Here is a 72,089-nt window from a genome sequence, read left to right as displayed (position 1 = left end):
TGTAATATGTGGATTAAAACGAGTGAATGTAATATGTGGATTAAAACGAGCCAATGTGAATGTAATAGGATTAAAACGAGTGAATGTAATATGTGGATTAAAACGAGTGAATGTAATATGTGGATTAAAACGAGTGAATGTAATATGTGGATTAAAACGAGCCAATGTGAATGTCATAGGATTAAAACGAGTGAATGTAATATGTGGATTAAAACAAGTGAATGTAATATGTGGATTAAAACGAGCCAATGTGAATGTAATAGGATTAAAACGAGTGAATGTAATATGTGGATTAAAACAAGTGAATGTAATATGTGGATTAAAACGAGCCAATGTGAATGTAATAGGATTAAAACGAGTGAATGTAATATGTGGATTAAAACGAGTGAATGTAATATGTGGATTAAAATGAGCCAATGTGATTGTAATAGGATTAAAACGAGTGAATGTAATATAGTGAATGTATTATGTAATATTATGTATTATGTATTATGTATTATTATAATGTAAATGTATTATGTAATTAAAACGAGTGAATGTTATATGTGGATTAAAACGAGCCAATGTGAATGTAATATGAGGATTAAAACGAGTGAATGTAATATGCAGATTAAAACGAGTGAATGTAATATGTGGATTAATACAAGTGAATGTAATATGTGGATTAAAATGAGTGAATGTAATATGTGGATTAAAACGAGTGAATGTAATGTGGATTAAAATGAGTGAATGTGGATGTAATATGTGGATTAAAACGAGTGAATGTATATGTAGATTAAAACGAGTGAATGTAATATGTGGATTAAAACGAGTGAATGTAATATGTGGATTAAAACGAGCCAATGAGAATGTAATCGGATTAAAACGAGTGAATGTAATATGTGGATTAAAACGAGTGAATGTAATATGTAGATTAAAACGAGTGAATGTAATATGTAGATTAAAACGAGTGAATGTAATATGTAGATTAAAACGAGTGAATGTGGATGTAATATGAGGATTAAAACGAGTGAATGTAATATGCAGATTAAAAAGAGTGAATGTAATATGTGGATTAAAACGAGTGAATGTAATATGTGGATTAAAACGAGTGAATGTGGATGTAATATGTGGATTAAAACGAGTCAATGTGAATGTAATATGTTGATTAAAATGAGTGAATGTGGATGTAATATGTGGATTAAAACGAGTCAATGTGAATGTAATATGTGGTTTAAAATGAGTGAATGTGGATGTAATATGTGGATTAAAACGAGTCAATGTGAATGTAATATGTGGATTAAAACGAGCCAATGTGAATGTAATAGGATTAAAACGAGTGAATGTAAAATGTGGATTAAAACGAGTCAATGTGAATGTAATATGTGGATTAAAACGAGTGAATGTGGATGTAATATGTGGATTAAAATGAGTGAATGTGTTTGTAATATGTGGATTAAAATGAGTCAATGAACCGGTGATGTAAACATTGGCACAAAATCAAGAACAAGATGCAAAGCCAGAGGTTAAGAACGTTGTAAATCCGCACATCTTGTACCATTACAGCACAAATATCGGGCCTTTCACAACCACTTGCTAAACTCAGTCTTTTAATGGTTTAATTCATCTCCAGAAAGGACAGCAATGAACACAGTCGGGAGGTCAGAACCAGGTTTTTCAACCTCTCAATAAAAGTATTAACTTCACATTCTGTGCACTTTGTAACGAAGAGTTTTTTGGAAACGACAATTCCAGAGGCTGAACTAATTAGACCGCAGCAGAAGCAGATGAAGGATCACTTCCTGGGTCAAGGTGTCCAATCAACATGGATTTGACGTTCATTTTTCACGACAGGTGCGTTTCATAGATGTGGCACAAAACAAAGGGCAGGTTTGTTTTGCTCCCAAACTTCATGGGATTGAAAGTGCAAACAGAAAGTGAACGCCGTGAACAAAACATCCAGAAGTACCTGCAACAAAATCCTCTCTGGTTATTGCACGACATCATGAAAGCAAGGTAATGCAAACAGCCATAGGAGGTAGCTCAGTTATTACCCGTTAGTAAACAAGCGTTACGCCGAGGTCCCCCGTCAGTGAAGTAATGCGAGTTGACAAAGTGGACGACGCAAGGCAGCCATCTTGGATTTAGCCTTTTTTTTTTGTATACAAGATCGAGGCTCGTGAAAGAGCCAACATTAATCACACAAAAGTCAAACAGACACAAAAAAAAACAAGGGGAGCGGCAGACAAGATGGGGAGAGAGGGGGAAGGACACAAACACAACATTTGAGAGCAGGGACATAGGGAGGACTTGGGGGGAGGTGGGAGAGGTATTAAACATATGAACACTGCAAGGACTCTGGGGTGAATTAGCGGGGGCAGAAAAGATCAAGGTTTTGGATGGGGGAAGATACGAGATGGTGGTGAACAGCTGTTTTAAAGACCTGGAGGGAGGAGTGGGATTGAAGGGAGTGGGGGAGTTTGTTCCAGAGGCGGGAGAAAAGGGGAATGAAAGACCGAAGGTGCGCAGAGAGCCTAGATTTTGGCAGTTTAACCATGAGAAGGTTACAGGCAGATCTTGTGCGACCTGAAGGAATATTGGGGGGACAGAACACAGAGAGAGCTGGGGGAGCAAGGCCGGAGAGGAGTCGGTAGAAGACAGAAAGACCACCAACCTGCCTGCGGTGAGTGAGTGAAAGGCCCTCGGAGTTAACTTCATTGCAGGAGATTCCAATGATTCTGAAAGCTTTGGCTTCAACAGCGTGAAGCCGAGCGAGGTGTGAGGCAGGAGCACCGACCCATAGGGGAGAACAGTATTCCATTGAGCTGCGGATGAAAGCCTTGTTCGTGGTGAGGAGCTCAGGTGTGCCAAGGAAGGACTTCGCACGACGGAGGATGCCCAGTCGGCGACTGGCTTTGGAGGCCAGCTTGGAAATGTGGTTTTCCCAAGAAAGATCATGGCAGAAAGTGAGACCCGAAAGCTTGAGCGACAAAACTTCTTGGAGAGGATTGTTGAGAAAGTAGATGAGGGTTTTCCAGTCGGTCCTTTCGGAGAGACATTGTTAGAGTGTGAGATTTGTCAGGATTGAAAGACATGTTCCACTTGTTTGACCAGACTGTGATTTTGTCCAGGTCTGCATAGAGTGAGGAGGCTGCAGACTGCCGATCTGAGGGATGAGGAATGGAGCGGCAGATAGTGGAGTCATCAGCAAAGAGAAAGAGAGGATTTTCCAGAGAGTCAGATGGATCATTGATGAAGACCAGAAATAGCACAGGGCCCAGAACACTACCTTGGGGAACTCCAGCCAGAACAGGCAGGCGAGATGAGAGAAATCCATTCAGGGCCACACGTTGCCTACGACCAGAGAGGAAGTCCGCAAGCCATGAGTGGAGATTTCCATGGATACCATAGGAGGAGAGTTTGGTGAGCAGAGCTGGGTGCCAGACCGTATCGAAGGCACGTGATATGTCAAGTGAGACAGCTCTGATTTCCTGTTTGGCATTGAGGGCCTCCATCCATTGTTGAGACAGCAGAAGCAACATGTCCAGAGTAGAATGACCTGGTCTGAATCCAAATTGATGATCAGACATCAAGCCATTGGAGAAGAGGAAGGATTTGATATCCAAAGCAATGATGGATTCCATGACTTTGCTGATAATTGGAAGCAGGCTGATTGGTCTGTAGTTGCAAGGATCTGTTTTTGCACCTTTTTGTGTAAAGCGGTAATGTTTGCTGATTTCCAAGATGCTGGCAGATGACCTTGAGCAAAAGAGAGGGTGAACAGAACAGAGAGAGGTGAGATAGAGCAGCAGAGCAGGATTTTAGGACCCGTGGGCTGATGCCGTCTGGTGCAGTTGCAGAATCAGAGTCAAGGTTTGATAAAAACTTCTCCACCTTGTCAGGAGAGAAGGACACAGAGTCCAGGAGCAGTTAGATTCGACTGGGAAAGGTGGGAACAGAGAGAGATGGGTTTGGGACACAAGATTTTGAGGCAAACACAGAGTTGAGGCATTCGGCTTTGTCACGTGCGGTGTCAACTGTGTAGCCATTTGAGGTAAGGGAGAGGCTGGAGGGGGAACAAACACCAGAAACGGATTTGACCAGACGCCACCAGGATTTGGAGGAAGGAGACAGGTTGGAGAGTTCAAACTCTCCAACAAACAACGTTCAAACGTTGCGACCCAATTTTCAATAGCGTTCTTCCTTATGCCTAGATACACCCACACACCAGATTAGAAGTTGGTGCTTCGCTTATTTTTCAAGATATTCCGCTCACAAGGTTCAGACATACATGGCGTCAGACACACATGGTGGCGGCCATCTTGGATTTTGACGTGGGTTGCACCCACACACCAAATTCGAATGCGGTCCTTCGCTTACGCATGCATGTACACAGTACACACGCACGCACTGAGGGGAAAACCATAGCCCCCCTTTCGCTCCGCGGTGCGACGGGGGACGGGGGACAAGCGTTACGCCTAAGTCCCCTGTCGGTGAAGTGATGAGTTGACAAAGTGGAGGACGCAAGGTGGCCATCTTGGATTTTGAAGTGGCGACCCAATTTTCAATAGCGTTCTTCCTTATACGTAGATACACCCAGACACCAGATTAGAAGTTGGTACTTCGCTTATTTTTAAAGATATTCCGCTCACAATGTTGACATACATGGCGGCGGCCATCTTGGATTTTGACGTGGCGACCCAATTTTCAATAGCCTTCTTCCTTATGCCTAGATACACCCACACACCAGATTCGAAGTTGGTACTTCGCTTATTTTTCAAGATATTCAGCTCACAAGGTTCAGACATACATGGCATCAGACATGTATGGTGGCGGCCATCTTGGATTTTGACGTGGGTTGCACCCACACACCAAATTCGAATGCGGTCCTTTGCTTACGCACGCACGGACGGACACACGGACGGAGGGGAAAACCATAGTCCCCCTTTCGCTCCGTTGTGCGACGGGGGACAATAAGCGAAGTACCAACTTCTAATCTGGTGTGTGGGTGTATGTATCTAGGCATAAGGAAGAACGCTATTGAAAATTGGGTCGCCACGTCAAAATCCAAGATGGCCACCACCATATATATGTCTGAACTTTGTCAGCAAAATATCTTGAAAAATAAACGAACGACTAACTTCTAATCTCGTGTGTGGGTGTATCTACGCATAAGGAAGAAGGCTATTGAAAATTGGGTCGCTACGTCAAAATCCAAGATGGCCGCCTTGCGTCTTCCACTTTGTCAACTCATCACTTCACCGACTGGGGACCGAGGCGTAACGCTCGTTTTTCAAGATATTCCATTCACAAGGTTCAGACATACATGGCGGCAGCCCTCTTGGATTTTGACGTGGAGACCCAATTTTTAATAGTGTTCTTCCTTATGCGTAGATACACCCACACACCAGATTAGAAGTTAGTAGTTCGTTTATTAGTCCCCTACCGGTGTACACCGGAGGGGACGATAGGTTTACACTCCGTCAGTCCGTCAGTCCGTCCGTCCGTCCGTCCGTCACGCAAAGAACAGTTTTCCGGACCTTTTTTCTAAACTCTTAATGCTAATGATTTCAAACTTGGCACATGGTTTCCTCATGGTAAGTTACAGATCAAGTTCGAACTTCACGACGTTTCGATCATTTTTGACAAAGTTATGGCACTTTGAACTTTGGGAATTCTGATAATTCTGATTATCCTTAACTCAGTGCCATTTTAAGTTTTAATCTCCTTTAAAAAAGATTTTCGCTGCAATAATAGGACAGATTGAGATCAAATTTTCACCATAGGGGGGGACTCGGTCTGTAGAATATTTAAATGGTAATTATGACGTCAGAGGTCACGTGGTTCGGCCGCCATATTGTTTTTCGTGAAACACGAAAACCCCTTTTTCTCTGCAACGGCTGAACAGATCAAGGCCAAACTTTGCAGGCAAAATCGCAACCCATGACGAACAAAAAAGTCAGTGAGCATGACGTCATGCGTCACATGGGTTCAGAGTTATGACGTTTTTAAGCATGAACCTTTAAAATCAAGCTCTTCCCTCATTTTTGATCCAATCGAGGGGAAACTTCACATATCTGTTCAGCATGTCAGTCTACTAAGATGTCCTTTGGGAATTTGCGATAGGGCACGTGGTTTGGCAGATATCGTTATTTAAACAAAAATATAAATAAAAAAAATGGATATCTCTTGTTTATTCTCGAGTTCTCCTCAAGCCGCACCGCACACCCTCAGCCTCGTCTGCGAACGTCAAAAGCGCGACACAGCGCACGCTTTCGGGAGGGGTGGAGCCAAGCCGAGCAACATATATATATACACATCGATCATTGATCGTGAAGCGGAAAATATAATAAATTACTGATATTTAGCGACTCGAAAGGTTCTTTATCAACAACTTTTTTTGTCGTGCTTCTGCTGACCTGTCTGCAAGGTGTATAAATCGAAGTCCCGAGTGTGAATCACAGGTGAGCCCGTCCTGAGGTAATTAGCGATTGGGAACGATAACCCTTGGTAATTTCCCCAACAGTTTCCGGTTGACAGACTGCCGGTCGGGGACATGTATTGCAGCGCAATACTCAGAATGCTTGTTTTTCAAGAGATTTCGCTCACAAGGTTCAGACATTTTTTTGGTGGTTGCCATCTTGGATTTTGATGTGACGACCCAATTTTCAATAGCGTTCTTCCTTATGCGTAGATACACCCACACACCAGATTAGAAGTTGGTACTTCGCTTATTAGTCCCCTACCGGTGTACACCGGAGGGGACTACAGGTTTGCACTCCGTCAGTCAGTCAGTCAGTCAGTCCGTCCGTCCGTCCGTCAGGCAAAGAACAGCTTTCCGGACTTTTTTTCTAAACTCTTAATGCTAATGACTTCAAACTTGGTACATGGTTTCCTCACAAGTTACAGATCAAGTTCGAACTTCACGACGTTTCGATCATTTTTGACAAAGTTATGGCACTTTGAACTTTGGGAATTCTGATGATCCTTAACTCAGTGCCATTTTAAGTTTTAATTTCCTTTAAAAACCATTTTCTCTGCAATAATAGGACGGATTGAGATCAAATTTTCACCGTCGGGGGCACTCGGTCTGTAGAATATTTTAATGCTAATTATGATGTCACAGGTCACGTGGTTCGGCCACCATATTGTTTTTAGTGAAACCACGAAAACCCCTATTTCTCTGCAACGGCTGAACAGATCAAGGCCAAAGTTTTCAGGTAGAATCGCATACCCATGACGAACAAAAAAGTCAGTGAACATGACGTCATGCGCCACATGGTTTCAGAGTTATGACGTTTTTAAGCATGAACCTTTAAAACCGAGCCGCTCCCTCATTTTTGATCCAATCGAGGGGAAACTTCACAGACCTGTTCAGCATGTCAGTCTACTAAAATATCCTTTTGGAATTTGTGATGGGGCACATGGTTTGGCAGATATCGTTAAACGAAAATATTTTTTAAAATCGATATCTCGTTAGTCCCCTACCGGTGTACACCGGAGGGGACTATAGGTTTGCACGCCGTCCCTCCGTCTGTCCATCAGTCAGTCAGTCAGTCAGTCAGTCCGTCAGTCCGTCAGTCCGTCAGTCCGTCAGTCCGTCACGCAAAGAGCAGTTTTCCGGACTTTTTTTTTTTCTAAACGCTTAATGCTAATGATTTCAAACTTGGCACATGGTTTCCTCATGATAAGTTACAGATCAAGTTCGAACTTCACGACGTTTCGATCATTTTTGACAGTTATGGCACTTTGAACATTGGGAATTCTGATGATCCTTAACTCAGTGCCATTTTAAGTTTTAATTTCCTTTAAAAAAGATTTTCTCTGCAATAATAGGACCGATTGAGATCAAATTTTCGCCAAAGGAGGGACTCGGTCTGTAGAATATTTTAATGGTAATTATGACGTCACAGGTCAGGTGGTTCGGCCGCCATATTGTTTTCATGAAAACACGAAAAACCCCTTTTTCTCTGCAACGGCTGAACAGATTGAGGCCAAACTTTGCAGGCAGAATCGCATAACCATGACGAACAAAAAAGTCAGCGAGCATGACGTCATGCCTCACATGGTTTCAGAGTTATGATCTTTTTAAGCATGAACCATTAAAACCGAGCCCCTCCCTAATTTTTGATCCAATCGAGGGGAAACTTCACAGCTCTGTTCAGCATGTCAGTCTACTAAAATCTCCTTTTGGAATATGCGATAGGGCACGTGGTTTGGCAGATATCGTTAATTAAACGAAAAAAAATAAAAAATAAATGGATATCTCATTTATTCTGGAGTTCTCCTCAAGCCGCAACGCGTGCCCTCAGCCTCATCTGTGAACGTCAAAAGTGCGACAGCGCACGCTTTCGGGAGGGGCGGAGCCAAACCGAACAACATATCTATATATACACGCATCGATCATTGATCTTGAACCGGAAAATATAATAAATTACTGATATTTGGCGACTCGAAAGGTTCTTTATCAATAACTTATTTTCTCGTGCTTCTGCTGACCTGTCTGCAAGGTGTATAAATCGAAGTCCCGAGTGCGAATCACAGGTGACCCCGTCCTGAGGTAATCAGCCATTGGGAACGATTCAGAACCTGTGGGTAAATAACCCTTGGTAAATTTCCCCAACAATTTTCCGGACAACAGACTGCCGGTAGGGGACATGTATTGCAGCACAATACTCAGAATGCTTGTTTTTCAAGATATTCCGCTCACAAGGCTCAGACATACATGGTGGTGGCCATCTTGGATTTTGACGTGTGTTGCACCCACACACCAAATTAGAATTCGGTCCTTTGCTTACGCACGCACGGACTGACGGACGGGAAAACCATAGTCCCCCTTTCGCTCCGCGGTGCGACGGGGGACAAATGAATGAATGAATGATCGTTTTAAGGCCATTTCCCCCGCTAGCGCGGGGGTTAGCCTTGCGGGCCCCATGACAATCATGGTTCCCTGTTTGAGGCAATGTTTTTATGGCCGGATGCCCTTCCTGACGCCAACCTTTGGTCACGCTCTTACGATGCGCAGGGATACGGTGTACCTATTCTAACCCGGGGATCATTCATCCCAGCAAGCTGGTACTCAATTTGCCGACCTCGGAAGGATGACAGGCTGAGTCAACCCCCCTGGCGTTAATTCAGCGATCGACCGGGATTCGAACCCAGGATCCTAGGATCCCAAGCCGGCACCCGAACCGCTAAGCCAACACCAGGCTATAACCAGGTGTATTTATGTAAGCTTGGCTGTCCAACTCACCCTGCACTGTCGGCCCAATTCACGCCTCCATAGGTTAGGGTGGTTTTCTTTCAAGTTGCAAAACACGTAAACTTTATTACCATTTGTCATAATTACCTTCGCAAAAGCGGAAGGTTATGTTTTGATCGCTGTGTATTTATTTGTATGTCTGTGTGTGTGTGTGTATGTTATTCGCATAACTCAAAAAGTATTCAACCGAATTGCATGAAATTTGGTGGGATGATTGGTTATTATACGGGACACATTTGATTAGATTTTGGGAGCAATCGGGTCAAAGGTCAAGGTCAAGGTCACGAAAAGGTCAAAATCGTATTTTTACCATAGCTGCGGCGAAGGTATGCGCTCTACCGAGTGCCCGTTCTAGTTTCATTGTTGCGATTGTAAACAAACAGAATATGGAGAAACAGTGTGAATACTGTCTCCGAGCTTCAAGCTGTCTCCCTTGACATATCACGTGCCTTCGATACGGTCTGGCACCCCGCCCTGCTCACCAAACTCTCCTCTGTTGGTATCCATGGAAATCTCCATGCATGGTGGCGGACTTCCTCTCTAGTCGTAGTCAACGTGTGGCGCTGAATGGGTTTCTCTCATCTCCTCTTCCTGTTCAGGCTGGAGTTCCCCAAGGCAGTGTTCTGGGCCCTGTGCTTTTTCTGGTCTTCATCAATGATCTCCCCGACTCTCTTGAAAATCCTCTCTATCTCTTTGCTGATGACTCTACTCTCTGTCGCTCCATTCTTCATCCCTCAGATCGACAGTCTGCAGCCTGCTCACTCTCTGCAGACCTGGACAAAATCACAGACTGGGCAAACAAGTGGAACATGTCTTTCAATCCTGACAAATCTCACACTCTTACAATGTCTCTCCGAAAAGACCGACTGGACAACCCTCCCATCTACTTTCTGAATAATCCTCTCCAAGAAGTTCTGTCACTCAAACTTTTGGGTCTCACTATCTGCCATGATCTTTCCTGGGAAAACCACATTTCAAATCTGGCCTCCAAAGCCAGTCGCCGACTGGGCATCCTCCGTCGTGCGAAGTCCTTCCTTGGCACACCTGAGCTCCTCACCACGTGCAAGGCTTTCATCCGCAGCTCAATGGAATACTGCTCTCCCCTCTGGGCTGGTGCTCCTGCCTCACACCTAGCTCATCTTCACGCTGTTGAAAGCAAAGCATTCAGAATCATTGGAATCTCCCGCGATGAAGGGCCTTTCACTCACTCACCACAGGCAGGTCGGTGGTCTTTCCGTCTTCTACCGACTCCTCTCTGGCCTTGCCCCCCCCAGCTCTCTCTGGGCTCTGTCCCGCAAATATTCCTACAGGTCGCACAAGATCTGCCTGCAACCCTCTTATGGTTAAACTGCCAAAATCAAGACTCTCTGCTCACCTTCGCTCCTTCATTCCTCTTTTCTCCCGCCTCTGGAACAAACTCCCTCACTCTCTTCAATCCCACTCCACCCTCCAGGTCTTTAAAACAGCTGTTCACCACCATCTCTTATCTTCCCCCATCCAAAACCTTGATCTTTTCTATCCCCGATAATTTCACCCCAATTCTACTTTTTGAAATACCAACTTCTGACCTGGAAGTCCTTGGTGTCCTTGTGTTTTATACTTCTCCCACCCCCCACCCCTTCCCACGCCTCCTCCCCCCGAGCCCTCTCCCTCCCACACATCTCCCTGCTCTCAAATGTTGTGCTCTCAAGTGTTTGTGTGCTTCCCATTCTCTTGTCTTCCGCTCCCTCTTTTAATATATTTTGTTTGTCTGGTTGATTTGTTTGTGAAGTAAATGTCAGCTCTTTCACGAGCCTCGATTCAGTATACAAAAAAATAAAAAAAAATACATCGGTACTTATTCTTCTTCTTCAAGGCACGCCGGAGAAAGTCAGCTACTCAGGAGAATGCTGAATGAGACAAGTGAAACGTCAATATAAAATAATATATATATATATATATATATATATATATATATATATATATATATATATATATATATATATATATATATATATATATATATATATATACATATATATATATATATATATATATATATATACATATATATACATACATACATACATATATATACATATATATATATATATACACATACATACATACATATATATACATATATATATATATATATATACACATACATACATACATACATATACATATATATATATATATATACACATACATACATACATACATATACATATATATATATATATACACATACATACATACATACATACATACATATATATATATATACACATACATACATACATACATATATATATATACACATACATACATACATACATATATATATATATACACATACATACATACATATATATATATACATACATACATACATATATATATATACACATACATACATACATATATATATATATATATATATATACATACATATATATATATATATATATATATATATATATATATATATATATATATATATAGCCCCCTGCGTTTTTGGCAACATTCACAACGCAGATCTTCAAACTCCACGAGAACCTTTTTATTCAAACTTGGAAAACGTTACAGAGAAAGTGCTTCTGATAAATTCTTCAACCTCAAAGCATTACAGAGAAACTGAGCTATAGATTACCTTGAGGCTTCAACGTTCTCCACCGTTATGTCTGGGGGCATGGCGTATACAAGGCCGCACGGCTCTGAAAACGCCATAAAACTTTAAAGAAACCAATGAAGAAGATCCCTCCCATATATTCAGGGAAGTGACTGGTGGAATTTGCTCGCAATGGGCAGTATTTTAAGGCCTGCGGTGCCGGCCCCATGGTCTTCACACACAATGGATTAACAATGCACACGCGGCAAGTCGAAAGGGACGGAAAAACGGGTTGGTCGGAATCAATAGCGGGTTTTTATACGTCTTTTTCCCATCCTCTCTGTATCTCACCCCACTCTCCATGTCTCTTCCCCACCCCTCCCTTCCATCCTCCTGTTCCTCCCCCCTCGTTGCTCCCACTCCCCTCCTCGAACCACCCCTCCCGCTCCCAGAGTGAACAGTACATGTGGTGACGCTTTGCTGCCCCCCCCCCTCCTTTATCCTCCCTCCCCTCCGCTCTTCATATTCCCTTCACAAAGTGACTTTGCGTTACCCAGAAACGCCGGGTACCTTTGCTGGTAAACAAAAAAAAGATTCACAACTGAAGACCCAAAGAATACATCTTACTGCATGGCACAACCAAGACTCTGGGTCTGACTTTTCGAGCACCCATCAGGGAATGCACAGGCATGGTGTGTCCGGTTTGAACTAATGGCAGGGAAACAAGGCGTCTCCACACACACTATAGGGTGTTGCAAAATAAATTATACTTACACACCCCCCCCCCACCCCCCCCAGATTGTATTGACCACATGTTGCAAAATAAATGATACTTTTTCCCTCCAGATTGTATTGACCTCATGTTGCAAAATAAATTATACTTCCGCCCCCCCCCCCCCCCCAGATTGTATTGACCACATGTTGCAAAATAAAATGATACTTTTTTTTCCCCCCAGATTGTATTGACCACATGTCAGCGATTTTTTAATTCAAATTTCGCGTGCGTCATCACGACGTGTCGCGCACGTTCCCTGAGTGTTGTCTCCGTCATATTTGCGACGAATGTTCGTGTCTTTGCTGAAATCTTTTAAAAGTCGACTTCAAATGATTTCTGAAGCTAATGGTGGACATATTGACACGTATTAAACGGGAGTTTTTAATTTTTGACTGAAATACAGCCTTTGGTTGGATTTTCATTCGATTGAAACTTCATTTCATCTTTGGGGGGGAAAAAAAGTATCATTTCTTTTGCAACAACCCTTATATACAATTCATTTAACACAACAGTTATCAATTTGGATATACACGTGCGCAGACGCAGACACATAATTGAGTGTGAACATAAGCAAGTCAGAAGAGATTAATTAATCAATTTATCAGTTGCTTCCTGTGGATGAGGATTCATGCAACGCCCGGCCCTGCTGTCTTGAGAAACATTATGGGTGGGGTCCACATGTGCCCAGTTTCATGGGTCGGGACGCAAAATGCCAAAATATTTTGTCCAAGAGTTTGGAAAGTGACAGAGTTGATTTGTGTTGACAGTGTTGTTTGGCACCGTTGATACAGCGTTTTTGTTTTTTTTACACCACCTTGTCCAACACATTAGATTATTTATTTGTGCATGTTGTTTGTGTCTTTTATAACATCCTTAAAACAGTAAGTTCCCTGTCTGGATTTTTTTTTTTGTGTGTGTTTGACTGCCAGACTGGCAGGCAGAGTAAAACATTAATCTCACTACTTTCTGCACATGTGCAGTCGGAACAAATTCAGAGCCAAAGTACTGTAAACCTACAGGTTAGTTTTACTATTTGTGTTCAAAATATAACATACAATTGAAAACAAGTTGCTCCTCGATCATAAACTGACGTTCGTGGACCGGTGGACATGAACAAATTCTTCAACCACACTTTCCCCTTCACATGTACGGAGTAATACTTGGATAATCAGGCCAAATATTGAAATCTGGTATTTCCTATTAGAACATGGTTGGACTCCAAAGTTTTGGAGAAGTTCTATGGTTTTTAATTGCTCAATACAGTACATCATATCTTTCTGTTGAACATTGCTCGATAGCCACTTATATAACTCGATATTTTAACATCGATGTTTAACATTGAAAGGACGGTTTACCGTGGGAATTGTTGTATGCACATGATCTGGTGTTGAGAGGGGAGAGTATGGATGGACTGAAGGAGAAGATGAACAAGTGGAAGGAATGCATGGAGACAAAAGGTCTGAAGGTGAATATCAGAAAGGCGAAAGTGATGGCAAGTGGTAAAGCATGTGGTGAGCTGGAAAGAACTGGGAGGTGGCCTTGTGCTGTGTGCAGGAATGGTGTCGGAGTGAACTCCATTCAATGTACAATGTGCGCTGAGTGGGTTCATCAAAAATGTAGTGGTCTGAGAGGGTCATTAACCAGTGTGGCAGCTACATTCAAATGTAAGGTGTGCACAGAGGGAGCTGCAGATGGAGGAAATGTTGAGTTGGATCTTGGAGACGGCGTGAAGCTTGAAGGTGTGAAAACATTTTGCTACATTGGAGACATGCTGAATGGAGAAGGTGGATCAGACTCGGCAACGGTTGCTCGAGTGAGATGTGCATGGAAGAGGTTTCGGGAACTGAGTGGCGTGCTGACGAGGAGGGAAGTGTCGTTGAAGCTGAAGGGAAAGGTGAATGCTGCATGTGTGAGAAGTGTTATGATTTATGGGAGCGAGACATGGGTAATGAATGTAGATAGAGCAGCAACGAAGGCTGGAAAGGGTGGAAATGCGAATGGTTCGGTGGATGTGCGGAGTATCATTGAGAGAGAGGAAGACAAATTATGAATTGTGAAAGATGATGGGAATAGAGCCTGTGATTGATGCTGTGAAGAGAAACAGGTTGAGATGGTTTGGTCATGTGCTGAGGAAGGATGAAAGTGACTGGTTGAGAAGAGTGATGGCAATGAATGTAGAAGTGTTGGACGGGGAAGACCGAGAAAGACTTGGCTGAAGGTGGTGGAAGAAGAAATGCGGGCAAGGGGGTTAACAACAAGGGGAGATGCAGAAAATAGGGCAAAATGGAGAAGATTGTCATGGGGCCCACAAGGCTAACCCTCGCTCTAGTAGAAATGGCCGTAAAATGCTTGTTGTTTTATTGCTCAAGAGTCAAATGTAGTTTAAACATCTGACATGTCAAAAACTACCGACATGTCCCACATAGTGTATATATATAAAAAGTTACAACACATGATCATACTCGGTAGGGCGCATGCCTCCGCCAGGCTGAACGGTTTACGTTTTGTATCCCACTGGTAGGCCGGATCTGGAACCAGACCTTAACCAATATCTAATCGGCTTATTGTTGCCAATGTGACTCATCAACTTCATTGTTATAATCCGTCCACAACGTTTTGAGATTTCATCGTTTTCATTTTTGATCCCACCTCTCAATGAAGAATCACCTAAAAAAATTATTTCCTCTGGATCTTCACCAAAATTGAATCAATTAATCTTTGTCACATACCCAACATGTCCACCAAGTTTCGCACGAATCAGTCCATAACTTGTGTGAAATATCCTGCTCACAGACAGACATGAGTGAAAAAAAGAACCTTCGTCCACCCCAGTGGCAGACACGTAACAATGTTCTGTATTCATACTTTGAAGGTAAAACAACTCAAGGTTCACAAAGCAATTGTTCAACTTTCCGGGAATCAAACCATTTATTTCACCCTCATCACGGCTGCCGCAGAGCCTAATCAAATTGGTTGTTTGGTTTGTTTATTCATTTGGAGAAAATCTACACTTCAGAATTGGCAAATAGAAAACAGAAAAATGGAGCAAAAACTCAAGCATGTTCAATAATATTTGCTTACATCAGGGCTCAAACCTTTTACACTTTTGTACTATTTGCATAAGGTCTGAGTATGGAAGGGATTTTAGGAACGTTTGCAGCATTACGACATTGCAAGTTCTGATTTTACCCTTGAACTAGAGGTTCCAGGGAACCTGAACTCAACTGGTCCATATCAATATGGTTAGAATATGCATAATAGAACCACAAACTATATCGTTTATATGTGCTAAAGAGGTACAGTAACGTTGAAGGTATCTCATGTTTAAACAAGAAACTAGAAAAAATTGAGTTTTAAGTGAGGCATGAAAAGTAAAACTACAATTACTTTTCTCAGATTTCAGACCAAACAAGCATAAAATGCTCATATCCCCTGCCAAGGGTGCTTTTGTATATGACCTGGAATATAACTCTACCCAGAAAATGCATTAGGTCCAACTTAGCCTCCTCACTCTCTGTAGACCTGGACAAAATCAGACTGGTCAAATAAGTGGACCATGTCTTTCAATCCTGACAAATCTCACACTCTTACAATGGCTCTCCGAAAGGACCGACTGGAAAACCCTCCCATCTACTTTCTCAACAATCCTCTCCAAGAAGTTCTGTCGCTCAAGCTTTTGGGTCTCACTATCTGCCATGATCTTTCTTGGGAAAACCACATTTCCAAGCTGGCCTCCAAAGCCAGTAGCCGACTGGGCATCCTCCGTCGTGCGAAGTCCTTCCTTGGCACACCTGAGCTCCTCACCACATATAAGGCTTTCATCCACAGCTCAATGGAATACTGTTCCCCCCTCTGGGCTGGTGCTCCTGCCTCACACCTAACTCGGCTTCACGCTGTTGAGGCCAAAGCTTTCAGAATCATTGGAATCTCCTGCGATGAAGTTAACTCCGAGGGCCTTTCACTCACTTACCGCAGGCAGGTTGGTGGTCTTTCTGTCTTCTACCGACTCCTCTCCGGCCTTGCTCCCCCAGATCTCTCTGTGCTCTGTCCCCCCAATATTCCTTCAGGTCGCACAAGATCTGCCTGTAACCCTCTTATGGTTAAACTGCCAAAATCTAGGCTCTGCTCACCTTCACTCTTTCATTCCTTTTCTCCCACCTCTGGAACAAACTCCCCCACTCCCTTCAATCACACTCCTCCCTCCAGGTCTTTAAAACAGCTGTTCACCACCATCTCTTATCTTCCCCCATCCAAAACCTTGATCTTTTCTACCCCTGCTAATTCACCCCAGAGTCCTTGCAGAGCAGCAGTGTTCATATGTTTTATACCTCTCCCACCTCCCCCCCAAGTCCTCCCGATGTCGCTGCTCTCAAATGTTGTGTTTGTGTCCTTCCCCCTCTCTCCCCATCTTTTTTGTGTTTTGTGTGTCGGTTTGACTTTTTGTGTGATTAATGTTAGCTCTTTCACGAGCCTCGATCTTGTATACAAAAAAAAAAAAAAAATTGTTCCAAAGGAATTTTTTTTTTTTTATTCCGTATATAATATAGCAAAAGGTACCAATTTATCTTCATTGTTCGTGCACATGCAAAGATTTGTTACAAAATGTGCAATAACTGTCCAAGAATAGAGCCCCACCTAATAAAATGCACTGAGTCCAACTTGTCTCCATGGAAAGCAGAAAAATAAATTTTCTTTAAAATCTCTAAGTGGCAAAAGGCACAGGTCAGCACCTAACTAAGATGTGTACAAAGTTAGGTTAAGATATATTGAACGGTTTTTGAGTTCTGCTCCGGAAACAGAATGTATAACAAAATGCACTATGTCCAACTTGCATGGAAACCAGAAAAATGAAAATTTTCAAATATCTTTAAGTGGCAAAAGGTACAAGTTTCATCAAATTTGATCAGTATTTGTGACTTTTAGAGCTTGGACGTCGTCCAAACTGATGTTTATAGGTCAAGTCATGACATAGGTCACGACGAGGTCATTTTTCGGACATCGTCAAAACCCGTAATATATATGTTGAGGTTTGTTACATACTGTCTACACACCAAGTTTCAGCCTTCGAGCTACATTAGGAAGTACCAGATTGCCAAAAATTGATTTCTCAATATGGCCGCCCTGCCGTGCCCATTTTTGTGCGTGCAATGCCCAAATGCAATCCCAAACTAATTTATGCCTCAAAGATGCTGCATAACAAGTTTCATCAAATTTCATCAATATTTGTGACTTTTAGAGCGTAGACGTCGAATTGTTTACAGACAGACACTGGGTGTCGACAAAAACTCAGCTGGACATAGTCCAGTTGAGTTAAAAAGAGAATGACAAAACTACTTGTGAGCACATGTATTTGGTCCCGATTCCATTTCAGCTAAATTACTTTTTAACTCAACTGGACTATGTCCAGCTGAGTTTTTGTCGACACCCAGTGTCCGTCTGTCTGTCTCTGTCTGTAAACAATTCGACGCCTACGCTCTAAAAGTCACAAATATTGATTATATTAGATGAAACTTGTTATGCAGCATCTTTAAGACAAACTAGTTTGGGATTGCATTTGGGCGTTGAACGCCCAAAAATGGGCGCGGCAGGGCGGCCATATTGAAAAATCAATTTGTCATTTTTTGCACATATAAACTACATAGTTTGTGGTTCTATTATGCATGTTCTAACCATATTGATATAGACCAGTTGAGTTCAGGTTCCCTGGAACCTCTCTAGTCTTCAAATTGTTGTGAAACAAAAATGTCCAAAACCACAGATTTAAATGTACAAAAAACGTTTTTAAAAATAAAATCTTTCAAATTTCTTTACAAATTTCAAAATAAGCAGTGACAAACTATGTCCCTGTTTTGTAAAAGTTGAAACATGACCGTCAAAACTCCGATAGAATGGACAAACTACACAGCCTTCAGGAACTTACCCGTACATAAACTTACCGACAGATCCTCGGAAGTTTTGTGACATCTGCAAAGTGAAAAGAAAAATGAGATTACAACACGAGCGGACGTTGCATTTCCATAAATCAGTACAACCTCAGAGCCTGGCTCACCTTGCCTGCAAAAGTGGCTCTCCTGATCTCAGCTCTCTGCGTGCGGACCCCTGTTCCTGCACACCCTCACTGCCACGGCCTGTCCCTGCCTGTGGCCTTTGTCCTGTCCTTCCTTCCAACCACCTTCCAATGCAATGTGCCAACGCCCTCCGCTGCCTTGCCTCACTGCCGTGGAGCCACAGGCTGGTGGAAGATCCTTCCTTGGATTCCCACCTTGCTGGATCCGCACGATTGTGCTTGGCTTTCCTCGGACGGGCCAAACGGTCCTTTCTTGGTACCTGCAGCCTCTCCTCGGTGTTAGCAGGCCTTCTCTCCCTCTCTCTTCACTTCTCCACACAAGCACACGCATACACACTCACCAACCCACCTGGGCTTTCGCTTCAGCCTCAAAGAATGAAAAAAAAAAAGGTCGTTGTCATCCTGAACCTTCTTTTATTGTTAAATAAAAATAACCAAAACAAATGACACAGGATTTTGGAATACAAGGCATGGTATTTTAAACAATGTAGAAGCATTCATCCCCTGACAGCTACAACTACCACTGCAACTGCAACGACAACAACCAGTCGTAGTATAACAATCTAGAAAAATGCATTACCAAATACGTAACAAAAACAGTAAAATCACTGCCTCAGCGACATCCTTTAAAACGACTAGTGAAAAGCAACGGGGTACACAATGCAGAGAGAGTTTGGGCTAGACTGGAGAACAACAAGTGTCTGACTACCCTAGGCAGCTTCTCTGCCTCCTGCCTCAGCTTGATCAGGTGACAGCAGCCTGGCCTGGAAAAACCTCAGCACAGTCTCTCCTAACCTTTGATGCCTGCAGAACATGGAGGGGGCAGAACAATTGTTATGCTTTCCATACATGGGATACAATTTTCATCCTGAAATACTTCATGGGGTTCATGATGATCCCTTCCCTCCTTGTGTTTTCCATTATTTCGTTCCTGAGATCCTTGTTAAGTCCTCACCCAAGGGAGGGCACCGTAAACATCTACAATGAATGACTTCATCACTTATTGTTTCCTATGGGATGCTGCCAACAACTGCTACAGCAATGCAAAGGTTGAGTTAAGGAAATGTGTCTGAAATAAAACTGAGCTAAAAAAAGCTGGCTTCCCCTCAGCTTTTTTCTACCATCATGGAATTTTACCTCTCCCCCCTCCCCCACCTCCTTCCATCCACAATTAAATCATAACCAGCCAGTTCCCCATCAAAATCAAAACTTACCTGACAGTAAAAAGAAAAAAAAAACTCCAGCATGAAACTAATATTTGCCACGGCCCCTGTAGCTTCCGTAGCTATCTCCACTCTGGCCATATCCACCTGTCAGGTAGGGAGATGAACGAATGGGAGAAAAAACAAACAAACAAAAAAAAACATCAGCTGGAAAAATAAATACCACTGTTAAATTTTGTTTTCTTCACACATCTTACTGGTCTTCTTTTACCGGTTCACTGGTCTGTGCATCCACCCACGGCCCACCGACACCGACTAAACACGGGAACCACAAACCCACCCCGCCAACACTGATCCCGGCATCCACCGCCACCGACCGGCCCATGGCGTCCACCGCCACCTACTGGCCTTACATCTACTGGCAATAAGAAAACGATGGAGAACTAGTGTGCGGATAATAATAATAAAAAAACATCCCAGGACACTGCTATTCAGACTATCAGCTACATGCATCTTGCTCCAAGATAAAAGATTGGGGAATATAAACGGCACCCTCCTCCACTACTGATTGGCTCGGAATAATAACTATCAATCAGTGAAGGGCAAAAGTCAATTTAAAGTGTTCTCCCAAAGCCATGAAGAAAACGATGACCAAATCATTTTTAGTTGGAGCCAAACATGGTGCAACTCAAGGCAGCAGTTCTGATAACGATCATTTCCAATCAGTAGAAGTTCTGAAAATGATCATTTCCAATCAGTAGAAAGTCTTTAAAAGGGCAAAAAAAGGCAATATATTCATATTGGATACCTTAAAAAGGGAATGGGGGCCCATATATTTGGACTTAAAATGAACATGAGAAAAGTATCAGTATGAAAAGTATGAGAAAAGTGAGAAAAGTATTTTTCTGAGAAAAATCTCAGAAAAAAACAAACAAAGCAAATACTTCCGGTTCAGGGATCGAAACACGTGTACGACCGATCGGTGCTCTCTCCTGCCAGTTCGTCTGAGACTCCAAGCTAAGTTCCCCCAACCATTTGCATTGTTTTACAGTTTCGTTTTTATTCCTGTTTTGCTGTTCGTGTTTTTTGTCAACTTTTATGTCTCAAATCGTATCCTGCTGTGTTGAATCGATTTAATTGTCTCGCGATCTGGGTGGGGCCTAGTAGTGCCTGAGATAGTCGAGTCGAGTGTGCATCTGTTTTTTTGTTTTTTTTGATTTTTTTGCATAGTTTTAATTTTCACTCATGTTATTCCCGTTGTTCTTACTTCTGATCCCTCAGCTCAATCCATTTCCCCTCCTCACTCAAAACTCAACCAAAATATCCCTCCTCCTTCACTCAGATAAAGCAAGGGGAAAAAAACTCAGGAAAAAACAAACAAACCGAACAACCCAAAACAACGGAAAAAAATAAATCTCAGCGCTCAATCACTCATTTTTCCAATGCCTTCTTCGCAATCTCCCCAAACTGAATAAAACGTTTCTCTTCCTGAAAAATTTCTTCTCCAATATCAGATTTGAGATCAGTACCATCTGTTACGGATTCGTCACTTCCGTTGTTGTGGTTCTCATCCACTGTAAACATTTTTGGTTGCATGTACTATTATTGTTATCGTTTAAGTGAAATAGAGATTACTGTTTTCAAAAGGTAAAAAAAAGTTAGTGTTTCAAAAAGAAACCGGAAACCGGAACGGGAACCGGATGAAGAGGAGGAAGAAAAAAAAGAGGAAGAAGAGGTGGAGCAAGTGAGGTCGGAGAAGGAGCCGAGCTGCTTGGAGGTCTGGAGCAAACGCTGGCGAACGGGGGTCACGAGCGAACTTTGGGGTTTCCTGGGAAAGGGATTCCTGCGACAGAGTTGTTATCGCTGTGACAGTTAAACCTGCGTGACAGGTTTTGCGGTTGATGCCGAAGAGAATCGTGGGAGTGCCGTTACGTCTCGAGTACGGGCCGGTTGGCCGCTTTACCTCGCGCTGGATTTCGCATCGCTCTCGGCTCTTCACCTCGCTTCAACCATTTTCACAACCATCCAGACGTTAATCTGGTGTGTGTGTGTAACGTGGCTTTTGAGTGGGAATTTGCGGTTCGCCGTCTGTGAGCCGTTGAACGTCCATACCCGAAGGTTAATTTGCGGTTCGCCGTTGAACATCCATACCCGAAGGTGTGATTTCCCAGTCGCCTCTTGAGGATACCTTTGCCTATCTTTGGCAGTGTGACTGTCAACCGAACGGGATTCTGATCTCGATACAGCATCGTTCTGACGATCAATGGAGCGTGGATCGACTTTGGTTTGAAGCTGGGATAGAGACATTGGGAATGTTTTTCGCTCACTTGGAGCACAGTGAGTTATATTGTACGAAACTGATGGTACCATCATAGGAATGATATATTGGTTGTACAATTGATTAATATTGTTATTGTGCTGTTATTCTTGTGTGACCTTAATACAATACTTGTTTGTTGGTAACAATTGGTGTGGTTTCACCATTGATCTTTGACACACAAAATAACACATCTTTCTGCCGTGACTCCTCTCGGGGCTCGGAGGTACACCGTGACTGGGGTTTGGGGAGGAGCACGTAACACATCTCTGGACATATCTCAAGCTTTCAATACAGCCCGGCATCTGGTCTTGCTCTCCAAACCCTCTCCCTATGAAATGTAAAGTTCATTCCACTCTTGGATTACTGACTTCTTCTAATCTCGTAGCCAATCTGTGGTTCTCAACGGAATTCTTTCATCTCCCCGTCAAGGCTGGAGTACCCCAAGACAGTATTCTCGGACCCATCCAATTCCTAATCTCCATCAATGATCTCTCTGACTGGAAAATCCTCTATCTCTTTGTTGATGACTCCCCTGTCTGCCGTGTCATCCCCCATCCTGCTGACAGACAGGCAGCAGCCTCTTCCCTCTCATCAAACCTTGCCAAAAATCACAAACTGGTCAAACACTTGGAACATGTCTTTCAATCCTGAGATATCTCAATCTCTCTCTCTCTCTCTCTCTCTCTCTCTCTCTCTCTCTCTCCCTCTGAAAGGACAGTACCACAAACCCTCCCATCGACTTTCTCAACAACCGTCCGGAAGACGTTGTCACTCAAACTCCTCAGTCTCGTTTTCAGCCACGATCTCTCTTGGGCAACTCACATTTCAACATTGGCCGACAAAGCCAGACACCGAATGGGCATTCTCCGTCGTGCAAAGTCCTTCCTTGGCACACCTGAGCTCCTATCCATCCATCGACAAGGCTTTCATCCGCAGCTTGATGGAGTACTGCTCTCCCCCTTGGATTGGCTCTCCTGCCTCACATCTTGCTCAGCTTGACACCATGGAAACCAAGGCATTCAAGATCATTGGGATGTCCCTTGATGATGCAGACACTCTGGGCCTTCACCATCAGGTCTGTGGGCTCTGTCTTCTTCTGCCTCGTTTTCGTGTTGCACCCTCTGCCCAATCAAAGATCCTACAAGCACCATCATCAGTGACACGGACAGGTCCTGCCGAAGATATGGATTTGTGTAAAGGAGAGAAAAGATCACAAGGGACAACTAAGAGATGCACTCCTCCAAGCACAAACCATAAGCGCTGGTATGTACCCTCAACATTAATCGTAACTTGTTTTACAAGCTGTTGATGAGACAAAGTCAATCTTCGGTTATAAGAGGCGTGTCTGCCCATCGCTTCACTGACAAGTTGACAACCAAAACCATGTTGCAATCCACAAACATATTGCATGTTGTTGTAGTCGCCCAACCCACAGCTGAACTTCCTCCTCCCCCTCCCTACCCCGAATTAGAAATGTTGTGTTGCTAGAAATGTTTCTCTCACACAATAACAGGCTCGGACAAGGGCCCTCCATACTGGGGGGAGGAGGGAGAGGGGCAGGGCATGGAGAAGGGAAGGAAGGCAAATGTACCCATGCGTAGTGTTTTAACCCTTCCCTTCCCCATGTCCCGCTTCTTCCCCTCTACCCCACACCCTCCCCTCTACCCCACACCCTCCCCCCCCCACCCCCCAGCCGCATGGAGTGCCCGCCAGTAATGTTTTATCTTGAACAGCAAGTGTATTGACAAAATGGTTTAGTTCCGGAAGCATGTTCTCCCGTAGAATTTTGAAAATTTGATGTTAAGATATGCCTTTTGGGGGTAGTCATGTCAAAATTGTAACCAAAAAACGACGCAAATAAAAAAAAGAGCAATCAGAGATTGTGGAGCCTCACCAGGATGGTTGTAGTTTGTGTCGTGTTTATGAGCTGCTGTGTTTGTGGGGTTTATTAATGACATCGATTTATGTTCAGTTCAATCCAATATGGCTGCCAAACAACATGACCGATGACGTCATTAATTTAATACTCCCATGCAATTACTCGGCTAATTATGACGTCATAATGAAGGCACTGATGACATCATCATGTATATGTTGTTCGCCATGAGTACTTGACAATGAGCCATATTTCACTTTTTTCCATGGAGCGGTTTCGGAGATAGAGGTGCAAAGTTTTTTGGTTTTTCCAAGATGCCTGCACCACGTGACCTACGACATCGTAATTATCATCAAATTGTACAGGAGACGAACCATGATGAAACTATTGGCAATCGGAACAACGGTCAAAGAGAAAAGCAGACTCACGTTCTGTGCAGACAAACAGACAAACAAACTGATCCAAATGCAATTCCCTCTACTCTGACAAGGGTAAAAAGTGGTATTTGGGGGATTTTCTTTTTTCACCGAATCATCCACATTGCTGTGAAGATTATTTTCTGGTAGTACAGCGTTTTATAATCATAAAATAAATGAATACTAAATACCACACACCTTTCCAAGACCTGCCTGCTGTACGCCTTGATGTGTACCTGCCTACTGTACACGAAGCGGCCCGTTGTTCCATTGGACGTAATTTTAATTGGTCTTAACCTTGTTGGGTACCTGCCTGCTGTACTGCTTGAACATAAGCTTACGTTTCAGCAAAAGCCTATGGTGCTTGGGCCGAGGTGGGGATTATACACTCATTATTATTATTGCCAAATTATATTACTATTAATATTGTTGGTAATATTATTAGTATTGCATTAATTAACCCTGGTGTTGGCTTAGCGGTTAGGGTGCCGGCTTGGGATCCTAGGATCCTGGGTTCGAATCCCGGTCGATCGCTGAATTAACGCCAGGGGGGTTGACTCAGCCTGTCATCCTTCAGAGGTCGGCAAATTGAGTACCAGCTTGCTAGGATGAATGATCCCGGTATGTACACCGGTTTAGAATAGGTACACCGTATCCCCGCGCATCGTAAGAGCGTGACCAAGGGTTGGCGTCAGGAAGGGCATCCGGCCATAAAAACATTGCCTCAAACAGGGAACCATGCTTGGCATCCGGCCATAAAAACATTGCCTCAAACAGGGAACCATGCTTGTCATGGGGCCCGCAAGGCTAGCCCCCGCTCCAGCGGGGAAAATGGCCTTAAAACGATCATTCATTCATTGATTCACACCCGAAGGCTGCTCCTTTCTTGAGAGGTGTATGAGAGTTAATTTGATAAGGAACAAACTTGGGGGGCACATCTGTTGGAATATCCTTTTAGTACATGCCTTCCTTGGGTGCGATACTACATTGAGGTTATTTGGGATCGGGAAAGCAGCTGGATTGAAACTTGTAAAAGAGAATGAGACATTCCGTGAACAAGCTGAAGTATTCAGAAGTGTGAAGTCGTCGGCAGACCACGTCATTGCAGCTGGTGAGAAGGCCATGACCATCGTGCAGAAAGGGAAGCAGACTGACCTGACCACCTTGATACCATGGGCTAGTCACCACCAGAAAAAAGGCCATCCACCCCAACATGTTGCCACCAACGTCTGCAGCAACAAAGTACCACAGCCTCAGTGTTCCATCAGGTCCAACAGTGTAAGGGAAATGCTTTGCAGGCTGAAGATTGGGGTTGGAAGCTTTCTGAAGGAAGATTGCAACCAGTGCACTCAGACTTTGGCCCTGCCCCTCAATCACTTGTGGAGCTTGTGAGATGCACCTGCAAGACTGGCTATGAGACATGACGGTGTGGGTGCCGCCAACAGGGACTGGAATGTTTGTCTGCTTGTTCTGGATGCAGAGGCATTTGTCAAAACATGTCGACTAATGACTTGGATGATAACGTGGAAAGTGGCAGTGAAATGTGACTTTTCGAGCGGTACTTCTCTGAGGTTCGATGAGCTTTTGTGTCGACTAGTGGTTAGTGTACTTTCGGTTACCCCCCCAAAATGCTACTCATGGCCACTTTTGGACCTTCATACAGTTTCCATTGAAAGGACCGATACCAAAAACATTGGTAAAACACGAGGTTGGGTGGATTATGAGGAAATAATGAGAAGCTGTGCCATATTGTAATTCTAGGATGCTGGTCAAAGTTCAGGGCGGGGGGGGTGGGGGTGGGGGTGGGGGGGTACCCTGAATCCGGGCATTGGATGACTCGATGTATTTCAAAATGTCTCCAAATGAAAGGTCGACTCCAGAAACATTGGTAAAGACACCAAGTTTTTGGGGGTACGATGAATGGTTGAGAAGTTATGCACATTTGTAATTCTGAGTTGTGAAGCAACGGGTTTGGGGTGGAGGTACCCACATATGTGGCATAAGGAATCATCCAACACTACTTTTAGTACTCCCATATGAAAGATTGCCCCTGAAAATCAAGGGAAATGTGTTGATTTTGTTGGTTTTTCTTGAAAATTGGCCAAGTTATGCCCATCTAAAAATTCGGCAATTTAATGGAAAACGAGTTAAAATCGACAACTTTCATCCATGAAATTCACCATGTTCCACTCCAAAGACTTCACAAGACTTTTGGTATGTTATAAGGTTCACTGATCTTAGACAGATACATGTGCTTTCATTTCTGTTGCAATTAGTGGTGGGTCTTGTTGTATATTCACTGGACTAAAAGTGGTGATATGGAAGAGAGGAAATGAAAAAAGTGGTGATATGGAATATAGGAAATGTATAAAGTGGTGATATGGAATATAGGAAATGTATAAAGAAGAGATCTCGCGAGATCTTGGAGACGGCGGCAGGGATTCTCGGAGCTACACACGGTCTCCACGTTTTCAAAGTTAAGTCTGTTCACAATTGTATTTTGTCGAAACTGTATTTATCTTTCGGTGTGTGAAGTTATAGTGTGCAACTTGGAAGTTTCTCGGTGTTTATCTTTCATAAATTAATCGTCTGTTTGCCGCGTCGCAAGCAAGGCCTTTGCCGCGTCGCGAGCGATTTGAAATCGAAGTTAAGTAATTGTTCCCATTTGTATTTCGTTATAACTGTATTTATTTTATGGTGTGTGTACGTATATTGTGTCCCGAGGAAGATTAGCGGTGCAAATCTTTCAGACCTGTATAGAAAATCGTGTTAATTCGTGTCGTGTCTAGAGGCCTTGTACATTGTACAACCTTGAGGCTTTGTTTTTCTCTCAGCGGTCCGTCGTTTGTGATCCAATAACTTTCGTTCTCTGTTTTCCCAGTCTTTTCACCCCATAGCCTACTTCCTTGTGTAAATCTCAACTCAAAAAAAACAAACAAAAAAAAACATTTCCTTCTCTGTTCTCATTCGTTTATTCATTCTTATTCGTTCGTTCGTTCTTCGACCACGTGTTTCTCCCCCATTTCCCCAGATAGTTTTCACTGTTATTAACCTTCAATGTTTACACTTTCCCCTCAAGTTCTGTATTCCGTCATATATAACACCTTTTTCTTCTTCTTCTTTAACTGGCTGCTTTCGACTTGCTCACCAAATCTATTCATCCCCAAAAAAAATTAAATCTCCTATAGTGCCTTTTTTCTACATTCCCTAAACTCTCCTGCACTCCATCCTCCATCCAGCATCCTGAAACGTATTTTTAACTCGAAGGTCACAAGAAACTCATTTTGCAATAAATGTTCGTTTCCCATTAATCGTACACTTTCTAAAATCCAATCTCACCCCTCCCCTCCAAATCTTCCCCATCACCGATCCCTTTCAAATCTCGCCCCTTGCCCCCTCCCTCCTAAACTACCCCCTCACCCCTCCCCTCCAAGACTCCCCCTCACCCCTCCCCTCCTAAACTACCCCCTCACCCCTCCCCTCCTAAACTACCCCCTCACCCCTCCCCTCCAAATCTCCCCCATATCCCAACCCTTTCAAATCCCTCCCCTTGTCCCTTCCTTCCCAAACTCCCCCCTCCCCTTCAAATCTCCCCACCCTCATTTCTTCTCAATTTCCCCCCTCTCACTCCCCCTCCTCAAAGCATCCTCCATGCTTCTTCCCCCTTCCAACTCTCACCTCCATCTCCCCCAACCTTCTGCCTCGCTCTTCCCCCTCCTCAAATAACACCTCATTGTGCCTCACCCAATCACCATCAAACCTTTTGTCCGCCCCATCCTTCCCTTTCTGCGAGCTATTCTGAAATCTCTGACACACCTTCAACAGCTCTCCCTACCTCTTCCACCTCTTACCCTACCCCTCCTCCCCCCTGTTCTGTATCCGATGCTCCCCCTTCCTCGTCATTAACGGTATGGACCTCAAACATCCGGGGCCTTCGTTCAAACTTAACTGATCTCTCCATACAGGTTGCTTCTGTCAAACCAGACGAGATCTGCTTAACAGAAACTTTCCTCCTTCATGATGTCTCTGATTCCTTAGTATCTCTCCTGGGTTACTCCCTCCTCCGGTATGATAGACCTGAGCCTCGTCCTGGAGGTGGGGTTGCTATCTTTATCAAAAACTCTCTTCCTCACTCGCCCTGCGCACTGCACTCTCTCCACCTCACCCCCAGGAATACCTCTGGCTACGGCTTCCCCTTTGCTCCCACCTCTTGTTCATATGTGTGTTGTACCGTCCACCAAACAGTGAAGACTCCATCTACATCTCGCTGTCTGATAATATGGACCAACTTCTATCTACTCATCCCAACTCTCTCTCTTCCTCATATGTGGTGATTTCAATTGTCACCATGCCAGTTGGCTGGGTGTGGGTACCTCTCTCACCAGCCATGGCTCCTCAGCAAAGGACTTCTGCGACTCACTGGGACTGACACAATCTGTCAATTTCCCGACCCGGATCTCAGTCAACGGAGCATCTTCTCTTCTGGACTTGGTTATGACTAACTTCCCTCAAAATGTCTGCTGCTCTTCTGCTCCAATCGGATCATCTGATCATGCCCTTGTTAAAGTGGACATCTCTCTGACCATTCTCGGGGAGCCTGCTCAGCGTCGATGAGTCTGGCATTTCACTCAGGCCAACTGGCACTGTCTTCAAGCAGCCATCAATCATCTGGACTGGTCTCCCATCTCTACCACCTCTGACATCAACTCATCCTGGGAATTCTTCCAAAGTAAATTGCTCTCTCTCATGCACAGATTTATCCCATCTCGTCTTCAGTTGTCATACCCTTCCTCCCGTCCATGGTACACGGAATCTTGTGGTGAGGCTGTTGCCCAGAAACAACTTGCCTTTGTCTCCTGGAAAGCAAATCCAACGGAAGGAGTCTCATTTCCTTTCACAAAGCCCGAAACAAGTGTGTGTCCACCCTCAGGAGAGCCAGGAAACAATATCTCTCCGTTCTCAAAACCGAACTCTCTTTTCTGTCTCCCTCTTCCAAATCCTGGTGGCATCTGGTCAAATCTGTTTCTGGTGTTTGTTCTCCCTCCATCCCCTCCCTTACCTCAAACGGCTACACAGCTGACTCCGCATGTGAAAAAGCTGAATGCCTCAACTCTGTGTTTGCCTCTAAATCTTGTGTCCCAAACCCATCCCTCTCTGTACCCACCATACCCAGTCGTACCCAGCTGCTCCTGGACTCCGTGTCCTTTGCTCCTGACAAGGTGGTAAAGTTTCTGTCAACCCTCGACTCTGATTCTGCAACTGGACCAGACGGCATCAGCCCACGGGTCCTAAAATCCTGCTCTGCCGCTCTATCTCACCCTCTCTCTGTTCTTTTCACCCTATCTTTTGCTCAAGGTCATCTGCCAGCATCCTGGAAATCAGCTAACATTACCGCTTTACACAAAAAAGGTGCAAAAACAGATCCTTGCAACTACAGACCAATCAGCCTGCTCTCAATTATCAGCAAAGTCATGGAATCCATCATTGCTTCGGATATGAAATCTTTCCTCTTCTCCAATGGCTTGATCTCTGATCATCAATTTGGTTTCAGACCAGGTCACTCGACTCTGGACATGCTGCTTCTGCTGTCTCAACAATGGATGGAGGTCCTCAATGCCAAACAGGAAATCAGAGCTGTCTCCCTTGACATATCACGTGCCTTCGATACGGTCTGGCACCCGGCTCTGCTCACCAAACTCTCCTCCTTTGGTATCCACGGAAATCTCCACGCATGGCTGGTGGACTTCCTCTCTAGTCATCAACGTGTGGCCCTGAATGGGTTTCTCTCATCTCTTCCTGTTCAGGCTGGAGTTCCCCAAGGCAGTGTTCTGGGCCCTGTGCTTTTTCTGGTCTTCATCAATGATCTCTCCGACTCTCTTGAAAATCCTCTCTATCTCTTTGCTGATGACTCCACTCTCTGCCGCTCCATTCCTCATCCCTCAGATCGGCAGTCTGCAGCCTCCTCACTCTCTGCAGACCTGGACAAAATCACAGACTGGGCAAACAACTGGAACATGTCTTTCAATCCTGACAAATCTCACACTCTTACGATGTCTCTCCGAAAAGACCGACTGAACAACCCTCCCATCTACTTTCTGAATAATCCTCTCCAAGACCACCGTTTGCTCCACCGTTTGCCCTGTTCACGTGACTCGTGGTGGTCCCTCTCGGCTCTCCCCCCGTTGGTATTTTGTGCATATAAGATTGTTCACGGTTCTGTTTAAATATTATTTAAATATGTTTAACCTTTCCCCTTCAGTGTATTACTCAGTCGTATTTTACAACACGCTGTTTTTCTTCCTATTTAAAAGGCTTTTCTCAATTTCCTCTCCAACTCATTCCACTCTAAAAAAAGGAAATTCAATATCTTATACATCTCCCTCACTACATGGTCTTAATTCACATTCATTCCATCCCTCCTCCATCGTTCTGAATCGGATTGCTAACTTGAAAATCACAACAAACCCAATTTGTTTTCAATGTTCGTCTTTCATTAATCATCCACTTTCTAAACTCCCCTCTTGCCCCTCCCATCCAAATCCCCCCCCCCTTGCACCTACACTCCTAAACTCCCCCCTTGCCCCTCCACTCTTAAACTCCCCCCTTGCCCCTCCACTCCTGAACTCCCCCCTTGCCCTTCCCCTCCTAAACTCCCCCCTTGCCCCTCCCCTCCAAATCCCCCCCCTTGCCCCTCCACTCCTGAACTCCCCCCTTGCCCTTCCCCTCATAAACTCCTCCCTTGCCCCTCCCCTCCAAATCCCCCCCCTCGCCCCTACACTCCTAAACTCCCCCCTTGCCCCTCCACTTCTAAACTTCCCCCTTCCCTCCTAAACTCCCCCCTTGCCCCTCCCCTCCTAAACTCCCCCCTCACTCCTCCCCTTCAAAACTCACCCCCAACCCCTCCCATTCAAATCTCCCCCCATACCATTCCTCTCCAATTCTCCCTCCTCCCCCCTCCTCCTCAAAGCTGCCTCCTTCCCACTTCGTCTCCCTTCTATCTCATACCTCCACCCCCCCCCCCCAACCCTCTACTTTCCTCTGCCCCCCCCCTCATACAACCCCTCACTGTGCCTCATCCCTTCACCATCAAACCTTTCATCCTCCTCATCCTTCCCTTTCTTGGAACTCTTCTGCAATCTCTGACACACTATCAACTGCTCTCCCTACCTCCCCCTCTCATCCTTCATCTTACCCTACTCCTCCCCTCCCCTGTCCTGTACCCGATGCTCCCCCTCTCTCTTCATTAACGGTATGGACCTCAAACATCCAGGGCCTTCGCTCAAACCTGACTGATCTCTCCATACAGGTTGCTTCTGACAATCCAGACTTGATCTGCTTAACAGAGACTTTCCTCCTTCAAGATGTCTCTGATTCCTTAATATCTCTTCCTGGTTACTCCCTCCTCCGGTATGATAGACCTGAGCCTCGGCCTGGTGGTGGGGTGGCTATCTTTATCAAAAACTCTTCCTCACTCTCCTTGCACTGCCCTCTCTCCTCCTCACCCCCAGGAGTACCTCTGGCTACGGCTTCCTCTCCGCTCCCACCTTTTGTTCATATGTGTTCTGTACCGTCCCCCAAACAGTGATGACTCCATCTACATTTCACTGTCTGACATGGACCAACTTCTATCCACTCATGCCAACTCTCTCTTCCTCATATGTGGTGACTTCAACTGTCATCATGCCACCTGGTTGGGTGTGGGTTCCTCTCTCACCAGTCATGGCACCTCAGCAAAGGACTTCTGTGACTCACTGGGATTGACACAATCTGTCAATTTCCCGACCCAGATCTCAGCCAGTGGAGTATCTTCTCTTCGAGACTTGGTTATGACAAACTTCCCTGCTAATGTCTGCTGCTCTTCTTCTGCTCCAATCGGTTCTTCTGATCATGTGCTTGTCAAAGTGGACATCTCTCTGGCCATTCTCAGAGAGCCTCCTCAGCGTCGACGAGTCTGGCATTTCACTCAGGCCGACTGGGACGGTCTTCAAGCAGCCATCAATCGTCTGGATTGGTCTCCCATCTCCACTGCCTCTGACATCAATTCTTCCTGGGAATTCTTCCAAAGCAAACTGATCTCTCTCATGCACAGATTTATCCCATCTCGCCTTTAGTTGTCTTACCCTTCCTCCCGTCCATGGTACACTGAAACTTGTGGTGAGGCAGTTGCCCTGAAACAACTTGCCTTTGCCTCTTGGAAGGCTAATCCAACTGAAGGCAATCTCAGTTCCTTCCACCAAGCTCGGAACAAGTGTGTGTCTACCCTCAGGAATACCAGGAAGCACTATCTCTCCTCACTCAAGAATGAACTCTCAAACCTGTCTCCTTCCTCCAAATCCTGGTGGCGTCTGGTCAAATCCGTTTCTGGTGTTTGTTCCCCCTCCATCCCCTCCCTTACCTCAAATGGCCACATAGCCCATCGGCATAGTAAAAAATACGAAACCAATTGTTCAAATTGTTCTAAAAGCACCAAAATTGGCACACATGTAGATTAATACATTCTGAACAATTTTGGATATGGAGGCATTCAAGATTCTCTTTTCATTTTTTTTTTTTTTTCTTTTCTTTTCTTTTTTTTTTTCTTCTTTTTTTTCTCTTTTTTTTTTTTCTTTCTCTTTTCATTCATTCAAGATTCATTCAAAATGCACTCTTCCAATGTTTCATGCCATCACAGGGTGTGATACTGTGTCAGCCTTCGTCGGACATGGGAAGAAATCTGCCTGGGCAACATGGAACACGCTGCCAGAACTCACTGATGCCCTGCTGAGTCTGGCAAATGCACCCACAAGCATCCAAGAGGATACAATGCATGTCATCGAGAGGTTTGTATCTGTTAAACTAAATATCTGTTAAATATCTGTTATTTAACAGATATTTAAATTTAACAGATAACAGATATTTTGTATCTAAATATCTGTTAAACACTTATTGATGTTAATTCTGATGTAAAAAAAAGGAATTTTGGCCCATCTAGCACCATACTAACGACACATAATGAAGTCTATGTAATGACGCTAATGGTAAATGGCGGCCATTTTGAACAATGGCCGCCATATCTTCCACAGGGCTAATCTTGAATGCCTCCATATCCAAAAATGTTTAGAATATATTAATCTACATGTGTGCCAATTTTGGTGCTTTTAGAACAATTTGAACAATTGGTCTGCTATGCCGCAGGACTAACACAGTTGACATCGCACGTGACAAAGCCGAATGCCTCAACTCTGTGTTTGCCTCAAAATCCTTAGTCCCAAACCCATCTCTCTCTGTTCCCACCTTTCCCAGTCGAACCCAACTGCTCCTGGACTCTGTGTCCTTCTCTCCTGACAAGGTGGAGGAGTTTTTGTCAAGTGACTGTGACTTAATAGTGTTCTGGGCCCTGTGCTTTTTCTGGTCTTCATCAATGATCTCTCCGACTCTCTGGAAAATCCTCTCTATCACTTTGCTGATGACTCCACTCTCTGCCGCTCCATTCCTCTTCCCTCAGATCGGCAGTCTGCAGCCTCCTCACTCTCTGAAGACCTGGACAAAATCACAGACTGGTCAAACAAGTGGAACATGTCTTTCAATCCTGACAAATCTCACACTCTTACTATGTCTCTCCGAAAAGATTGACTGGACAACCCTCCCATCTACTTTCTCAACAATCCTCTCCAAGAAGTTCTGTCGCTCAAGCTTTTGGGTCTCACTATCTGCCATGATCTTTCTTGGGAAAACCACATTTCCAAGCTGGCCTCCAAAGCCAGTCGCCGACTGGGCATCCTCCGTCGTGCGAAGTCCTTCCTAGGCACACCTGAGCTCCTCACCACATACAAGGCTTTCATCCGCAGCTCAATGGAATACTGTTCTCCCCTATGGGATGGTGCTCCTGCCTCACACCTGGCTCGGCTTCACGCTGTTGAATCCAAAGCTTTCAGAATCATTGGAATCTCCCGCGATGAAGCTATCTCTGAGGGCCTTTCACTCACTCACCGCAGGCAGGTAGGTGGTCTTTCTGTCTTCTACCGACTCCTCTCCGGCCTTGCTCCCCCAGCTCTCTCTGGGCTCTGTCCCCCAAATATTCCTGCAGGTCGCACAAGATCTGCCTGCAACTCTCTTATGGTTAAACTGCCAAAATCAAGACTCTCTGCTCACCTTCACTCTTTCATTCCTCTTTTCTCCCGCCTCTGGAACAAACTCCCTCACTCTCTTCAATCCCACTCCTCCCTCCAGGTCTTTAAAACGGCTGTTCACCACCATCTCTTGTCTTCCCCAATCCAAAACCTTGATCTTTTCTTCCCCTGCTAATTTCACCCCAAATCCACTTTTTTGAGGTGACTTTTGACTTCTTTCCTGGAAGTCCTTGGTGTCCTTGTGTTTTATACCTATCCTGCCTCCCCCCAGACCCTCTCCCTCCAAAAACATCTCCCGATGTCCCTGCTCTCAAATGTTGTTTGTGTGCTTCCTCCCCTTCTCTCCCCATCTTGTTGACCGCTCCCCTTTTTATATACTTTGTTTGCTTGTTTGTTTGTTTGATAAATGTTAGCTCTTTCAGGAGCCTCGACTCTGTACACAAAAAAAAGTAAAAAAAAAAAAGTGGTGATATGAAAGATAGGAAATGTATAAAGTGGTGATATGGAATATAGGAAATGTATAAAGTGGTGATATGAAAGATAGGAAATGTATAAAGTGGTGATATGGAATATAGGAAATGTATAAAGTGGTGATATGAAAGATAGGAAATGTATAAAGTGGTGATATGAAAGATAGGAAATGTATACAGTGGTGATATGGAATATAGGAAATGTATAAAGTGGTGATATGAAAGATAGGAAATGTATAAAGTGGTGATATGGAAAATAGGAAATGTATAAAGTGGTGATATGAAAGATAGGAAATGTATAAAGTGGTGATATGAAAGATAGGAAATGTATAAAGTGGTGATATGAAAGATAGGAAATGTATAAAGTGGTGATATGGAATATAGGAAATGTATAAAGTGGTGATATGGATTATAGGAAATGTATAAAGTGGTGATATGGAATATAGGAAATGTATAAAGTGGTGATATGGAATATAGGATATGTATAAAGTGGTGATATGGAATATAGGAAATGTATAAAGTGGTGATATGGAAGATAGGAAATGTATAAAGTGGTGATATGATAGATAGTTGTCTTTTTTGTCTAACCTCGACTGATTCTGCAACTGGACCAGACGGCATCAGCCCACGGGTCATAAAATCCTGCTCTGCCGCTCTATCTCACCCTCTCTCTGTTCTTTTCACCCTATCTTTTGCTCAAGGTCATCTGCCAGCATCCTGGAAATCAGCTAACATTACCGCTTTACACAAAAAAGGTGCAAAAACAGATCCTTGCAACTCCAGACCAATCAGCCTGCTCTCAATTTATCAGCAAAGTCATGGAATCCATCATTGCTTCGGATATGAAATCTTTCCTCTTCTCCAATGGCTTGATCTCTGATCATCAATTTGGTTTCAGACCAGGTCACTCGACTCTGGACATGCTGCTTCTGCTGTCTCAACAATGGATGGAGGTCCTCAATGCCAAACAGGAAATCAGAGCTGTCTCCCTTGACATATCACATGCCTTCGATACGGTCTGGCACCCCGCTCTGCTCACCAAACTCTCCTCCTATGGTATCCATGGAAATCTCCATGCATGGCTTGCGGACTTCCTCTCTTGTCGTAGTCAACGTGTGGCCCTGAATGGATTTCTCTCATCTCCCCTTCCTGTTCAGGCTGGAGTTCCCCAAGGCAGTGTTCTGGGCCCTGTGCTTTTTCTGGTCTTCATCAATGATCTCTCTGACTCTCTTGAAAATCCTCTCTATCTCTTTGCTGACGACTCCACTCTCTGCCGCTCCATTCCTCTTCCCTCAGATCAGCAGTCTGCAGCCTCCTCACTCTCTGAAGACCTGGACAAAATCACAGACTGGTCAAACAAGTGGAACATGTCTTTCAATCCTGACAAATCTCACACTCTTACTATGTCTCTCCGAAAAGATCGACTGGACAACCCTCCCATCTACTTTCTCAACAATCCTCTCCAAGAAGTTCTGTCGCTCAAGCTTTTGGGTCTCACTATCTGCCATGATCTTTCTTGGGAAAACCACATTTCAAATCTGGCCTCCAAAGCCAGTCGCCGACTGGGCATCCTCCGTCGTGTGAAGTCCTTCCTAGGCACACCTGAGCTCATCACATACAAGGCTTTCATCCACAGCTCAATGGAATACTGTTCTCCCCTATGGGACGGTGCTCCTGCCTCACACCTAGCTCGGCTTCACGCTGTTGAAACCAAAGCTTTCAGAATCATTGGAATCTCCCGCGATGAAGCTACCTCTGAGGGCCTTTCACTCGCTCACCGCAGGCACGTAGGTGGTCTTTCTGTCTTCTACCGACTCCTCTCCGGCCTTGCTCCCCCAGCTCTCTGTGCTCTGTCCCCCAAATATTCCTACAGGTCGCACAAGATCTGCCAGCAACCCTCTGATGGTTAAACTGCCGAAATCTCGGCTCTCTGCTCACCTTCACTCTTTCATTCCTCTTTTCTCCCGCCTCTGGAACAAACTCCCACACTCCCTTCAATCCCACTCCTCCCTCCAGGTCTTTAAAACAGCTGTTCACCACCATCTCTTATCTTCCCCCATCCAAAACCTTGATCTTTTCTACCCGCACTAATTCACCCCAGATCCACCTTGTTTGAAATTCCAACTTCTTTCCTGGAAGTCCTGGCAGTGTCCATATGTTTTATACCTCTCCCACTCCCCCTTCCCATGCCTCCTTCCCCAAAGCCCTCTCCCTCCCACAGATCTATCGATGTCTCCATGTCTCTCGGTCCCTGCTCTCAAATGTTGTGTTTGTGTCCTTCCCCCTCTTGTCTTCTGCTCCCGATGTTATTTGTTTTATGTGCCGGTTTGTCTTTCTGTGTGATTAATGTTCGCTCTTTCACGAGCCTCGATCTTGTATACAAAAAAAAAGAAAAAAAAAAGAGGAAATGTATAAAGTGGTGATATGGAATATAGGAAATGTATAAAGTGGTGACATGGAATATAGGAAATGTATAAAGTGGTGATATGGAATATAGGAAATGTATAAAGTGGTGATATGGAATATAGGAAATGTATAAAGTGGTGACATGGAATATAGGAAATGTATAAAGTGGTGATATGGAATATAGGAAATGTATAAAGTGGTGATATGGAATATAGGAAATGTATAAAGTGGTGATATGGAATCTAGGAAATGTATAACGTGGTGATATGGAATATAGGAAATGTATAAAGTGGTGATATGGAATATAGGAAATGTATAAAGTGGTGATATGGAATATAGGAAATGTATAAAGTGGTGATATGGAATATAGGAAATGTATAAAGTGGTGATATGGAATATAGGAAATGTATAAAGTGGTGATATGGAATATAGGAAATGTATAAAGTGGTGACATGGAATATAGGAAATGTATAAAGTGGTGATATGGAATATAGGAAATGTATAAAGTGGTGATATGGAATATAGGAAATGTATAAAGTGGTGATATGGAATCTAGGAAATGTATAACCTGGTGATATGGAATATAGGAAATGTATAAAGTGGTGATATGGAATATAGGAAATGTATAAAGTGGTGATATGGAATATAGGAAATGTATAACGTGGTGATATGGAATATAGGAAATGTATAAAGTGGTGATATGGAATATAGGAAATGTATAAAGTGGTGATATGGAATATAGGAAATGTATAAAGTGGTGACATGGAATATAGGAAATGTATAAAGTGGTGACATGGAATATAGGAAATGTATAAAGTGGTGACATGGAATATAGGAAATGTATAAAGTGGTGACATGGAATATAGGAAATGTATAAAGTGGTGATATGGAATATAGGAAATGTATAAAGTGGTGATATGGAATATAGGAAATGCATAAAGTGGTGATATGGAATATAGGAAATGTATAACGTGGTGATATGGAATATAGGAAATGTATAAAGTGGTGATATGGAATATAGGAAATGTATAAAGTGGTGATATGGAATATAGGAAATGTATAAAGTGGTGATATGGAATCTAGGAAATGTATAAAGTGGTGATATGGAATCTAGGAAATGTATAAAGTGGTGACATGGAATATAGGAAATGTATAACGTGGTGATATGGAATATAGGAAATGTATAAAGTGGTGATATGGAATATAGGAAATGTATAAAGTGGTGATATGGAATATAGGAAATGTATAAAGTGGTGATATGGAATATAGGAAATGTATAAAGTGGTGATATGGAATATAGGAAATGCATAAAGTGGTGATATGGAATATAGGAAATGCATAAAGTGGTGATATGGAATATAGGAAATGTATAAAGTGGTGATATGGAATATAGGAAATGCATAAAGTGGTGATATGGAATATAGGAAATGCATAAAGTGGTGATATGGAATATAGGAAATGCATAAAGTGGTGATATGGAATATAGGAAATGTATAAAGTGGTGATATGGAATATAGGAAATGTATAAAGTGGTGATATGGAATATAGGAAATGTATAAAGTGGTGATATGGAATATAGGAAATGTATAAAGTGGTGACATGGAATATAGGAAATGTATAAAGTGGTGATATGGAATATAGGAAATGCATAAAGTGGTGATATGGAATATAGGAAATGCATAAAGTGGTGATATGGAATATAGGAAATGCATAAAGTGGTGATATGGAATATAGGAAATGTATAAAGTGGTGATATGGAATATAGGAAATGTATAAAGTGGTGACATGGAATATAGGAAATGTATAAAGTGGTGATATGGAATATAGGAAATGTATAAAGTGGTGATATGGAATATAGGAAATGTATAAAGTGGTGATATGGAATATAGGAAATGTATAAAGTGGTGATATGGAATATAGGAAATGTATAAAGTGGTGATATGGAATATAGGAAATGTATAAAGTGGTGACATGGAATATAGGAAATGTATAAAGTGGTGATATGGAATATAGGAAATGCATAAAGTGGTGATATGAAAGATAGGAAATGTATAAAGTGGTGATATGAAAGATAGGAAATGTATAAAGTGGTGATATGGAATATAGGAAATGTATAAAGTGGTGACATGGAATATAGGAAATGTATAAAGTGGTGATATGGAATATAGGAAATGTATAAAGTGGTGACATGGAATATAGGAAATGTATAAAGTGGTGACATGGAATATAGGAAATGTATAAAGTGGTGACATGGAATATAGGAAATGTATAAAGTGGTGACATGGAATATAGGAAATGCATAAAGTGGTGATATGGAACATAGGAAATGCATAAAGTGGTGATATGGAATGTAGGAAATGCATAAAGTGGTGATATGGAATATAGGAAATGCATAAAGTGGTGATATGGAATATAGGAAATGCATAAAGTGGTGATATGGAATGTAGGAAATGCATAAAGTGGTGATATGGAATGTAGGAAATGCATAAAGTGGTGATATGGAATATAGGAAATGCATAAAGTGGTGATATGGAATATAGGAAATGTATAAAGTGGTGATATGGAATATAGGAAATGTATAAAGTGGTGATATGGAATATAGGAAATGCATAAAGTGGTGATATGGCATATAGGAAATGTATAAAGTGGTGATATGGAATATAGGAAATGCATAAAGTGGTGGAAAATTAAAGTCAGCCAGGGCTGACAGAGGGACGGTCCTTTTATTTATATTAAATATGTAAGGGGCATCAGTGAGCCTTCACTTTAAAATGAGTCATCAGAAAGTGTAAGCAATGCGACCTTAAAGAAACATGACCCCTGAAAAATTAAGAAACACTGGACTAGCCATTACCAAGTGGTCCATTCCAAGGCGATTAAAAGGTTTGTCAAAGGACAAGAAGAGCGAACCTGGCACAGAAGGAAAAGCAACACAACCCCCCCCCCCCCACTCTTCCTCACCACCATAGGGACCACCATTCCTGTTGCCACCACTGCTGCTGCTTTTCATTGGACCAAAATTGGAATTCTGTTGGCTTCCGTAGCTACCAAAGTCACCTCCAAAACTTCCTGGAAAGGAACATCACGCGTTCAGTACAGAATCAAGTGGTCACCATTATAGAAAATAAATTGTTCTTGGAGTGTGCTCGTGACTTACCACCACCACCAAAGCTGCCAGTTCCACCACCACCACTTCCTCCTCCTCCTCCTCCTCCTCCTCCACTGCCCCCTCCACCGCTAAAGTTGTCAAAACCACCCTTGAAGCCACTACTGCTACCACTGCCGCCACCACCACCACCACCACCACTACCAGAGCCAAATCCCGAACTCCCATATCCTCCACCGCTTCCTCCAAAGCTGCCTCCGTCGCGGCTATTGTAGTCTCTGCCACCCCCAAAATCACGACTCCCCATATCCCGGCTCCCAAAGCCACGGCTGCCACCACTTCCAAAGTCACGGCCGTCACGACTACCGTAATCTCTGCCACCTCCACAGTCACGACTGCCTAAATCTCGGCTTCCAAAGTCTCGACTGTCCCGATTGTCCCGACTACTATTGTCTCTGCCTCCCCCAAAGTCTCGGCCTCCATAGTCCCGTCCACCGCTACCGCCAAAGTCACGGTCACTGTCGCGGCCAAAGTCACGGCCACCGTCACGGCCACCGTCACGACCAAAGTCACGCCCACCACTTCCACCAAGGTCCCGTCTCCCACCAAAGTCGCAGCCCCCACCAAAGTCGCGGCCCCCACCAAAGTCGCGGCCCCCACCAAAGTCGCGGCCCCCACCAAAATCGCGGCCACCAAAGTCTCGGCCACCACCAAAGTCACGACCCCCTCCCCCACCAAAGTCACGACCCCCTCCCCCACCAAAGTCACGGCCACCACCAAAGTCACGACCACCTCCCCCGCCAAAGTTACGCCTTCCAAAACTTCCTCTATCATTAAATCCTCCTCTTCCACCAAAATTGTCACCTGAAAAAAACGTTGAAGGCATTGTAAGCCACCACATTGGCAATCCAAAGAAGATCACAACACGACGAGCACTGCAAATAAGTTGACGTCTTAATGCAATGATAAAAAGCTCAAAATGAAAAATGATTTTCAATCGGTATAATAAGATTCAGGGAGATGTGGTGCGACTTGATGGAGCCAAACACCAACAACCCCAGGGGTGCAGCGTCCCAACCGGCGCGTTCAAGTCTGGGACACATTTCTGCCTCAATTGTTTAACTAAAAGACAAAATAAACTTCAACTACAAAGGTTTTGCCTCGGCCTCACGTCGTTCGACTCGGGTTTGACATCGCAGCGGGTTGCTTGCAGCGAACTTAATTTGCATAACCTCAAGTCATCAGCGATGCTACACCAGAACGGCCAAAGAATGAAAATGAGAAAACGTGAGGAATTCTCAACCAAATAGACCTCGACAATCCCAAGAGAAAATTAAAAACAAGGAATTTCAAACTTCGGGATGTTAAGAAATCAAGGTAAAGTGATGATAACGCATCCAAAGGATAAAGCAAAGACACCCCACATATCATATCCACAACAGCTTTGTCAAACCTTCGAACAGATAAACTTAGGGGTATCTTGTCACAACGTCAGAGGAACACGTCATGGATAGTAAGACGAGTAGAGGGTATGAAACCAAGCTCTGCTAAAACAAACCGACAAACCAAACTACATTCTATAATTTTCATTTACTTCCAATAAACTTTACAGCATTCTCTCATGCAATGATAACCCTTTCAAGGTACGTACTAGTTTACAACGAACACACACGCAGGTAACAGCGTGTCACAGAATACAGCCAAGATTAGGTCAAATTACAAACATTAGATTCACCTGATTGTCGCATTTTGTGTGTGTGTTTGTCTACACACTTAATCCCCACAGTGAAAGTAGAAAAAGCAAACAAATAAAAAATGAGAACAACACTTTTCGACGTCGACCAATACACCTCTGCCCACATTATTACATCATTACATACATGTACGACATTTGCTTTAAATCCCTTCACCTGTTCTTAAGTAAGACATTTTTACCTGACATGACCTCTGATCATTTACCTTTGAAGCTGAAATCTAACCAGTTCATCTTTTCATCATAATATATATACTTCTGACAGGTTTGGCCAAAATCTCATCACTGGTTCACAAGTTAGCGCAGGAACAGAATTTTACCTCTGACATTTTAGTTCTTCACTCCATAATGTATCCATTTATATTTACATTATTTGCCCCCGTTAGACTTGGGTTATTTATTTGCCTCTGAAACAGGGGCTTATGGATTTGGCCTCATCTGTCCGCCCATGCGTCCGCAACCATATCTCGGAGATGCACGGACCAATTTTGTTCATGCTTGGCAAAAAAAACTAAACAAGGCGGCATGCATATGCACATCATTTTGTTTCACGATGCAATCAAAGACGACTGACCGGCGGCCATTTTAGTTGCAACAACCTGAAAACACAATGCCTCCGCCGACGATTTAAAAACCTGATGTTGTACACGTACTCAACCATTTCTCGGTCACGCATTTGCCGATGTTATTTAAACTTGGCACAGAGATATTGCATTATGGCTTACAAATGCACGTCAGTTGTTTTTCAAGATCGGATCCAAGATGGCCGACTGGCGGCCATTTCGGTACTTAAACGTGTCTCCAACAATTACTCAGACATGCATGGTCCAATTTTATTCAAACTTGGCACAAACACAGTACAAGAAGGCACACACATGCACCTTACTTTATTTTGTGATCTGATCAAAGATGGCCGACTGGCGGCCATTTTAGTTGTAAAAATCCAATATTGAACACGTCAACCTTTTCAAGAACATGCATTTACCGATCTTGTTCAAACTTTGCACACAGACAAGGAACGAAGCGCTACATATGCTAGTCATTGGTTTAAGAGATCACATCTAAGAACTGTCTGACAACATGGGTGTGGGTACCTCTAACACCAGCCATGGCACCTCAGCAAATAACTTCTGCGACTCATTGGGACTGACACAATCTAATCTGTCAACTTCCTGACTCGGATCTCAGTCAACGGAGCATCTTCTCTTCTAGACTTCGTTATGACAAACTTCCCTGCAAATGTCTGCTGTTCTTCTTCTGCTCATTTCCTTGTTGAAGTGGATATCTCTGGCCATTCTCAGAGAGCCTCCTCAGCATCGACGAATCTGGCATTTCACTCAGGCTGACTAGCATGGTCTTCAAGCAGCCATCAATCATCTCGACTGGTCTCCCATCTCGACTGGTCTCCCATCTCAACTGCCTCTGACAACAACTTTTGCCAGGAATTCTTCCAAAGTAACCTGCTCTCTCTCTCTCTCATACACAGATTTATCCCATCTCACCTTCAGTTGTCTTACCCTTCCTCCCGTCCATGGTACACTGAATCTTGTGGTGAGGCAGTTGCCCTGAAACAACTTGCCGTTGCCTCTTGGAAGGCTAATCCAACTGAGGGCAATCTCAGTTCCTTCCACCAAGCTCGGAACAAGGGTGTGTCTACCCTCAGGAGTGGCAGGAAACACTATCTCTCGACTCTCAAGACTGAACTCTCAAACCTGTCTCCTTCCTCCAAATCCTGGTGGCTTCTCGTCAAACCTGTTTCTGGTGTTTGTTCCCCCTCCATCCCTTCCCTTAACTCAAATGGCTACACAGTTGACACCACACGTGACAAAGCCGAATGCCTCAAAGTCTTGTGTCCCAAACCCATCTCTCTCTGTGCCCACCTTACCCAGTCAAACCCAGCTGCTCCTTGACTCTGTGTCCTTCTCTCCTGACAAGGTGGAGAAGTTTGTCAAACCTCGACTCTGTTTCTGCAACTGGACCAGACGGCATGAGCCCACGGGTCTTAAAATCCTGCTCTGCTGCTCTATCACACCCGCTATCTATTCTCTTCACCCTCTCTTTTGCTCAAGCTCATCTGACATCTGCTTGGAAATCAGAAACATCACCACTTTACACAAAAAATGTACAAAAACAGATCCTTGCAACTACAGACCAGCCTGCTCCCAATTATCAGCAAAGTCATGGAATCCATCATCGCTCATGATATTAAATCCTTCCTCTTCTCCAATGGCTTGATCTCTGATCATCAATTTGGATTCAGACCAGGTCATTCTACTCTGGACATGTTGCTTCTGCTGTCTCAACAATGGATGGAGGTCCTCAATGCCAAACAGGAAATCAGAGCTGTCTCCCTTGACATATCACGTGCCTTCGATACGGTCTGGCACCCCGCTCTGCTCACCAAACTCTCCTCCTATGGTATCCAAGGAAACCTCCAGGCATGGCTTGCGGGCTTCCTCTCTGGTCGTAGTCAACGTGTGGCCCTGAATGAAATTCTCTCATCTGCCCGTCCTCTTCAGGCTGGAGTTCCTCAAGGTAGTGTTCTGGGCCCTGTGCTTTTTCTGGTCTTCATTAATGATTCTCTCCGACTCTCTGGAAAACACCATCTCTTTGCTGATTACTACATTCTCTGCCTCCCTATATCGCAACCCTCAGATCGGCCATCTGTGGCCTCTTCACTCTCTGCAGACCTGGACAAAAATCACAAACTGGGCAAACAAGTGGAACAAGTCTTTCAATACTGACAAATCTCACACTCACTTTGTCTCTCTGAAAAGACTGTATGTAAACCCTCCCATCGACTTTCTCAACAATCCTCTTCAAGAAGCTCTGTCACTCAAGCTTTTGGGTCTCACGATCTGCCATGATCTTTCCTGGGAAAAACCACACTTACAAGCTGGCCTCCAAAGCCAGTCGCCGACTGGGCATCCTCCATCGTGCAAAGTCCGTCCTTGGCATTTCTGAGCTCCTCACCACATACAAAGCTTTCATCCGCAGCTTGATGGAATACTATTCCCCCCTCTGGGCCGGTGCTCCTGCCTCACACCTAGCTCGGCTTCACGCTGTAGAAACCAAAGCTTTCAGTCATTGGAATCTCCAGCGATGAAGCTGATTCCGAGGGCCTTTCACTCGCTCACCGCAGGCAGGTTGATGGTCTTTCTATCTTCTCCAGTCTCCTCTCCGGCCGAGCTCCCCCTGCTCTGTGCCCCAAATATTCCTGCAGGTCACACAAGATCTGCCAGCAACCCTCTTTGGTGAAACTACCAAAATCAAGACTCTGCTCACCTTCACTCTTTCATTCCCCATTTCTCCCACCTCTGGAAGAAACTCCCACACTCACTTCAATCCCACTCCTCCCTCCAGGTCTTTAAAACAGCTGTTCACCACCATCTCTTATCTTCCCTCAATCCAAAACCTTGATCTTTTTTTTCTATCCCAGTTAATACACCCCAAACCCATTTTCAAAGTCCGTTTTCTTTCATGAAAGTGCTTGTAGTGGGGATGTCAGTAGCACTTTCAAAAGTTTTAAAACATGCATTTTTAATCCACAAAGGCTTCACATGCAAAACGAATCAAAATGGTGTAAAAATCATGAAAATCAGTCAACGCGTTCTTGAGATAGTCATTTTTATGTTGAAATTTAATGCGAAAATCTGCCAATTTCGCCAAAAAGTGCATTTTGCAATATTTACAATGGCACAACAATAATATAATTAACCTCAGAATCATCATTTTGGCTGGAAATGATACACCGAGTAGATAACAACATCAGAAAGAATCAGCACCTCGACTTCTTTAGTATTTTGTGGCCGCCACAGCAAAAATTGACAAAAGGAAAATCCGATTTTCACTGATGGACCACAAAGCAATTAGGCAAATTTTCACTGATGGTCCACAAAGCAATAAAGTAAATTTCCACTGATGGACCACAAAGCAATAAAGTAAATTTCCACTGATGAACCACAAAGCAATTGGGCAAATTTTCACTGATGGACCACAAAGCAATTAGGCAAATTTTCACTGATGGACCACAAAGCAATTAGGCAAATTTTCACTGATGGACCACAAAGCAATAAAGTAAATTTCCACTGATGGACCACAAAGCAATAAAGTAAATTTCCACTGATGGACCACAAAGCAATTGGGCAAATTTTCACTGATGGACCACAAAGCAATTAAGCAAATTGTCACTGATGGTCCACAAAGCAATAAAGTTAATTTCCACTGATGGACCACAAAGCAATAAAGTAAATTTCCACTGATGAACCACAAAGCAATTGGGCAAATTTTCACTGATCGACCACAAAGCAATTAAGCAAATTTCCACTGATGGACCACAAAGCAATTAAGCAAATTTTCACTGATGGTCCACAAAGCAATAAAGTAAATTTCCACTGATGAACCACAAAGCAATTGGGCAAATTTTCACTGATGGACCACAAAGCAATAAAGTAAATTTTCACTGATGGACCACAAAGCAATTAAGCAAATTTTCACTGATGGACCACAAAGCAATTAAGCAAATTTTCACTGATGGACCACAAAGCAATTAAGCAAATTTTCACTGATGGTCCACAAAGCAAGAAAGTAAATTTCCACTGATGAACCACAAAGCAATTGGGCAAATTTTCACTGATGGTCCACAAAGCAACAAAGTAAATTTCCACTGATGGACCACAAAGCAATAAAGTAAATTTCCACTGATGGACCACAAAGCAATTAAGCAAATTTTCACTGATGGACCACAAAGCAATTAAGCAAATTTTCACTGATGGTCCAAAAGCAATAAAGTAAATTTCCACTGATGAACCACAAAGCAATTAAGCAAATTTCCACTGATGGACCACAAAGCAATAAAGTAAATTTCCACTGATGGACCACAAAGCAATTGGGCAAATTTTCACTGATGGACCACAAAGCAATTAAGCAAATTTTCACTGATGGTCCACAAAGCAATAAAGTAAATTTCCACTGATGGACCACAAAGCAATTAAGCAAATTTTCACTGATGGACCACAAAGCAATTAAGCAAATTTTCACTGATGGTCCACAAAGCAAGAAAGTAAATTTCCACTGATGAACCACAAAGCAATTGGGCAAATTTTCACTGATGGTCCACAAAGCAACAAAGTAAATTTCCACTGATGGACCACAAAGCAATAAAGTAAATTTCCACTGATGGACCACAAAGCAATTAAGCAAATTTTCACTGATGGACCACAAAGCAATTAAGCAAATTTTCACTGATGGTCCAAAAGCAATAAAGTAAATTTCCACTGATGAACCACAAAGCAATTAAGCAAATTTCCACTGATGGACCACAAAGCAATAAAGTAAATTTCCACTGATGGACCACAAAGCAATTGGGCAAATTTTCACTGATGGACCACAAAGCAATTAAGCAAATTTTCACTGATGGTCCACAAAGCAATAAAGTAAATTTCCACTGATGGACCACAAAGCAAAAAAGTAAATTTCCACTGATGAACCACAAAGCAATTGGGCAAATTTTCACTGATGGACCACAAAGCAATTAAGCAAATTTCCACTGATGGACCACAAAGCAATTAAGCAAATTTTCACTGATGGTCCACAAAGCAATAAAGTGAATTTCCACTGATGAACCACAAAGCAATTGGGCAAATTTTCACTGATGGACCACAAAGCAATTAAGCAAATTTTCACTAATGGACCACAAAGCAATTGGGCAAATTTTCACTGATGGTCCACAAAGCAATAAAGTAAATTTCCACTGATGTACCACAAAGCAATAAAGTAAATTTCCACTGATGGACCACAAAGCAATTAAGCAAATTTTCACTGATGGACCACAAAGCAATTAAGCAAATTTTCACTGATGGTCCGCAAAGCAATTGGGCAAATTTTCACTCATGGTCCACAAAGCAACAAAGTAAATTTCCACTGATGGACCACAAAGCAATAAAGTAAATTTCCACTGATGGACCACAAAGCAATTAAGCAAATTTTCACTGATGGACCACAAAGCAATTAAGCAAATTTTCACTGATGGTCCACAAAGCAATAAAGTAAATTTCCACTGATGAACCACAAAGTTCCACTGATGAACCTCTGACATCAATTCTTCCTGGGAATTCTTCCAAAGCAAACTGCTCTCTCTCATGCACAAATTTATCCCATCTCGTCTTCAGTTGTCTTACCCTTCCTCCCGTCCATGGTACACTGAATCTTGTGGTGAGGCAGTTGCCCTGAAACAACTTGCCTTTGCCTCTTGGAAGGCAAATCCAACTGAAGGCAATCTCAGTTCCTTCCACCAAGCTCGGAACAAGTGTGTGTCTACCCTCAGGAGTGCCAGGAAGCACTACCTCTCCACACTCAAGAATGAACTCTCAAACCTGTCTCCTTCCTCCAAATCCTGGTGGCGTCTGGTCAAATCCGTTTCTGGTGTTTGTTCCCCCTCCATCCCCTCCCTTACCTCAAATGGCCACACAGTTGACATCGCACGTGACAAAGCCGAATGCCTCAACTCTGTGTTTGCCTCAAAATCTTGTGTCCCAAACCCATCTCTCTCTGTTCCCACCCTTCCCAGTCGAACCCAACTGCTCCTGGACTCTGTGTCCTTCTCTCCTGACAAGGTGGAGGAGTTTTTGTCTAACCTCGACTCTGATTCTGCAACTGGACCAGACGGCATCAGCCCACGGGTCCTAAAATCCTGCTCTGCTGCTCTATCTCACCCTCTCTCTGTCCTTTTCACCCTCTCTTTTGCTCAAGGTCATCTGCCAGCATCCTGGAAATCAGCAAACATTACCGCTTTACACAAAAAAGGTGCAAAAACAGATCCTTGCAACTACAGACCAATCAGCCTGCTCTCAATTATCAGCAAAGTCATGGAATCCATCATTGCTTCGGATATGAAATCTTTCCTCTTCTCCAACGGCTTGATCTCTGATCATCAATTTGGTTTCAGACCAGGTCACTCTACTCTGGCCATGCTGCTTCTGCTGTCTCAACAATGGATGGAGGTCCTCAATGCCAAACAGGAAATCAGAGCTGTCTCCCTCGACATAACACGTGCCTTCGATACGGTCTGGCACCCAGCTCTGCTCACCAAACTCTCCTCCTATGGTATCCATGGAAATCTCCATGCATGGCTTGTGGACTTCCTCTCTGGTCGTAATCAACGTGTGGCCCTGAATGGATTTCTCTCAACTCCCCTTCCTGTTCAGGCTGGAGTTCCCCAAGGCAGTATTCTGGCCCTGTGCTTTTTCTGGTCTTTATCAATGATCTCTCCGACTCTCTGGAAAATCCTCTCTATCTCTTTGCTGATGACTCCACTCTCTGCCGCTCCATTCCTCTGCCCTCAGATCGGCAGTCTGCAGCCTCCTCACTCTCTGAAGACGGACAAAATCACAGACTGGTAAAACAAGTGGAACATGTCTTTCAATCCTGACAAATCTCACACTCTTACTATGTCTCTCCGAAAAGATCGACTGGACAACCCTCCCATCTACTTTCTCAACAATCCTCTCCAAGAAGTTCTGTCGCTCAAGCTTTTGGGTCTCACTATCTGCCATGATCTTTCTTGGGAAAACCACATTTCCAAGCTGGCCTCCAAAGCCAGTCGCCGACTGGGCATCCTCCGTCGTGCGAAGTCCTTCCTCGGCACACCTGAGCTCCTCACCACATACAAGGCTTTCATCCGCAGCTCAATGGAATACTGTTCTCCCCTATGGGCCGGTGCTCCTGCCTCACACCTAGCTCGGCTTCACGCTGTCGAAACCAAAGCTTTCAGAATTATTGGAATCTCCCGCGATGAAGCTATCTCTGAGGGCCTTTCACTCACTCACCGCAGGGCAGGTAGGTGGTCTTTCTGTCTTCTACTGACTCCTCTCCGGCCTTGCACCCCCAGCTCTCTCTGTGCTCTGTCCCCCAAATATTCCTACAGGTCGCACAAGATCTGCCAGCAACCCTCTGATGGTTAAACTGCCGAAATCTCGGCTCTCTGCTCACCTTCACTCTTTCATTCCTCTTTTCTCCCGCCTCTGGAACAAACTCCCTCACTCCCTTCAATCCCACTCGTCCCTCCAGGTCTTTAAAACAGCTGTTCACCACCATCTCTTATCTTCCCCCATCCAAAACCTTGATCTTTTCTACCCCCGCTAATTCACCCCAGATCCACCTTGTTTGAAATTCCAACTTCTTTCCTGGAAGTCCTGGCAGTGTCCATATGTTTTATACCTCTCCCACCCCCCACCCCCCTTCCCATGCTCCCACCCCCAATGCCCTCTCTCTCTCACAGATCTCTCGATGTCTCCATGTCTCTCGGTCCCTGCTCTCAAAATAATGTTGTGTTTGTGTCCTTCCTCCTCTCTCCGCATCTTGTCTACCGCTCCCGATGTTATATGTTTTATGTGTCAGTTTGTCTTTCTGTGTGATTAATGTTCGCTCTTTCACGAGCCTCGATCTTGTATACAAAAAAGAAAGAAAAAAAACAATTAAGGAAATTTTCACTGATGGACCACAAAGCAATAAAGTAAATTTCCACTGATGGACCACAAAGCAATAAAGTAAATTTCCACTGATGGACCACAAAGCAATTAAGCAAATTTTCACTGATGGACCACAAAGCAATTAAGCAAATTTTCACTGATGGTCCACAAAGCAATAAAGTAAATTTCCACTGATGAACCACAAAGCAATTGGGCAAATTTTCACTGATGGACCACAAAGCAATTAAGCAAATTTTCACTGATGGACCACAAAGCAATTAAGCAAATTTTCACTGATGGACCACAAAGCAATTAAGCAAATTTTCACTGATGGTCCACAAAGCAATAAAGTAAATTTCCACTGATGGACCACAAAGCAATAAAGTAAATTTCCACTGATGGACCACAAAGCAATAAAGTAAATTTTCACTGATGGACCACAAAGCAATTAAGCAAATTTTCACTGATGGACCACAAAGCAATTAAGCAAATTTTCACTGATGGACCACAAAGCAATTAGGCAAAGATGGACCACAAAGCTCAGATTGCGATATTGATTTCAATGCCATGAGCAACTTGAAAGTTCACATTACTGTTGAAACTAACTATTTTGAATTAACTATTGGAGACAAAATTAGTGATTGAAACACAATCGGCGGAATTATGGAGCCGTATCGTTTCAAGCCTTGTTCTTGCGATTTCGACGAGCATGACAAGGGAGGTGTTAGCAGTGCAGAAAGCACCGGTCACATGGTCACTACACATTGGTAGGTTTTGTTTTTCCTTTCAATTGATAGTTTATCAGGGAGTTTGTATTAATTATTCAGTTATAATACTCCATAAGAAATCCTCCGGCACGAAGAAGCAGCAGCAAATACTTTGGAAGCCATGAGAAAGGAGAGTTCGTCGGCCGAACCCGACTTAGATTAATATTGTCTGCGACACTGGGCTGCGTACGGACGAACTGACATCCGCCGCAGCTGACAGAGCTGTTTGGGGAAATCTGACAAAGTAACTTTGCTCTTTGTCACTCGTTTATTTTTGGTGTTTCCTTTGTGATTGTCTGATCAACAATATGTCTAAACAAGTAGTAGTAAGAAATACGGCAGAGGACGCGACATGAGCACACTAAGACACCGCCGACAAAATGGTTAACAAACGCTTTGTAGTACATGGTGTTGTGTCATTGTAGTGCAAAATTTTCTACACTAGTGGAACCAGTTTTTTGGAATCCTTATACCCTAGGCAACAAGACGAGTTGGTTCCATTTTTTTCAATGGCGTCTTTGGCGGCCATTTTGACTTTCAAAATGGCCGCCATTTTTTGCAATTTTGTATGTATCTTTTCACATAAAACACTTTGATTAACCATTTTTTCTGGCATTTTTGTCGTCAGGTTCACTATGTTTTTTCGTTCAAAATCATGGTAGATTAGCAAACCTATACATTTTTGGAAACGTTATTGCATGGAAAATCTGAAAATCAATGTTTACATTTGCCAATTCCGACCAATTCGATTCGACCAATCGACCCATTCCATTCGACCAATTCGGCCATTTCGATCGATTCGATTCATCGAATTCGATCGACCATTCGACCAATTCGATTTGCCAATCAATTTGACCGACCTTTGCTTGTGTGGAACGGACTGTGAAAACGATGCGGACTATATTGTCGGATACGACACACAGGACAGTGATGACGAACTCTAAATGGCATATTCTGTAATCGTGTATGTTTGATGCCATTGACCGCCTGTGTATATTTTGTCATTGACTGCCTGTGTAGATGTGATGTTATACTGACATATGTGTATATATGATTGTGATGTGATGTGTGTATATGATGTGTGTATATGTATATGTGTGTGTGTGTGTGTGTGTATATGTATATATATATGCGTGTATATGTGTATATATATATGTGATGTGTATATATGATTTTTCTGACTGCCTGTGTATGTTTGGTGATATGAATTATTGTGACACATTTTGATGTTATTAACTGCCTGTACAAAATGATAACATGTATTTGATTATGCAACTTATCGCGAATATAAAGACAGTATTTTGCAATTCAAAACCTTTGATTCGTGTCTTACCATTCCCCATAGCACTAATTTGATACTTTCATCGGATTCCTTGTCCCTGAAAATATAGGTTTAGTATATTTTTAAAAGTTTTTAGGGTAATTAGAGGCAAAAATAGAACAAAATATGTATTTTACAGTGGCCATTTTGAAAATCCAAAATGGCCGCCATACAGGTATCTCTCCAAATGTAAACATTGATTTTTAGTTTCCTTATGCTATAACCTTTCCAAAAATGTATAGGTTTGCTAATCTACCATGATTTTGAACGAAATAAAATTTATTGACATAGTGAACCTGACTATCATTCCTTGTACAGAAAATCCACCAGAACACTTGTATCCAGTTAACAGACGTTTTTTGAGAAATATCAGTCATCTTAAAATTCAAAATGGCCGCCATTTGAACCAATTTTGCCATTATTTTCATTTTGAAAGATGCATCTTTTCACATAAAACACTGACCATTTTTTCTGGCATTTGTGTCATTCTTTGTACAGAAAAGCTACTAGAACACTAATATCTAGTTAACAAAAACTTTTGTGGAATATCAGCCATCTTGAAATTCAAAATGGCCACCATTTGAATTATTTGCTATGCTTCATTTGCACAAAGGCAAGCAAAAGCATATTATAAGTAAATTTTATTAATTATTAATTATTATTTGTCTCGTCAAGCTATGCCAAAGTGTGTTAATGTTAATACCAAACAAAACTGCAACCCAAAGGAAGGTATCTATCATTAATCATCTTGAATTTCAAAATGGCTGCCAAATATTAAAGTTACTACTACTATTCAAATATAAGGTAACATTGAATAATGTTCCTGGTATAATCATCTCTTTAGACAATAGTGCAATACATTTTGACATAATGTTCAAACATTCAAAGGTCCATAATTTTGTAAATATCAGTTTTGTTTTCTTCATTGTAATATCTATGCCTAGTTGTCATCATCAGGGTTTTCAAGTTCCTCAGTTTGTTGCACAGCCGTGTTGGCACATTCTTCATCTGCTCCACATGCACATGACTCTGTGCATGTCAGATTGTGTCGCCTGTAGGAACATCTTCTGGAGCATTTGCTTATTCCACATCCACACCTAACAAGGTGGACTTTGGCTGATATTGCACCTGCCGATCAGATTTGAACTCCTGGATGATGTGCTGTCCAATAAGTGCACATGTTCCATTTATCTTTTCATTGCGTGATTGTGTTTTGGTGGTGGCTGCTCCCTGGATGATCCATCTCATCATACAGAACAGTTGTTCCGGTATTCCAACTTCAATACTGTCCTTTAGCGACCCCTCAAATTTCCAAGGATTTTGCCTCGCCTGTGTTATTGCATTTCTTATAATCTTTCCACTTTGAAAGAGAATTTTGAACTTTGCTTGCATATCCTTTTGTTCAGCAGAAGCTGCCCGAATAGCTGCAGCACCAGCATCACTGGAATAAAATTTTTAAAACCACCTTTAGAGACCATTTTCCCCGCAAGCGGGGGTTGGCCTTTTTCGGGGACCGTGGTTGTTGTTGTTTTTTGGTCCCCTTTTTGAAGCAATGTTTTACGGCCGGATGCCCTTCCTGCCGCCAACCCTGTTCGTCGCCTTTTTACGACACACAGGGAATTACCAGTGAACTGGTACTCAATTAGCCGACCTCGGAAGGATGACAGGCTGAGTCAACCCCCCCTGGCGTTAATTCAGCGATCGACCGGGATTCGAACCCAGGATCCTAGGATCCTAAGCTGGCACCCTAGCCGCTAGCCCAACATCAAGGATAACCTGGAACTGGATAACCATGTGCACAACACCAACACTGGAATGAACTGTTGATAGTTTTCCAGATATGCCTGTGATTTCGACATTATCCAGGTTGTTCTTCAGTTTCTGGTTTAAGTATAGCCTCTTGTTGGGATCAAAACCAGGAACGTTGTGGTTCTGGAAGATATCTTTATACAGAAGGTGCACATCAGGCATGGGGATGAACGCTCCTTCATCAATCCTTTGCTGAATGATGCTTGTAAACTCTACTTCAGCTGCTATGGATTTCAGGTTCTCTTCCTGTTTGGCTTCAAAGGACAACTCACCACCCTCACGAACATATTCTTCCCAGTTACGAGTGTAACAAAGGTGATGGTACACAATATCTCTAGCAAGTAAATCACCAGAAGTTATCACATCACCTCGGTTTACCTGCCAAGTCTTGTTTCCACTCTTATTGACAATATCTGTGAAATGCGAGCCTCTACTATAACTAGTACAAGGATGGAGAACCTCATTAGTATCTTTCTGGCAAAAGAAACATTTATCTCTGAAGAATGAGTCACTTTTGCTTTCAGATCTTGTAACTGTTGACACAGTTGTTGCTGAAGTTGACGGTGCTGCTCGGTTTTGAGGATTCGACGGTCGTCCCCTCTTGCGGTTCGTCAGATTTGAAATATTCTTTGATTCACAAGATTTGCTAAAGTTCACTTCATCACGTTTGATATGAGCACGATTTGTCACTGCCTTGTAACATTGCTTGTGCCATGTAGCCTTTTTTTCTTTAAGTACTACTGAAGAAACATCACATAGTCACGCAAAGCTTAAGTTGCCAAGTTGCACTCTTTTGTGTAAGCTGCTAAGAAATGTTTCATATGAAGCACATTTGAAATTGGCATGAGCAACGTCAACCAAAGGTTCAGGAGTTCTCTCTTGGCAGAATACACAAAGTTCGTAACTTGTGCATTGCTTCTTAGAAGGCGGCTCTTCAAACGATGACATTATGCGGCGGTGAAGCTGAAATCCAACTTGTCTATGAATACCTGTAATTTAAAAAAGAATAAAGCAAATGTTCATATTTCTTTCATTATTGTAATTATAGTTATCTATGTGTAGTTTAAGACTGCAGAAATTAGAATACATACAAAATTGCAAAAAACGGCGGCCATTTTGAAATTCAAAATGGCCGCCGAAGACACCAATGAAAAAAATGGAACCAACTCGGGTCTTGTTGCCAAGGGTATATAGATGCAAAAAAACATTGGTTCCACTAGTGTAGCAAATTTTGCACTTACATATATTAATTCTACATAACACCATGTACTATTTTTTGCACTTACATATATATTAATTCTACATAACACCATGTACTATTGTCCCACCATCGTAGGCTGACCTGGTGTCCTGTTCGTTACAGGATTGTCGCATCGCATACATTCCTGGGAAGCCATTTGTGTATGTGGTCGTGCTGTGTCGATGCCACACCGAGGTGCGGGGAGAGGTGAGGATGGGGTGGTGAGGTCGGTCGCCAGCAGGCCAGCACGGGTGTTTGATTCACCGCTCAAATCGCCCATGTATATGTGCTGCTAGATCGGTAGAGATCGTGTTCGTTTCGAGTGACGTTTTTTCCGCTAACCGTGACAGCAATCGTGGTGGGTAACCACAAGATCTATAGCCACCGCTGTTGTTTCATAACAGTGCTCAAAGATGTTCTTAGCACAAAAGGGAACATTTTGTAGGCCCGATTCACACTCAGGTATTTCGCCCAAACCTTGTCCAATTTCTGGAAAACGTAGGTTCGTTTGGCCGAAGGTGTAGCGTAGGTGCAGCAAAGCATGGAACAATCTACGTTTGTTTTACGACAACCACCAATGATGCATTGACCTGGCATATTTGTGGAACATTGAAAATTATTCGGCGTTTGAGTTAAATCGTACCGTGGTGCAGGTGCAAACCTTAGAGAAGGTACAAGTATGGCGGTCGACTTGAAGATTTCGACTTTTAATCGCAAAACTACCCACTTTATAGGTCGGAAAAAGACGCATCATATCTACTTTGTGGGTATTAAGGGACAGATTAGCGTCGAGGTGGTGTGAACGTTTGACTTGCACTTTGACTTGTTGACGATGTCACCTCTACTATGACGTCAAATCACTTGCTCCACCACATTAAGTATCTTGGAAAAAATAAATACAAAAACGAACAAGTAGAATGGCACTCCGTAGAGAACATACCTCCGACAGGTGAACAGTTTATGTTTTGTATCCCAGAGTAGACCAGAAAATCACAATACAGAATCGCATTTAACTAAAATCATCCGTCCACAACTTTTTGAGATATCCTGCTGTGTATTGTTTTTGATCATATCCCTCAATGGTGAAGAATCACTTAGAAAATTATACTATCCGGATCTTCACCAAAATCTAATCATTTCGTCATCACATGCGCGACCTCTCTGCCAAATTTCGTCCAAAACTTTTTGAGATACCTTGTTCACAAACAGACAGACAGACAGAGACAAAAACAGGGGTGAAAACATACTCTCCATGCACCTTTGGTGGCAAACGTAATAAGTCCTCCAATCAGGGACATGACCTTTCCCCTCCCGACCCCAACAACCCCCCCCCCTCAACCTTTTTATAAGGAAATATAACTCACCACCACGCATGCTGTAATTCTGCATTTCCTGCTTGGGAAGTGCTTTGCGAATCTCACAGTTGTGGGCATTTATGTTGTGAAACTTCTCAACTGTTCAGAAATACATGAACAAAAAAAAAGACAGTCATCACTCGAGAATGAGCAAGGGGAATAACGAGTTCATAGCATCACAGGTGTGGTAGCCGCATGGTCCATAAGTCTCACCGACGATTTTATCAACGGGGTCATAGTCGTCAAAAGTGACAAAGGCGAAACCTCGTTTCTGGCCGGTCTCCCTCTGAGTCATGACCTCCACCGACTCGATGGAACCATACTTTTGGAAGTAATCATGCAAATGACTTTCTTCCGTGTCGTCCTTGATGCCACCGACAAAGATTTTCTTCACAGAGAGATGCGCTCCGGGCCTCATGGAATCCTTGGAACGAGAGAGTGTAACAAACAAACGGGTAAATGTGCGTGCATGAAAAACTATCAAACAGCATAATGCTTCGTGGTTATTTCATTTAATACTTTGGTCTCAAACCGTGCGCTAGCTTCATGTCTGTCCTACAATCATCCAAAAATGAAGACAAACACTCAGCAAAGGCCGAACCTGAATGGTTTCTTCTGTGCCCGTCCCACGTGGCTCTCGGGGCACCAAATGCCAACCGCATTAACATGAGTGACAGTGGCAAGCAAATTACCTGCCCCCATTCAAAGGTGAATAACGAGGCAGCTGGGTTTTCACCAAAATCAGGAAATCCTCCTGAAACTAGGATGCTCACATGAGCTTAAAATCCTGAAACTAGGATGCTCACATGAGCTTAAAATCCTGAAACTAGGATGCTCACATGAGCTTAAAATCCTGAAACTAGGATGCTCACATGAGCTTAAAATCCTGAAACTAGGATGCTCACATGAGCTTAAAATCCTGAAACTAGGATGCTCACATGAGCTTAAAATCCTGAAACTAGGATGCTTACATGAGCTTAAAATCCTGAAACTAGGATGCTTACATGAGCTTAAAATCCTGAAACTAGGATGCTCACATGAGCTTAAAATCCTGAAACTAGGATGCTCACATGAGCTTAAAATCCTGAAACTAGGATGCTCACATGAGCTTAAAATCCTGAAACTAGGATGCTTACATGAGCTTAAAATCCTGAAACTAGGATGCTTACATGAGCTTAAAATCCTGAAACTAGGATGCTTACATGAGCTTAAAATCCTGAAACTAGGATGCTTACATGAGCTTAAAATCCTGAAACTAGGATGCTCACATGAGCTTAAAATCCTGAAACTAGGATGCTCACATGAGCTTAAAATCCTGAAACTAGGATGCTCACATGAGCTTAAAATCCTGAAACTAGGATGCTTACATGAGCTTAAAATCCTGAAACTAGGATGCTCACATGAGCTTAAAATCCTGAAACTAGGATGCTCACATGAGCTTAAAATCCTGAAACTAGGATGCTCACATGAGCTTAAAATCCTGAAACTAGGATGCTTACATGAGCTTAAAATCCTGAAACTAGGATGCTTACATGAGCTTAAAATCCTGAAACTAGGATGCTCACATGAGCTTAAAATCCTGAAACTAGGATGCTCACATGAGTTTAAAATCCTGAAACTAGGATGCTCACATGAGCTTAAAATCCTGAAACTAGGATGCTCACATGAGCTTAAAATCCTGAAACTAGGATGCTCACATGAGCTTAAAATCCTGAAACTAGGATGCTCACATGACCTTAAAATCCTGAAACTAGGATGCTCACATGAGCTTAAAATCCTGAAACTAGGATGCTTACATGAGCTTAAAATCCTGAAACTAGGATGCTCACATGAGCTTAAAATCCTGAAACTAGGATGCTTACATGAGCTTAAAATCCTGAAACTAGGATGCTCACATGAGCTTAAAATCCTGAAACTAGGATGCTCACATGAGCTTAAAATCCTGAAACTAGGATGCTCACATGAGCTTAAAATCCTGAAACTAGGATGCTCACATGAGCTTAAAATCCTGAAACTAGGATGCTCACATGAGCTTAAAATCCTGAAACTAGGATGCTCACATGAGCTTAAAATCCTGAAACTAGGATGCTTACATGAGCTTAAAATCCTGAAACTAGGATGCTTACATGAGCTTAAAATCCTGAAACTAGGATGCTCACATGAGCTTAAAATCCTGAAACTAGGATGCTCACATGAGCTTAAAATCCTGAAACTAGGATGCTCACATGAGCTTAAAATCCTGAAACTAGGATGCTTACATGAGCTTAAAATCCTGAAACTAGGATGCTTACATGAGCTTAAAATCCTGAAACTAGGATGCTTACATGAGCTTAAAATCCTGAAACTAGGATGCTTACATGAGCTTAAAATCCTGAAACTAGGATGCTCACATGAGCTTAAAATCCTGAAACTAGGATGCTCACATGAGCTTAAAATCCTGAAACTAGGATGCTCACATGAGCTTAAAATCCTGAAACTAGGATGCTTACATGAGCTTAAAATCCTGAAACTAGGATGCTCACATGAGCTTAAAATCCTGAAACTAGGATGCTCACATGAGCTTAAAATCCTGAAACTAGGATGCTCACATGAGCTTAAAATCCTGAAACTAGGATGCTTACATGAGCTTAAAATCCTGAAACTAGGATGCTTACATGAGCTTAAAATCCTGAAACTAGGATGCTCACATGAGCTTAAAATCCTGAAACTAGGATGCTCACATGAGCTTAAAATCCTGAAACTAGGATGCTCACATGAGCTTAAAATCCTGAAACTAGGATGCTCACATGAGCTTAAAATCCTGAAACTAGGATGCTCACATGAGCTTAAAATCCTGAAACTAGGATGCTCACATGACCTTAAAATCCTGAAACTAGGATGCTCACATGAGCTTAAAATCCTGAAACTAGGATGCTTACATGAGCTTAAAATCCTGAAACTAGGATGCTCACATGAGCTTAAAATCCTGAAACTAGGATGCTTACATGAGCTTAAAATCCTGAAACTAGGATGCTTACATGAGCTTAAAATCCTGAAACTAGGATGCTCACATGAGCTTAAAATCCTGAAACTAGGATGCTCACATGAGCTTAAAATCCTGAAACTAGGATGCTCACATGAGCTTAAAATCCTGAAACTAGGATGCTTACATGAGCTTAAAATCCTGAAACTAGAATGCTCACATGAGCTTAAAATCCTGAAACTAGGATGCTTACATGAGCTTAAAATCCTGAAACTAGGATGCTCACATGAGCTTAAAATCCTGAAACTAGGATGCTTAACATGAGCTTAAAATCCTGAAACTAGGATGCTTACATGAGCTTAAAATCCTGAAACTAGGATGCTCACATGAGCTTAAAATCCTGAAACTAGGATGCTTAACATGAGCTTAAAATCCTGAAACTAGGATGCTCACATGAGCTTAAAATCCTGAAACTAGGATGCTCACATGAGCTTAAAATCCTGAAACTAGGATGCTTACATGAGCTTAAAATCCTGAAACTAGGATGCTCACATGAGCTTAAAATCCTGAAACTAGGATGCTCACATGAGCTTAAAATCCTGAAACTAGGATGCTTACATGAGCTTAAAATCCTGAAACTAGGATGCTCACATGAGCTTAAAATCCTGAAACTAGGATGCTTACATGAGCTTAAAATCCTGAAACTAGGATGCTCACATGAGCTTAAAATCCTGAAACTAGGATGCTCACATGAGCTTAAAATCCTGAAACTAGGATGCTTACATGAGCTTAAAATCCTGAAACTAGGATGCTTACATGAGCTTAAAATCCTGAAACTAGGATGCTCACATGAGCTTAAAATCCTGAAACTAGGATGCTCACATGAGCTTAAAATCACAATCTTTAATCGTGCTGTCAGCCAGATACGAATCAAGGTCAGGGAAACCAGGCCAGTGCCCATTTCGCAACATTCAACGGTAGCTGCGATGGTCGTTTCATATACATTCACGTGCAGTGCTCCAAATCTCGTGCACTGCCAATTTGGCTTCTGCCATGTACAACATTGAAATATACACGTGCAGGCCCTTCTGTAAACTCCCAAACACCAACAACAAACTCTCAACGGTAGCTTTAAAGTATGGAGTGGAATAAAAAAACTAAATGTTCAAAAAGCAAACTGCCAGTTACAAGCAATGATGTCCAAAACAAAACGACATCAGGAGGAGCAACAGAACTTTGGGGGCACGAACCAGGTAGCGGTGTACAAACGATACGCACCTCCCGAGAGACGGCCCGCTTGGGCTCGACGAGCCTGCCGTTGATGCGGTGGGGACGCGCCGCCATGGCCGCGTCCACCTCCTCGATGCTCGAAAAGGTGACGAATCCGAAACCTCGGGAACGCTTCGAATGGGGCTCTTTCATGACCTGTGCGAGACAATTGGCAACCTTTGGAAACCAAGTTTCTCTTCAGGACACATCTGTGGCCAAACAAGGTAGAATTTGTTTCGTCGACACTGAAAAACATTCGTGCGTCTCTTTACATCCGACAAGGTGTGCGTTCCGCGTGCCGTGCGAGGTAGGTTCAACGTACCACGCAGTCCGTCAGAGTTCCCCATTTCTCAAAGTACTCCTTCAAACTCTCATTGGTCGTCTCGAAGCTCAAACCACCAATGAAGAGCTTCCGAAACCGCTCGTTCTAAAAATAAAGAAATCAGCAGCAGGTAGATATGCAGCAGGTAGATATGCAGCAGGTCGATATGCAGCAGGTAGATATGCAGCAGGTAGATATGCAGCCAAGTAGTTCAAAAGACTTCAAACAATTTGAAACATTATCAAAAGCCCACATGAAATTACACCCAGAATGTTATTACAGGTGTTCAGATGTTCGATAGATGTTCAGATGTTCAGATGATGATGATGATGATGTTCGATAGATGTTCAGATAGAACAGGTGTTCGATATGATGCACACCAACGGTGTGTAAAGGAACAGGTATTCGATATGATGCACACCAACAGTGTGTAATATAAAGGAACAGGTATTCCATATGATGCACACCAACGGTGTGTAAAGGAACAGGTGTTCGATATGATGCACACCAACGGTGTGTAAAGGAACAGGTGTTCGATATGATGCACACCAACGGTGTGTAAAGGAACAGGTGTTCCATGAGGGCAACATGAATAATGAGAAGTTGCTTTTAAAGTCTTCTCATTTAAAGTCCGAGTTGCAATGAAAATAAAAACCAAAGGAAGGGGGTTTGAAACGTTTCGAGCATTTCAGGTAGAACACGGTAACATTCCGACACCACCACATCAACAATTCAGCGTAATAGGTACGCTGTTTACTAAACCTAAATATACACCACCCAACTGGTTCAGCACAACCAATAAGCACGTTTACCGTAGATTTAAAAAACCAAAACAAAAAGGTGTCAAACTGGTTTGGGGATTAAATAAAACGAAGACCTAAGTAAAAGCAGATACTCCAGCAAACAAGGATGAAGCACATGACAAATCACCGGACGTACGTCATGCCGGTAAGAAGCATCTCGGCCATATTCAGACTTGAACGAACGCCTCCGGTCACTCATCCTGAAATTCAAACCTAAACACAAAGAGAAACACCATTTCAATTAGAGCTCAAAACAGAGTGCTTATGTGAGATGTAACAAGATTTAAAATAAAATCTCAAAAACAACATCAAGGTTCATGATAACACCTGAGCATCACCTGACGAGGCAGGAAAACCATCTATATCGTGAGCACCACGACAGCCCCTCATGTGTCATGTCACCACGCCTCCTCTCCCCACCCACTCCTCCTCCTCTCCCCACCCACTCCTCCTCCTCTCCCCACCCACTCCTCCTCCTCCTCTCCCCACCCACTCCTCCTCCTCCTCTCCCCACCCACTCCTCCTCCTCCTCTCCCCACCCACTCCTCCTCATCTCCCCACCCACTCCTCATCTCCCCACCCACTCCTCCTCCTCTCCCCACCCTCATCTCCCCACCCACTCCTCCTCCTCTCCCCACCCATTCCTCCTCCTCCCCCCACCCACTCCTCCTCCTCCTCCCACCCACTCCTCCTCCTCCCACCCACTCCTCCTCCTCTCCCCACCCACTCCTCCTCCTCCTCCCCACCCACTCCTCCTCCTCTCCCCACCCACTCCTCCTCCTCTCCCCACCCACTCCTCCTCCTCCTCCCCCCCACCAGGTGCTCCTCCTATCGCCACCCGCCTCTAACTCCTCCTTCCCCTATCTCCCCGGTACACCTCCATCCCCCATGCTCCTCTACTCTCATCTCATCTCTTCCCCCCCCCCCCCCTGCAGCTCCTCACCTCTTCCCCCCCCCCCCCCTGCAGCTCACCTCTCCCCCCCCCCCCCCCTGCAGCTCCTCTCACCTCTTCCTCCCCCCCTGCAGGTCCTCTCACCTCTTCCCCCCACCCCTACCCTTCTCCAGCTCCTCTCATCTCATCCCCCTCTGCATCTCCTCAACTCCCTTCTCTCCCCAATACTGCTTTCCCTCCTTTCTCCCCCAGACCCCTCCTCTCCCGCCACTAACCGCCTCCCCTCACAACTCCTCCTCCCCGCTCTCCCCTTTCCCCCACTGCACTCATAATTGCAACATTACACTTTTCATGTTCAAACCCAAACCCCGACTGGTTTTCTCTCAATAGCCTTGGTTTGCACACATTAACTAGAGAGATTGCAGGGAACCTGAACTCAACTGGTCTATATCAATAGCTGGTCTATATCAACATGGTTACAATATGCATAATAGAACCACAAACTACATAGTTTATATGTGCTAAAAATATATGACAAAAATTGCTTTTCAATATGGCCGCCCTGCCGCACCCACTTTTGGGCGTGCAACGCCCACATGCAATCCCAAACTAGTTCATGTCTCGAAGATGCTGCACGACAAGTTTCATCACATTTCATCAATATTTGTGACTTTTAGAGCGTAGACGTCGAATTGTTTAGACAGACAGACGATGGACACTGGGTGTCGACAAAAACTCAGCTGGACATAGTCCAGTTGAGTTAATAAGAACCGTAGAAAGTGCAAATCCACAGGTGATAATACAGTTTAAAGGTTCCTCCATATTTGTGATGAGATTACATCAAGTTTCATCATAAGGTAAACACTTCGGGATCATGAAACCAGATGACCAAAAGCCAACCGAGTTCCTCGACCCGTAATAAGACCCCATGGTGGTCGTGGACCAACCACTCGATGCCATCGCCAAGAAAATGCGATGGACCTTCCCTGAAATCTTCAGAAAAGACGAGTTTGTGTTGATGCTGCGAAGGTTCCACATCGAAACGGCTTTGTGGGCGACCGTGGCAGATCGGTCACGTGGGTCTGGATGGCCTCAAGACCCGAACGAAGTCGGGTTAACCAGGACAGAGGCAGCCGCCACATCTTTCCTTAAAGCGTCCAATCCAATGAGAACACAAAATGGCCACCAAATTACCGTCGTGGTGGTGCACAGCCTCGTGCAGCGAGCTCATGAAGCGGAACCAAGACGCCCCTTGAGGGTCCAGTCTCGGGGGCCTCTTGGGGAATCCGGTCACGTGAGTAGCCAAAGTTCAAGCGCATGGCCTCTATTCTACCAAATTGCGTACCCGTCCTTTGCCATTGATCACCACAATTACGCCAGGTGAACCCACGTCCTTATCAGAGACATGGAAGTTCTCCCTGAATGTAAGCAGGAGTTTAGGGAGGGACACTGGACCATAATGGGACACCCGAAAAAAAGCTTAAATTGTGTTTTGCTTTTTATGGATTAATCAGATACCGTCAAAATGGCGGCTTCTCGTGCTATAGGCCTAAATATACCTACAATATAAAAGTTCCTACTCATCATAAATCTTGAGACGTCACATGTTCATGTCGGATCATCGGTTCAAAAGTTACAAGTTTCAATATTTCACGTTGCCACCCAAGGGGGGACAGGGGGGCATACATGCCCCCATAGGGTCTCATCGGTGACCATACGGACAAATATTGTTGTGTAGACCCCAAACCTTCAAGGTGATAACGAAAGGTAAACTTTTGCAGCAGCTTGAACTGAAAATGCAAATTCACACCTGTCGGGCTCTCCCTCCAATGAGTGCTTTGGACCATCGGATCTTGTTCCGACAATTACTTGAACGGCCCGCGTTGAGTAGCGAACCACGTGTCAAAATACTACAATTTCACCATAATCGTACAAAAATAAATAATAAATGGCATCGATTCAATCAAACGACAAGAAGTCCGTATCGTCCAAAACGACCACGTGGGCCGAAAATGGCGTCGATCAAATCTTTCGGTACTAAATAAATTAATAAAATCAGGTCCTTGGGCACAAGTATTAATGTACAAGCATCGAACGGGCGTTGGAAACGCTACAACTACAATGACGGCTTGTGCATCACGAGGAATTGGTGAACAGGTCACCGTCGTGAAGGCGAACGCCATTCGAGGCAAAAAGCAACCGCAAACGAAATGGCGGCAAACCCGAGCGGCTCGGACATCTTTCGCGTCCACGTTACTAAAGGTCGTGTGAACGGTCAACGGGCGGACGTGAGCACGTGTGCGAGTCGGAGCGCGAGAGAGCACGTGACACGGCAGGTACAAAGCGCGCGGACGACGACGCCGAACGCCGCCATGTTGTGCACGGGCAAGCCGCCATTACCCACGCTCGGATCGCTTCGACAAACCCGCAGCAACATTCCCAAGAGAAACCCCGATAACTCGAAACGCAATTACAACTACCATAATAACGATAACAACGCGTCCGCCACGTTGGCGAACTATAAATTATATATTATACACATATATACATAGATACACGAAATGCGCGACGATACAGCAACATAAACCGGCACAGCAGCGCGAAATAACCACAATCATTATAAGATTATAAAACACAATCATCATAGTTCTTACAATCGACACTCTCAAAGACAAAGCGAGAATTCCCAAAAAGGAACTGGAACCCGCGAACTCCCACCACACACGCAGCACAGGACACCAACCGGAACCGGAAACGGAACTTAAGGTAAACGGCTTACATGACATTGTATTACTTTGGTTTATTTTATTTTGTACTTTCTACGGGTTTACGAACATAGAAACGCTCAAGGAAACAAAGGGATCTTTGCACAACGATTGTGCTTAAAATATAACGTTTAGAGCTTCTTCTTTTTTTGCAAACAACATGAATATCGCCATCATGGCCTCTACTGACAAAAGGAGTACGTTCGTATATTTCAGGAAAGAATTTTTTTTTTTTTTTGAATCACCAAGGTGTTCGAGGTCGAGGCACCGCACAGGTAAAAAAAACACCTTTCGAGGCCATTTTTCCCCACAGAGTAGGGGTTGGTCCTCTCTGTAAGGTAAACAGCGAAGAAACAGTGGTAATCCACACAGTGGATTGTTGTTTCCACACAGTGGATTGTTGTTATTTCCACACAGTGCATTGTTGTTGTTGTTATTTCCACACAGTATATTGTTGTTATTTCCACACAGTATATTGTTGTTATTTCCACACAGTATATTGTTGTTATTATTTCCACACTGGAGATTGCTGCTGTTATTTCCACACGGTGCATTGTTGTTGTTGTTATTTCCACACAGTGCATTGTTGTTGTTATTTCCACACAGTATATTGTTGTTATTTCCACACAGTATATTGTTGTTATTATTTCCACACTGGAGATTGCTGCTGTTATTTCCACACGGTGCATTGTTGTTGTTGTTATTTCCACACAGTGCATTGTTGTTGTTATTTCCACACATTATATTGTTGTTATTTCCACACAGTATATTGTTGTTATTATTTCCACGCTGTAGATTGCTGCTGTTATTTCCACACGGTGCATTGTTCTTGTTATTTCCACACAGTACATTGTTGTTGTTATTCCCACACAGTGGATTGTTGTTGTTATTTGCGCACAGTGGATTGTTGTTGTTATTTTCACACGGTGAATTGTTGTTGCTGTTATTTCCACACAGTGCATTGTTGTTGCTGTTATTCCCACACAGTACATTGTTGTTGTTATTTCCCCACAGTGCATTGTTGTTGTTGTTATTTACACACGGTGCATTGTTCTTGTTGTTATTTCCACACAGTGGATTGTTGTTGTTGTTATTTCCACACAGTGGATTGTTGTTGTTATTTCCGCACAGTGCATTGTGTTGTTATTTTCACACGGTGCATTGTTGTTGCTGTTATTTCCACACAGTGCATTGTTGTTGCTGTTATTTCCACACAGTACATTGTTGTTGTTATTTCCCCACAGTGCATTGTTGTTGTTGTTATTTACACACAGTGCATTGTTCTTGTTGTTATTTCCACACAGTGGATTGTTGTTGTTATTTCCACACAGTGGATTGTTGTTGCTGTTATTTCCACACAGTACATTGTTGTTGTTATTTCCCCACAGTGCATTGTTGTTGTTGTTATTTACACACGGTGCATTGTTCTTGTTGTTATTTCCACACAGTGGATTGTTGTTGTTGTTATTTCCACACAGTGCATTGTTGTTGCTGTTATTTCCAAACAGGACATTGTTGTTGTTATTTCCTCACAGTGCATTGTTGTTGTTGTTATTTCCACACGGTGCATTGTTCTTGTTGTTATTTCCACACAGTGGATTGTTGTTGTTATTTCCACACAGTGGATTGTTGTTGTTGTTATTTCCGCACAGTGGATTGTTGTTGTTATTTTCACACGGTTAATTGTTGTTGCTGTTATTTCCACACAGTGCATTGTTGTTGCTGTTATTTCCACACTGTACATTGTTGTTGTTATTTCCCCACAGTGCATTGTTGTTGTTGTTATTTACACACGGTGCATTGTTCTTGTTGTTATTTCCACACAGTGGATTGTTGTTGTTATTTCCACACAGTGGATTGTTGTTGTTGTTATTTCCGCACAGTGCATTGTTGTTGTTATTTTCACACGGTGCATTGTTGTTGCTGTTATTTCCACACAGTGCATTGTTGTTGCTGTTATTTCCACACAGTACATTGTTGTTGTTATTTCCCCACAGTGCATTGTTGTTGTTGTTATTTACACACCGTGCATTGTTCTTGTTGTTATTTCCACACAGTGGATTGTTGTTGTTATTTCCACACAGTGGATTGTTGTTGCTGTTATTTCCACACAGTACATTGTTGTTGTTATTTCTCCACAGTGCATTGTTGTTGTTGTTATTTACACACGGTGCATTGTTCTTGTTGTTATTTCCACACAGTGGATTGTTGTTGTTATTTCCACACAGTGCATTGTTGTTGCTGTTATTTCCAAACAGTACATTGTTGTTGTTATTTCCTCACAGTGCATTGTTGTTGTTGTTATTTCCACACGGTGCATTGTTCTTGTTGTTATTTCCACACAGTGGATTGTTGTTGTTATTTCCACACAGTGGATTGTTGTTGTTGTTATTTCCACACAGTGGATTGTTGTTGTTATTTTCACACGGTGAATTGTTGTTGCTGTTATTTCCACACAGTGCATTGGTGTTGCTGTTATTTCCACACAGTACATTGTTGTTGTTATTTCCCCACAGTGCATTGTTGTTGTTGTTATTTACACACGGTGCATTGTTGTTGTTATTTCCCCACAGTGCATTGTTGTTGTTGTTATTTACACACGGTGCATTGTTCTTGTTGTTATTTCCACACAGTGGATTGTTGTTGTTGTTATTTCCGCACAGTGGATTGTTGTTGTTATTTTCACACGGTGAATTGTTGTTGCTGTTATTTCCACACAGTGCATTGTTGTTGCTGTTATTTCCACACAGTGCATTGTTGTTGCTGTTATTTCCACACAGTGCATTGTTGTTGCTGTTATTTCCACACAGTGCATTGTTCTTGTTGTTATTTCCACACAGTATATTGTTGTTGTTATTTCCCCACAGTGCATTGTTGTTGTTATTTCCACACAGTACATTGTTGTTGCTGTTATTTCCACACAGTACATTGTTGTTGCTGTTATTTCCACACAGTACATTGTTGTTGTTATTTCCCCACAGTGCATTGTTGTTGTTATTTCCACACAGTACATTGTTGTTGCTGTTATTTCCACACAGTACATTGTTGTTGCTGTTATTTCCACACAGTGCATTGTTGTTGCTGTTGTTTCCACACAGTGCATTGTTGTTGCTGTTATTTCCACATGGTGCAGTGTCGTTGCTGTTATTTCCACACAGTACATTGTTATTGCTGTTATTTCCACACAGAGCATTGTTGTTGCTGTTGTTTCCACACAGTGCATTGTTGTTGCTGTTATTTCCACACAGTACATTGTTGTTGCTGTTATTTCCAGATGGTGCAGTGTTGTTGCTGTTATTTCCACACAGTACATTGTTGTTGCTGTTATTTCCAGATGGTGCAGTGTTGTTGCTGTTATTTCCACACAGTACATTGTTATTGCTGTTATTTCCACACAGTGCATTGTTGTTGCTGTTGTTTCCACACAGTGCATTGTTGTTGCTGTTATTTCCACATGGTGCAGTGTTGTTGCTGTTATTTCCACAGAGTGCATTGTTGTTGCTGTTATTTCCACACAGTGCATTGTTGTTGCTGTTATTTCCACACAGTGCATTGTTGTTGCTGTTATTTCCACACAGTGCATTGTTGTTGCTGTTATTTCCACACAGTGCATTGTTGTTGCTGTTATTTTCACACAGTACATTGTTGTTATTTCCCCACAGTGCATTGTTGTTGTTATTTCCACACCGTGCATTGTTGTTGCTGTTATTTCCACACGGTGCATTGTTGTTGCCCTTATTTCCACGCAGTGCATTGTTGTTGTTGTTATTCCCACACGGTGGATTGTTGTTGTTATTTCCACACAGTGCATTGTTGTTGCTGTTGTTTCCACACAGTGCATTGTTGTTGCTGTTATTTCCACATGGTGCAGTGTTGTTGCTGTTATTTCCACAGAGTGCATTGTTGTTGCTGTTATTTCCACACAGTGCATTGTTGTTGCTGTTATTTCCACACAGTGCATTGTTGTTGCTGTTATTTTCACACAGTACATTGTTGTTATTTCCCCACAGTGCATTGTTGTTGTTATTTCCCCACAGTGCATTGTTGTTGTTATTTCCACACCGTGCATTGTTGTTGCTGTTATTTCCACACGGTGCATTGTTGTTGCCCTTATTTCCACGCAGTGCATTGTTGTTGTTGTTATTTCCACACGGTGGATTGTTGTTGTTATTTCCACACGGTGCATTGTTCTTGTTGTTATTTCCACACAGTATATTGTTGTTGCTGTTATTTCCACACACTATATTGTTGTTGCTGTTATTTTGACACAGTGGATTGTTGTTGATATTTCCACGCAGTGCACTGTTGTTGTTGTTATTTCCGCACTGTGGATTGTTGTTCTTTTTTCCACACAGTTGTTTGTTGTTGATATTTCCACACAGTGGATTGTTGTTGTTGATATTTCCACATAGTGGATTGTTGTTGATATTTCCACACAGTGGATTGTTGTTGTTATTTCCGCACTGTGGATTGTTGTTCTTTTTCCACACAGTTGTTTTTTGTTGTTATTTCCACACGGTGGATTGTTGTTGTTATTATTTCCACACGGTGCATTGTTCTTGTTGTTATTTCCACACTGTGCATTGTTCTTGTTATTTCCACACAGTATATTGTTGTTGCTGTTATTTCCACACACTGTATTGTTGTTACTGTTATTTCCACACAGTATATTGTTGTTGCTGTTATTTCCACACACTATATTGTTGTTGCTGTTATTTTGACACAGTGGATTGTTGTTGATATTTCCACGCAGTGCACTGTTGTTGTTGTTATTTCCGCACTGTGGATTGTTGTTCTTTTTTCCACACAGTTGTTTGTTGTTGATATTTCCGCACAGTGGATTGTTGTTGTTGATATTTCCACATAGTGGATTGTTGTTGATATTTCCACACAGTGGATTGTTGTTGTTATTTCAGCACTGTGGATTGTTGTTCTTTTTCCACACAGTTGTTTTTTGTTGTTATTTCCACACGGTGGATTGTTGTTGTTATTTCCACACGGTGCATTGTTCTTGTTGTTATTTCCACACTGTGCATTGTTCTTGTTGTTATTTCCACACAGTATATTGTTGTTGCTGTTATTTCCACACAGTATATTGTTGTTACTGTTATTTCCACACAGTATATTGTTGTTGCTGTTATTTCCACACACTATATTGTTGTTGCTGTTATTTCCACACACTATATTGTTGTTGCTGTTATTTTGACACAGTGGATTGTTGTTGTTATTTCCGCACTGTGGATTGTTGTTGCTGTTATTTATACACAGTGCATTGTTGTTGCTGTTATTTCCACACGGTGCATTGTTGTTGTTCATATTTCCACACGGTGGATTGTTGTTGTTGATATTTCCACACAGTGGATTGTTGTTGTTGTTATTTCCACACAGTTGTTTTTTGTTCTTATATCCGAACTGTGGAGTGTTGTTCTTTTTCCCACACAGTTGTTTGTTGTTGATATTTCCACATAGTGGATTGTTGTTGTTGATATTTCCACATAGTGGATTGTTGTTGTTGATATTTCCACACAGTGGATTGTTGTTGTTATTTCCGCACAGTGGATTGTTGTTGTTGATATTTCAGCACTGTGGATTGTTGTTCTTTTTTCCACACAGTTATTTGTTGTTGATATTTCCACACAGTGGATTGTTGCTGTTGATATTTCCACACAGTGGATTGTTGTTGTTGATATTTCCACACAGTGGATTATTGTTGTTGTTATTTCCGCACTGTGGATTGTTGTTCTTTTTTCCACACAGTTGTTTTTTGTTGTTATTTATACACAGTGCATTGTTGTTGTTGATATTTCCACACAGTGGATTG

The 72,089-nt window shown here is 43.0% G+C and overlaps 1 protein-coding gene across 1 annotated transcript; it reads right to left on the bottom strand.

Moving 5' to 3' along the window:
- Positions 1 to 19,070: 19,070 nt before the first annotated feature.
- Positions 19,071 to 66,269, bottom strand: LOC137430968 (uncharacterized). The gene is made up of 11 exons (XM_068121773.2): positions 66,158 to 66,269; positions 62,748 to 62,824; positions 61,809 to 61,913; positions 61,496 to 61,642; positions 57,469 to 57,679; positions 57,265 to 57,354; positions 41,335 to 41,406; positions 40,594 to 41,268; positions 40,398 to 40,505; positions 19,891 to 19,986; positions 19,071 to 19,480 (listed from the first exon to the last, which is right to left on the bottom strand). The coding sequence occupies exons 2-10, from the start codon at positions 62,808 to 62,810 to the stop codon at positions 19,928 to 19,930; spliced, it is 1,530 nt and encodes a 509-aa protein (XP_067977874.2). The 5' UTR covers positions 62,811 to 62,824; positions 66,158 to 66,269; the 3' UTR covers positions 19,071 to 19,480; positions 19,891 to 19,927.
- Positions 66,270 to 72,089: the final 5,820 nt, after the last annotated feature.

The sequence above is a fragment of the Myxine glutinosa genome, chromosome 7 (genome assembly GCF_964187855.1).
Source record: "Myxine glutinosa chromosome 7, kmMyxGlut1.1, whole genome shotgun sequence".
Lineage (NCBI taxonomy): Eukaryota > Metazoa > Chordata > Myxini > Myxiniformes > Myxinidae > Myxine > Myxine glutinosa.
The sequence above is the reverse complement of the archived record's forward strand: the minus strand, read 5'-3'. Positions and strand labels throughout refer to the sequence as shown.

Excerpts from the sequence above, each read along its gene's own strand:
- LOC137430968 (XM_068121773.2), bottom strand. The coding sequence starts at position 62,810 with ATGAGTGACCGGAGGCGTTCGTTCAAGTCTGAATATGGCCGAGATGCT. Across the intron at positions 61,914-62,747 it reads ATGCTTCTTACCGGCATGAC|AACGAGCGGTTTCGGAAGCT; the intron begins GTACGTCCGGTG and ends CTTTATTTTTAG. Across the intron at positions 40,506-40,593 it reads TGGCAGCTTTGGTGGTGGTG|GAAGTTTTGGAGGTGACTTT; the intron begins GTAAGTCACGAG and ends GTTCCTTTCCAG.